This window comes from Ascidiella aspersa, chromosome 1 (genome assembly GCF_963924565.1).
Source record: "Ascidiella aspersa chromosome 1, kaAscAspe10.2, whole genome shotgun sequence".
NCBI classification, from domain to species: Eukaryota; Metazoa; Chordata; class Ascidiacea; order Phlebobranchia; family Ascidiidae; genus Ascidiella; species Ascidiella aspersa.
The window spans coordinates 29,352,492-29,411,287 of NC_139447.1; the positions used below are offsets into that span (position 1 = coordinate 29,352,492).

The 58,796-nt window shown below is 39.6% G+C and overlaps 3 protein-coding genes across 4 annotated transcripts; all 3 read left to right on the top strand.

Moving 5' to 3' along the window:
• The first annotated feature begins 1,801 nt into the window (after window positions 1-1,801).
• LOC146169632 (uncharacterized) lies at window positions 1,802-10,141 on the top strand. Its single transcript, XM_083386636.1, has 11 exons — window positions 1,802-2,020; window positions 2,437-2,541; window positions 2,692-2,781; window positions 3,988-4,170; window positions 4,762-4,838; window positions 6,695-6,701; window positions 7,356-7,514; window positions 8,036-8,146; window positions 8,263-8,352; window positions 9,079-9,261; window positions 9,993-10,141. Exons 1-11 carry the CDS (start codon window positions 1,877-1,879, stop codon window positions 10,071-10,073), a joined length of 1,230 nt encoding a protein of 409 aa, XP_083242762.1. The 5' UTR covers window positions 1,802-1,876; the 3' UTR covers window positions 10,074-10,141.
• Window positions 10,142-21,304: 11,163 nt separating this feature from the next.
• Window positions 21,305-31,387, top strand: LOC146169633 (dnaJ homolog subfamily C member 11-like). Its single transcript, XM_083388897.1, has 16 exons — window positions 21,305-21,439; window positions 21,521-21,647; window positions 22,452-22,522; window positions 22,877-22,978; window positions 23,107-23,235; window positions 23,522-23,644; window positions 23,779-23,852; window positions 24,557-24,761; window positions 25,136-25,218; window positions 26,156-26,272; window positions 27,200-27,355; window positions 27,904-27,973; window positions 28,385-28,491; window positions 29,316-29,460; window positions 29,935-30,010; window positions 30,373-31,387. The coding sequence occupies exons 1-16, from the start codon at window positions 21,362-21,364 to the stop codon at window positions 30,405-30,407; spliced, it is 1,698 nt and encodes a 565-aa protein (XP_083245023.1). The 5' UTR covers window positions 21,305-21,361; the 3' UTR covers window positions 30,408-31,387.
• A 7,009-nt stretch (window positions 31,388-38,396) lies between these two features.
• On the top strand, window positions 38,397-52,355 carry LOC146169634 (uncharacterized). 2 transcript variants are annotated; one of them, XM_083381530.1, is made up of 12 exons: window positions 38,397-38,808; window positions 39,499-39,590; window positions 44,483-44,567; window positions 44,870-45,170; window positions 46,109-46,256; window positions 46,933-47,136; window positions 47,485-47,606; window positions 49,167-49,377; window positions 50,000-50,230; window positions 50,719-50,857; window positions 51,357-51,682; window positions 52,005-52,355. In XM_083381530.1, exons 1-12 carry the CDS (start codon window positions 38,712-38,714, stop codon window positions 52,083-52,085), a joined length of 2,037 nt encoding a protein of 678 aa, XP_083237656.1. In that variant the 5' UTR covers window positions 38,397-38,711; the 3' UTR covers window positions 52,086-52,355. The 2 variants fall into 2 exon arrangements, with proteins under 2 accessions (XP_083237656.1, XP_083237663.1); XM_083381537.1 differs by having other exon boundaries at window positions 46,936-47,136.
• Window positions 52,356-58,796: the final 6,441 nt, after the last annotated feature.

A 58,796-nucleotide genomic window follows, 5' to 3' on the forward strand; every position in this document is an offset into this window, starting at 1 on the left:
ATAAGCCATAACATCAACGCTTTATGATCCCGGCGTGGTAAACAAGTGATTAAGTCCCAGTTACATCATTTGTAATGAAACTTGAGTTAGTGTCGTAAAGAAATCATTTTTGAAAAAAAAAACTTAAGTCTAAGTCAAGACTGTTTGAATAAATAACAAGTCAACTCCAAGTCAAGTCCTTGTGAAATAAATTAAACTCTTAACTACGAAAAATAGTAACTCGTCGGATTATGAGCAGTAATGCAACTAAAAAAACAACATAAAACGAAACATATAGCAAGCAATTGAAACATGTATCAAGAATTTGTCATGTGCCAAACTTAAAAAAATATGCTTAATGAAAACATTCTATTTCAATCCAAGTCATTTGGTAAAAATATTGACAAGTCAAGTTATTTGTCCAAAAGACTTTAGTCGAGTTGCGTCATTGGAAAACAGTGACTTAAGTGCACGCATTGACTTAAGTCATTGCAACACTGTATGCTGCAACCAAAAATCGTAGCCTATATTCGAAATGCTTGGCGACCCAATTGTTGACCTATAGTAATAAACGAACTTCAAAGTTTCTACAATTCAAATTAAGAAACTTAGTTATTTTGCTCACATGCAAAACAAAGCAAACATTAGAAATCTTAAACAAAATGAACTGCAAACGAAAACCTCACTAGTATCAAATATTGTCATTTTAATGTGCGTTTGGAACTGTTTGGTAAAACAATATACTAAAACTCCTATTGCTGGGTGAGTCGTAAATCAGGCATATTTTCCAAAAGTAAGGTTCTATTCAGAACCATTGTATGACGCATTTCGGAGAATTAAACCACTACAAGGAATTTGCGGATTACAGTTTAATAACCTCTGGCAATCAGTAGAATTGTATGCTGGAAACCTACAAGGTCTCATGCAACACAAAATGTTTTTTTTTCGTTAGCTTAACCCTCTGAATAAAAATGGTTATTTGCGTCGACCTAATCAGTTTCGATATTGCAGTATTTTTGCCCAATTAAAAAAATCTTTTCAACTTAAAGCGCAGTTCAGTTTTTTTTATATATTTTCTAGGTTTCGATAGCCTAGCTCTGTGTGGATCCAGAGCAGGAGTTCTTAAACTGGGGTCCATGGACCCCTTGGGGGTCCGTGAACTAGTTTTAGGGGTTTCATGAAGGCTTAATGGAAACATTTGTGTATATTTAATAATTATTCAATTTTTTAAAGAAAAGGGTTTAATTAAAAAAAAAAAACGATTTGCACTGGATGAAAAGTCTTTTTGTTTTTTGACGTCAAAAGTCTATTTGCATTTGTGACGTCAAAAAATGTCTTGCCTAACGTGGTCCACGCGACGCAAAACATTTTTAGGGGTCCACGGTAAAAAAAGTTTAAGGACCACTGATTTAGACTTTCTACAATATTTATGTAACAATTTTTGACAAAACTCGGAAAAACAAAATAAACGCATGGTATGCGTTGTTCCGCACACTTTTTGTGATTTTGGTGCAGCCTGTGAAGATAATACAAGTGATAATAATATTTTATGCACCCCAGCGATCGTTTTGGGACGACACGCTTTGTAAAATTATTGTTAACGCTATGACGTAATTTATGACGTCATATGTTAATTGTGTTATACTCCTCTCAAACAAAAATAGTTGATCCGCTCATGGCAATGAGATATACACTTTTGGCATGATTTTTTGATATATCTGGTAAAATAGTTATAATAAACGTAATTTATAATAAACATCTCTGCTATGAGAGTTATATTGAACGTAAATTAAACCAATGTGTTTTAAAGTATTCTCACCGTAGTTTATTTTCGTATGCAACAGGAGACTAGTTTTTTGTTTAATTTTATAACAACTGTTAAACTGCACTACGCACGATGGCAAACAGGCCGAAGGGATATGGTTACACGCGCGAGGTAGCATCCAAAATCGATGGCAAGTACTCCGATGAAGATGAAATGGAAGTTGTTTCGTGGATCCAGAGCATCACGGGGGAGTCTCCATCCGCAGAAGGCAAAGAAGTATGTTTTCAGTTTTTTAAGTTGTTAGAAGGTTAGCCATGGTGTATCCAAATATGTGTTAGGTAAAACATATTTTTAACCGGCCTCTCACGACCAGCAACACTATTGGCAGTCTTGTTTTTATTTGATGTTGTGATGGAATAATTTATTTCTGATATTTAGACTACATATTTTCTACAACTGTAGACATTTCTGTTGTACTTTTAATTAAACATCACTTTTATTAGGCCTATAATTCAAGTTCTGACGGGTAAGCAGCCCTTCAAACTTTCTCCAACCTTTGAAATGAAATAATAAATTGAAATTTTTTTCACTTTATAACCATATATAGTGTTTTCCAAAGTTACTGGAATTTTTTGCAGATGAGATATGGTATACTTTCAAGTTGCTTATTTATTCCATTACTCTAAATTCAGGCGTTTCACGAGTGGCTTAAGGATGGTCAAGTGCTCTGCAAGTTGATAAACCAGATAAGACCCGGGAGCATCAGAATAAACCCACCAAGCACCAGCAGTAATGCTGTAAGAAATTTGTGCCACACTACTGTACAACAAAATGATGTGTTCGGAAAAGTGTATATCTTATATTTGTTGTTAGTTTGAAACAAGACTTGGTCTAAAGTTTAAACGTTTTCTTACCTTTTGAAGCTGAATTGTGTTTCTATAATCTAGGCAATGAGAAAGCTAAAGGAAATGGAAAACATTGGATTCTTTCTCAAGGCCCTGGGTGACTACAATATACAAGGACAGGATTTGTTTCAAGTAGGTTCTACTTCAGTTAACTTGACATCTAAAACAACCCTTTAACAAACTGCATTTCTACAAACTCACCTGGTTTTGAATAGGACAACATTCATATTGACTAACTGCGTTTTAACCCGTTGCCTAGAAGAACGACACCCTATTAAAACTTGGAAAGTTGTTGCTATTTAGACACAAGCTAGCTGACACTCGGCTATTTAGACACAAGTCGTTTAGCGTTTTTCTCTCTCAGTACTCTGTTTGTTTGTCTAAATAGATAAAAGCATCATTGCAGTGATATATCATTTTTTTGACAAAACTTCGTTAAATAAAAGAGGTACTGGGACAGACTAAAAGCATTAAAACATAAAATAGCATTGTAGAAATACCCATGTTCTGCGTTATATCACGGGTTGTTGATAGCCTGAGTAATGTCATTGAAACTGTTAATTAAGTTGATAAATAAAACGCTACAAAAAGATATACTTGTAATTATTTGGAACAACTTACTGTGACGTGCACCGAATAATAGGGCCTTGAGAATTGTCACATATGACTTTCGAGTATCTAACGGGTATTTGTCACGCTAAAGCCCGTTTACTGTGGGACACCTCTTGCCAGTGGAGGGCAGATCCAACAATACGTCTAGTTTTTTAGGCATTTAATGTGAAAAACTGTTTATCTTGATCCGACCTAGGATTTTCTGCCATTGGAAATGCGTCAAAATATAGAAGAAGAAGGTAAAGCGTGGATTGTTTGGTTTAAAAATTGAGTCCTTACAAACAAAATTTGTCAGTTAAAATTCAGTTTATGGTATAATTAAAATAGGGCGTTAAACGTTCGAAGTAAAATTCCAAACACGCAATGAATTGATCTGATTATTGAATGCGATTTCTAGATTTACTGGCCAACAGATATGAGAGAGGCATCGTGTCCAGTTTATGAAATAGGTGGCGGGCAAATGATTTGAATTGGCGGCCTGAATTCGGTCAGCAGTTTCCTGCTTAAGAACCTCATTAGTTAGATATTTGAATGTTTAATGTCTCACGCGTTTAGCTTTTGTTTATGTTTGTACAAATCAAAAAAAAACTGCACGTCTTCCACTTTCAAATTTATTATTATTGGTAAGTGATAATCATACCGCTATCAGTGTACAGCGTGGCACAATGGTGAATATATGCCAGCCATTGTAATTTCATCAAACGTGAGTCCTGTGCAACTTTTCAGACGGTCGACCTCTACGAGGGTGGAAACCTGGGCGCGGTGCAGACCTGCCTTTACAAGCTCAGCTCGGGCGCGAAGAAGAACGGCTACGATGGGCCTTGCATCGGCGTCAAGCTGGCCGAAGAGAACCCGCGAAACTTGAGCGAACAACAGTTACGAGAAGGCCGTAACGTGATCGGTCTGCAGGTAACACCACACATCCTTTCGTCTGAAATCCCCATCGGGGTCCAGTTTTTGGCTGAAAAAGAGGACCTTTTTTGTGTGTGTGTGAGGGGGGAGGAGAAGCGTGTATAGGCAAACTATAGCTGCGCTGAACAGTTGAAGTTACGCTGAGTAGTGAACGTCAGACACTGTAATGTCGACATGTTCTTGATTTTAGTTGCTTCTACGGTAACAGAACGTGTGACAAAACAATTTTTTTTGTAAATTGTCCTAAAGCTGTTGTGTGTCCAAACCGACAACACTTTTTATCAAAGATGAACGTCGAACGGGAATAAAAGTACGGTGGTCCTTAACTTGCCACCCTCGACAACCAAAATTCGCGGCCCTCGACACCCCTAGCTTCGTCAAACATAATAAAATATTATATATGTTTATATTTGTGACGTTAGTTTTGTAATGTTAATTGGTGTGCACATTAAAGCCAGAACAAGTCGAATTTTACCGTTCGAACTATTGGCAACAACTTGTCCGTTGTGTCTTCGAGTTTGAGAAAAGAATACCGTGATTTAAACTGTCATTTCTGTAAAATTGACCGTTATAATTATTTCTGTGCAGATGGGAACGAACCAAGTTGCTTCACAGAGTGGCATGACTGCGTACGGTCTTGGACGTCAGCTCACTCCAAACACCAAGTAGAATCGGCGCTGAAAGTTTAACTGTACTTTAAATGATTTTACTCTACGGAACACACAGTACTTAACATTGGCCATTAAGGCGTCGCGTTTGCATATATTTAAAAAGTGAAGGCGATTATAACAAATCTGATAAAAACATTCAAACACTCCTTTGTGTTAGGCCTAACTGCGCTCTGTTTTTTTACAATAAGTTTGATAGTATATGCAATTATGCATGCTTTTCATTCAAATGCCCTAATTGCATTGTATATTTCCTATAAAATGTCATGAACGAATCATTGCATTAATGCATGTTTGAGCAATAGCCGACTGAATAATACGCTTTTATTGCTGTAAACCATTTTCCAATACATTTATTGCTGTTTTATTTTATGCAAATTCATTGGTCAAAATAATATTTTACGCGGTTTTCTGTTTAATAAGAAAGTGATTACTTTATTTCAAATATCACCCTTCAAAGAAAGTCATGGAAATTCCTGAATTACCGTGTACATTTCCAATAAAATATAGCCTGTGATTGTCACATTGCATGTTGCAGACTTTGTTTGGCTGATCGTTTTAATGTAGGTGCTTTCTGCTCAAGTTTAATTGGCATCTCTTCTCTTTTACACTTAGTCTAGTTCCTATTGAAAAGCTTTAGGCAACTTACAGAAAGCTCTCGAGCAGAATTCTTTATTCTTTGCACTTTTAACTAAATAAAGTTTCACTTTCCAAGACAAGTTACTATATAAGCTGCTTACAATTTTGGACACTGAAACAAATCACGCTTTCATATTTCGGTTAAATATTTCCTGGTCAGATGCGATTTTAATAATACAAAATATTGCATCTTATAGAACAGATCTATAAACAAATCTGATTAACTCAGAACACAGCATGACACAAAATAAAATGCGTGTTTTCCTTGCCGCGTCTTTTCTTGATTTATCCATAGTGAACAGTTTTTAGCAAACGAAGCTATTTATTTTTTCAAATGCTAAATCAACTATGTGTGTCTACTATTACTATACAAACAAACCACTGACCCTAGGGTTGAGAACCGCTCTACACTAACTGTTCGCAATGAGCTTCGTGGCTGCTGGATATGCTAATTGGATTGGAAAAAAGTTGTTTTCCTGCTCTGGCCGAACTCTTTCCCCTCATCACTGGCAACAGTAATAAACCAACGCGGCACTGGAGCTTCTTTGATCGTGGCAATACTTGTGTGTGGCTTCCCGTGCATTTTAGAACTGAACTCGCTATATAAAAAGTATTAAATTAACTATACAGTATTTGATTTAATTATTACTTATAAATAAATTTCATATTTTTCTTGAACAGATTATAATCCAGGGATATGGATATTTGTATGTTTGCGCAACAAATTCCTCGAGCACCTTAGAACAGCGTGGCTCGACCACCAAAATTGATTAGTGTTTTAAAAAGTTGCCGTGTGACCAGTGTTGTAAAATTATTCTTATCAAGCGGTTATGCACCAATGGTGTATACTTGAATTTGGTTTCTCGCCACTATAACGATTGTTCGAAATGCCAAGTCTTATAGTAGTTCTTCAACAAACATAACTGGCGCCTCGTTTGAAGCGTTAAAGATCATACCTCGATATGACTGTATTTCATTGACCAAGTTTTAGAATACAGCTTCAACGACGTTACTATGAAATAAGTAGAATTTTCGTGTTATTCACATAAAACCGTATTGCTCGAAATAGTCGTCGACGCATTTTAACTTCGAACACCTTTGGTCATGGAAAAAGCATTACTTGCGCTTTATAAAAGTTTCTATCAGCACTCCACACTTTTTAGCAATATGAATGACTATTGTATGACAGCTTTGTCCCTGTTTAAAACATATAGCGCGATGGTAAGGTTATGTATAAGAGGTCGTTACGGCACGACACAATACTGTAAATCTAAAAATTGGATACCAAATCGTTGGGTCGATATGGTATAAACCAGTGGTTCTCAACCGGGTACCGCGGCACCCTTGGGTGCCATTTCCAATGCTTAAGGGTGCCGAGAGATATTTGAGAATCTTTACGAATCTGATTTGTGCTCAACTCTTACAACTTTTTATGTCAGATTAAAGTGACATAAACCCAATAATAGCTTGCTACGTCGTTTGGAGTTGATGTGTGTTGTTCTAGATCCGTTTATTCTGACATTCTGGTGAATTACGTACGGAACCATCTTGTAGTGGTGCAGCAACCTTTATATTATTTCTGAGGGATTCCGCTAGCCATAAAAGGCTGAGAAACACTGGTATAAACAGTTAACGACGTTCACCTTATCAGTCCGTTTTGCTGTGTTATAACTATTTTTGCTGTGTTATCTTTAAATAAGTTAAGGTTATATTAAGGACCCATTCAATACTTGAAAGCAACGGTTTAAGTCGAACTTAAGTTTGAGGCTAACTTACCATATGTATGTTTAGAAACGTGGCAGTCCATTTTTGACATTTACTCTTCTGTCAACAGAAAAAATAGTTTGTTTTTAATTTTGTGACGATAACTGTTAGACTACACGACGCGCAATGGCAAACAGACCAAAAGGATATGGTTACACACGAGAGATGGCGAACAAGATAGATTCAAAATACTCCGACGAAGACGAACAGGAGTTGGTTTCCTGGATCCAGAACATTACGGGGGAGTCTCCATGCGGAGAAGGCAAAGAAGTATGTTTTTAAGTTTCAAGTTGTTAGTATCCAAATATGTGTTAGGTAAAGTACATTTTTTACTGGTCTCACACGAACAGCAACACTACTGCTGGCATTGAGCCCTTGCTCTAGAGGCAAAGAAGCATGTCTTGAGTTTATATCAGGAACAATCAATTTAAAGGTTTATCAAGGAACGTTTTGTATCTGCAAAACGCTTTCTTTAAATTGGCGTGATGTCAATCAAATGACTGTCCTATGTCATGGAACCGCACTGCTTTTAAAGTTACCTGATTTTTGCCCGCTATAAGCATTTTAGATTTATATTACCTAATATATACAAGTATTTTAGATTTAGCGATAATGTAACAGTTTCGTTCAATGAACTACGTACTTCGTTCAGTGGACTTCGTTTAAGTAAACATTTGTTATAAATTGTAAATGTTTTACGCGAATTTGTTCTCAATTGAATGTGTTTCTTTTCCAAATGAAATAGCAGGACAAATACATAGAGAAATAAACGTCAATCCGTGTTTCATCAGGCTTTCCATAAGTGGCTTAAGGACGGCCATGTGCTGTGCAAGTTGATGATGGAACTACAGCCAGATACAGATAAAAAAATCAAAGTAAACGACACCAGTAGCAGCGGAGAGGTAAAAAGCTATAGTACTATATGCCCACCATCGCGTGTAAAGTCATGCAGCATGCTCGCTGTAGGCTATGTACGCTGTTTTACGTGCAATGTTCAATATGTATCTTTTCGATGAAGGCAATGAAAAAAGCAAAGGAAAACGAAAACATTGGAAATTTCCTTAAGGCTGCCGCCAGCTATGGCGTCAAGGACATCGATTCGTTTCAGGTTAGTCGAGTGTCGACCTAAACGCTATCCCTCATTTTGATGTGATGTTGTCGACGTATAGCCTAATCGTAATAAACGTGATCAAAACCAAAACGTATACTTCTATTCCTAATCATCCTGCCATAGTTACCCCAAGAAATATTTAATATAAATTATGGCTTAGTTGCACTAACAGCCCCAGCTTAGTAGCGGCATGTCGTGTTTCCACCCGTTAAACGTAATATTCAAGTGAGGGTTTAGTAATGTTCGTGACCTCAACACTTTTTGACGGATTTGACCTACACCTTTTTCTCAAACACAAAACAAGGAGCGAAATAATCCTACTTGGTCAACGAGATTTTTCATCTTTATTAGTTGAGATTAGGATCGACATCGGAGCATATCAAAACTCAAAAATTAGAAAAAACACAGGAATGCCAAGTTTGACGATTTTCGTGTTGTACAATTTGCCTCCTTTCAGAGACTTAAAAACGACTCCTGTTGATAATGTAGTGTTTTAGAAAAAATATAGGATTTTCTTTTTCAAACATAATGCCTGAAAGTTGTAATGTAGCCTATATCAAAGCCTGGGTAAGTTTATGATTAAGAAATTCACAAAATGCTACTTACTTCTATGTGGGATTTGATAATAGTCATTAAAAAAATCTCGACAATTCTCTCTATAGTTGAAATTAGACCACAAGAACTATTTAGTTGCATCAGCAAAAATATATTAATCTAATTCAGACGGTCGACCTGTACGAGGGCGGAAACTTGGCCCAAGTGCAGACCTTCCTGTTCAAGCTGGCCGCTGAGGCAAGAAGGCACGACTACAAAGGGGCTTTAATCGGCATCAAGCTGGCCGAAAAGAACGAGCGTGACTTAAGCGAACAGCAGCTTCGCGAAGGCCGCAACGTGATTGGCCTACAGGTATTAAAGGGCACTTAGCGTTTCGTTTTTGGAAGATTATATTATCAGGCGTTGCAACTTTAAGACGGTGGTACAATGGGCCATGGCAGGGATTCGCATAAAACCTAAAAATAAATTGACGATAAACTTTGTATTTTTAAACACTGCGAAAAACAGGAGTGGGCAAATCTTTTTGACATGGGGCCAGCATCAAAGACGGAAAATTTCTTGGCGGGCCAGATCAAAAAGTGGATTTGAAATACACATAATATAAATTCTGATTTCTTTGTGAAGATAGCTATTGATATTTAATTTTGATTAAAATTGCTACGCGGGCCGGATTTGGCCTGCTGGCCGTAGTTTGCCCAGGTCTGGTGTATATTCAAGGGTCTCGATATTTTTCGCTCTTGCTTTGACGTAGAATAAAACAAGCCTATGCTAGTTTTACGACGAAGTGTTTGCTGTTAATGTTTTGTGTCACCTACCCTATACGATATACCATATATAGGACACGAAAGGTTTTGAGCACACAATGAAGGAAGTGAAAAGACATGCCAACGCTGGGTTTTGTTTATAACAACTTAAAAAAAGGGGAGTTTATAATACCTGAGGAGTTTGTATGCGGGCATTTTGCAGATTGACGCCCTTTCTATCTAAACAGCAGATGAATAATTTTACCCGTTTTAAAATCGAGTAATAAACCCCGGAAACATGGTACCCGCCAAAAGGCATAAAAAGTATTTTTTATACAGATGGGAACGAACCAAGTTGCTTCACAGAGTGGCATGACCGCATACGGTCTTGGACGTCAGCTCACTCCAAACACCAAGTAGAAATCACCATGCTGGACTTTTGCTTTAATACTTTCGACATAAGTGAATTTACACGCAAATTTATTTGACATTAACTGGCAGGTTAAACATATGCCCAGGATCCTGTTAAACGTAAAGCGCCCCGACATCCCCTTTTTCTCTGTATGACACGTTATGGTTTTACCGTCGCAGTATTATATTTTGTTTAGTGTAAGTACGCTTTCCTAACAAGAAATTATTTGATTCCCCTGTACATTTTCAATAAAGCAAATTACATATTGGTGATTGTTGCTAACTGCATTTGAAAGTATGTTAGTTGCATTCAACGTTTACATATCGTTAGCCTAGAAATTCAATCAGTGGAAACAATCACTCGTCAGTAAAGAAAGGCTGTTGGTAGTTTTGGTAGAACTGATATTTTTGCGCAATTTATTAGCAAATTTATCATTATAAACGCGGCAAACTCGATTCAAATCTCTCCAAAATAACAACTCACTGTTTTTTTATGACTTTATGATCTGACTAATTTAAAACCGTTCAATATCCGGATCCCGGTATGACATATCTCGCTGTGGCGGTATGCAAACAATAAAGCCTGGACTAGGCCTATATACTTGACCTGTTTTGACAAGTCTAATATGGGAGGAAATAGATGAGGTAAAACTAAAGACAGAAAGCGAGTATAAAGCGTAGTTGTTTTTTATGGCGAAAAGTTATTTAAATAATGAGTTTATCCTCATCTGAATCTAGAGACAACACGTCGGGGAAGTTTGTACTATACGTGAGACGTTGCTTTAATTCGGGACTTCGCGATAAATCGACGTTCTATTAAGTAGCGCCGAAAATAAAATTATTTAAAGAACCACATGGTAGCCATAATGTCAGCACAACAACATTTATGTAGGCGGTGAATTTTTACTTAATATTAATCTAAAGAAATTGGGGTGTTTTTTCAATTTTTTTTATGTTTCATGCTTATAATGCAAGTTATTTTGCTAAGTTTGTTTTAACTAAAAACCACCATATTTTCTTGTGTACCATATTGGCTGCTTAATATGGGGCAGGGCGTCCCAACCTAAGGAGATTTTTGTTATCTTTATTTTGTATAATTTTTGTGATGAGGGCCACTTGTCTAATAATTTAAATTTACTCTCTATAGCGGTTGTTCGTATCACGGTGTTCGGGAATCTAGGATTTAGTGGGAAGATTCCTCGGGGGTCATTTTTTGCCAGTCGGATTTTTATATATTTTTATTTATTTATAGTAACACACGACCTATTAGCAAACTGAGGTATGGTTCTTGCGATTTCCCAGTAATACACCCGCGGTTAAAAGGGATCACCGTATCAACATGCTTGTATGAAATAATACTAGTGCAGTAAAACACACCGAAAAAAACATATTCTAATCCAAACAAAACTAGTTTTTAAAGTCAGTACAAAAATTTGTCTAATGTCGAATGTGATGAGAGCTAATGAACAACAAAGGTAGAATACTGATTACTAAGTCAGTGATCGGCAAACTGTGGGCCGCGGCCCAAATGTGGGCCGCAGAGTCATTTTTAGTGGGCCGCGAGTTACTTTTGAATAGTTTAGTGTTATCATGTAGTTGTGGGCCGGCTGAGAGACGTACGTTCATTTCTGCATTTTAAGAGTTCATGTGGCTAAGAATTATATTTCCTAGCGTTGTTCAGGCCCGCTTGCCAAATGGGGCCCCGAGAGTGCCTGTTTAACTATATTTTTTGCCAACGTTAACTATATGTAAACGTAAAATTTTTCGCGCTTCACGCGTATATTCTTCGTTTTGAACTACCGCTATGTTTTACATTATCGTATGGCAGTGATTTCGGCATCAAAGCGCCGTGTAATATTTCACCTCTACTTGGTGTCAACAGTCTAACGCTGTGTAAACTTAGACTCTCTGCAAATTGCAAATTTCTACCAAAATAGTTAAATATAACTTTCTACTTAACTTTGCAATATGGCTATTGTATCGTGAGTAACATTTATCCAAATTTTAAAACAAGATTAACGTACTGGATTTCTTTCTACGTGTTTCGTGCGAACGTTTTACGTAATTGCGGGTGCCGCCATTCAGCTGTGGAGATGATATAGTGGTAAACTTTTTCGCGCGATAAACTTGCTTGAGTTGCACAATACCACACCGGTTGTTGGAGAACAAGTTTCCCAAATTACTTGAACTACGATGTTACTTTTGAAGTCAAATGCAAGGATTTTTATGTACGTTTATGTTAAGTTTCATACTTAAATCTATTCAGCCAAAAAGCGACATTCTATCATTTCTTGCGTCGTGTATCTCATAACTGTACAGTTCAATTTCTGTTAAATTATACTATAAATGCCGTTATATCGAGCAATATTGGAATTTTTAAGTGCCATATGCCTCACGTATCCTTTTAATTGAAGTTTTGCCAATGTAAATCTAATGAACCCACTTTTTTTGCTCAAATTAAACTGGATTTTAGCCTCATATTTTCCAACGAGTTCGTTCGAGAAAAACAAGTGTTTCTAACTTTGTGACGCCATTCTAATGCCTTCAACTTCTGACACCGTTTTTGTAGTGGTTTGACGTAGTGGGCCTTCAATAGCTCCGAAAAGAGTATTTTGGGCCGCGACGAAAAAAGTTTGCCGACCACTGCTATAAGTAGTCAATGTAAATATTAAACACAACACGGCTAATTTGCTAAGAGAGTCATTCTTTTTAAGTGATTAATCATCGTAACCTCGCACTTATCGTGTCAATTCTAAATTTTCATTTTTCGTTTATTTTCCGTTTCACAGCTTTATCCACTTTATTCCAATGGGCTTTGTATAAAAAAAAATATTTTTTTAGTCGGGAGGTGCAAAATACAACTTGACACCAGCCGAACAATAGCATACCGCGCGTTTCTATAACAAGAAGTTCAACAAAACAAAACTAAATACATGAACATAATAAACATCGCTATCGCTATACTTAAAAATTACTATTTTTTAATTGTTTATCCACGATTTAGGTTATAAGGAACATAAGAGAAATGGAAAAAGATAAGCAAATTTATCAATGCTATCTATGCGTTCGGCGTTGCTAGGCACGAACTATTCGAGGTGAGTAGTAAACTTGATAGGCCTATATGTATTGACATAAATGGCGGAAATATAGATTTTTATTTCGCACAAGACTTTTAGGACCAACAAACTTTTTGTAAAATAATCATAACAAAAAATAATCACTTTGCGTGATTAGTCGAACGATTGTTTATATTTGTTCTTATTTAATTGAAGGCGAAAGCAGGTTTTTCTTTTGGTGGTTGTAAAACTTTACAGGCAACGTACGTCACAAACATCATAGCACTAGAAATCGCCAAGTTTCATAGGCAGCGCTTTCCACCTTAAAAGGATAATTGCTGAAAATTAAACTAACAAGCGAGGGGAGAAACCTTCTCATATTTAAATCAAATTTGCTTAGCAATTTGAAAAACATTACATGTGAACGTTCTAATTCTAGTAATTATGCTGTTTCAACCATAATGACATCTTTTGGTATCGGTTTAGACGACCGCCCTAAAAATAACTCAAAAATATCAGATATCAGATTAAAATACAAATTATTATCTGACATCCCAATAGTTGAAGTGTTACCTCAAGTATACACAGCAATAGACGTGGGTCATTTCTAGGCTGCCGACCTACGCGAAGAGCTCTAGACCTTGCCAAGGTGCAGGAATGCTTGTAACGGCTTAATCGCGAAGCGAGCAAAAGGGGTTTTACAGGGCTGCTTCTTGTGGAAAAGAGCATCCTCGGGAAACAGTCACATAGTGGCGAAATCGGCCTGCTGGTAAAACGTCGCTAGGGTTAACTTCAACTTTGGTAATCCCCTTATTTCCTTAAAAGAAACATAAGAATCGTAACGTATGTTTTTGAAACAAAATCTTAACTTATCTTTCTGTCGTTTTTTTATATCAAGGTAATTGGCTAATTGACGTTTGTTTGAAAGCATTTCGTGAAAATACTGCGAATAGAAAGTAAAAGTTAATTGTGGCGCTATAAACTCTAAATTTAGTAACATATGTGGCTTAAAGGTTTCCGCATTTCTCAACCAAATTAAAAAAATTGTAAAAAAATAAATTACCTTATAATTTACTTAGATAGCATGTTTAAACCCTCCTGGTACCAAAGGCACCGATTTATAAAAAGAATAGATCGGTAAAATATATACATGAGACATAAAAATATATAGAAATATTAGAATCATTTTACAGCAAGTTACAAAAATAAACATTGTGTCAGACTATGCTGACCAGTATGTAGGTTCACATGTTTGAAACGTTTTTTTGAGTATATGACTCTTTTTAGGTAAATGACTTAAAAAAACGTTTAAACTATACATTTGAAGTAACAAAAATCCAAATACACTTTGCAATTTAATGTCGTTCTGCAAACGACAGGTAAAATTGTTTCTGATACTAAAATAATTCTTTGTGTGTGCAGATGGGAGAGGATAAACAACCTTCAAGAGTTGATATGACTCCAGGAGGCCTCGGTCGCCAACTGATGAAAACATCATTGAATAAATGATCTTCTTTGTGAAATACCAAATCCTTTCCGCACAAAATAATTTTATTTGCAACTTACCGAAAATGTATCAAAAATCGTATCAAGAGAACACATTTTTTGGTTGATTTTTGAAGCCTGTAGCGTTTTTACCAGTAAAATAATATACTGCAAGTATAATTTTCTCTTAAATGTAATTTTAAACTAGGGCATTACTAAGCAGTAACTTCAAATAACGCATTATTGTTATTCGGTGGTGCCTGTAACTTATGTAGGCCATAGTGATTTTAAAGGACAACTGTCCTAGCCGTTGTTGAACTTCTTACGTAACAACTACAAGCAGTGGATTGGATTCAAAATTTTTGTCAGCCAGTTCAATCGCAAAAGTCATATTTTTCAGCCTTTTTGGCTAATCAACTCAATATTTTTATTTATATACGAGTACGACAGATCTTTTCAACAGATAAATAGAAGGCTTATTTCAAAGATAAACAGAAGGCAGTGCAATATCAAGATAAACAGTTAAACTATGACAAACAAACACAGTAAGTAAAGAACCTGCTGAATCCTTTCTCTTCTAGCCACACTAAAAAGCAGCCGTCGTCGCATATGACGTACTTATGACGCAACAATTCAATTTTTAAACAAACAATCACTAAAGAAAAATTATTACAATTACAAAAATTAAAACAATGTGTAACTGTTACTTAAGAATTGGGCTTTTGTACATTAAAAAATACGAGAGCTATACTTGGATCAAAAAAATCGGTTCATCAAATAAGATGCCAAAATCTATTGACAGTAACCAGGGGCGCCCGCAGAAAATTTTCCAGGGGGGGAAATCAGGGACGTAACCAGAAAATCAAAAAAGGGGGTCCTGAATTTTCAACTTAGGGAATTTTCCTATTTTTCACCTGATGTTAATGAATAATGACGTCATTAAAACAGTGACAGTATGACGCCATAAAATTGTGATTGCAAGAGGTAGAAAAAAAGAAACAGCCAAATACGTCCAGCAAAAGCCAGCACGTGCGTCGTCGACAATCCTGTCAGGCGCCAGCTGCGAAACCACAGTGTGCAATCGTTAACTTCAGGCAAAAAGAACAAACCAAGACCGTGAAATGTGTAGGTGTAATCGTGGTAGAATCACACATAATTCAACTATCAGTAGCGCAGTTTTCAAGTTCCATGAACGGAACTAGCGCTAAATTACAAGCAAGCCTTTCACCACGTGCAATACTAAACGAAGATCGGTTTTCCCGGGTGTTATTATGCCACGATTGGCGCTACATCTGCGCCGAGCTGTGTGCCAAGTCAGCTAAATTACAAGCTGCGGTTGAGGGGAAATAAGTCGTGTCCATTGCACACTTAGCACTTGGTCTTAGAGTATGCTTAAATGCAATAATTTTGCGTTAACTATCATTACTTAAAAATTTATACTTTGAAACGCACACGACAGTCACCATTATACCTCATTTTAAGAATCTGCTTCATTTAAACAAATGTCGATGTTACACCAACATCGGATATTGGCGCAGAAACCGAAAAGCGAGGAACATACTGCGTATAACTAGAAAAAAAAGAAATAAGGTTTGACTTAGCGTTGTCGATTTGTCTAATACACACTTTCTAATCAGTCAACCTAAACTAAACCATCGCTTCTCAATCAGTGGGGGCTATAAGAACATTTGAGGTGCGGGACACAGACCAATTTAAAAAGCTAGATTTAGTTTCATTTGTGTCATTATATTTAACTTTAAAGGAATAATGTTTGGGAGGAATTAAAAAGGAATGTAAATTTATTGTTCAGCCGCAAGTATCTCACTAATGTACGGTTGATTAAATAATCTGTTTTGAAATATGTTCTGCTGTGTTTTGTTCTAAACCTATTTTAAAGTTTTTTCTTTCATAAACATTCTATTGGGCCACAGAATTTTTTTGCAACGTAAGTGGGCCACGAAAGAAAAAAGGTTGAGAACCACTGACCTAAACAAATAACGAAAGAGAAAAACTATCCAGCGTTTACGGTCGACGAAACACGGCGTTTTGCACTCGATTTTGGCTTCGCGTTAGATTAAGACGCGTGACCTAATTACTTAAAAAGCACCCCGCTTCGAAAAGTTTGCTAAACCATGACAAAAACGGATACGCCATTGGGGGCAATGGATAGTGTTATTTTTAACCTTCATAAGTAATACATATTACACTTACAAATAATACTAATTATCACATTTTTTAATTCCAGGGGGGGGGGGCAAGTGCCCCCCTTTGCCCCCCCTGCGGGCGCCCTTGACAGTAACCAGTAATGCTAACCGGTTTGCGGTTTGCTGATCTCATAAAAATACTTAACAAAATAAGATCCGAACGTGACATCACGAAGTTATGGTATAACCAATACCTATACAAGATATAAGCCTTATAACTTGGCGTCTTAGAGTTACATATAAAGAAGTAACTTTCAGAACACTATCCAACACGTTTATTTAAGTTTTAGTTTAAGAAAGAAGTGTATTTGTCCTAGTTTAAAAGGTGTTAGGCTACTTTCAATACATGAGCTCCATTGGAAAGCTTATCAATTCGCGCAAAACTCATTTTAATAGTACAAAAGAAGACTTGCTCGGCTTTACAGTTAGAATTTCATTTTCCTTCAAGCAAATGTGTTGTTTGGCATGCTTGATCTCCTTTTGAAACATTTGTTTGTATCTAAAATCAACGTACGTAGAATATAGATCTTTGTGAAACGACGGTTTGTTAACCTAGTTTATATTATTGGCCGGGTGTCTTGGGAAAGACTATTGGGGAATGCTTTAACCTGTAATGTAAACATAACTAAGGCAAGAGTAGAATATCTGGCCTGTGGTTAGGCTTGAACTCACGACCTCCGGCCATAATTGGTTCGTTGTTCTACACGCCTGTGATTTACGCAGACTCAATGGGAATGTAACGAGAAATTTGGTCCGGGGCCAAACCTGATCCGGTCGGATCAATTTTGGCGTTGGAACATTCGCTAAAACAGGTCCGGCTATTCCAAAACAGGCCTAACCCTAACCCTAACCATAACCCTAACCCTAGCCAGACCTGTTTTGGCGGCTGCTCCAACGCCAAAATTGATCCGACTGGACCAGTTTTGGCGCTTGATTACGACCAAAATCGATACGGCCGGACCGATTTTGGCCGGACCAATTTTGGACTGACAGAAACTGGTCGAAAAACTTTTTAAACCAAATAAACGAATTTACGCTTGGTATATATATGCTTTGTCATCATATTGAATGTATTTTTAGGTTTACATACAATTGAGTTGCCCATTGAATAAAAATTAAAACTAAAGAAAAATCATACTGATTTATTTAAATAGGTTCAAAAATTCTACTTATTCAATCTAAATCTGGCTTGGCGGATGTAATATTTAAAAACAGTGCCTTATGTTAATCGACTTAACGTAGATATACGCATTGTGTATTCAGTGATCAAGTCCAACGTGAGTTGTACTGTCCAACTATAACGGCACACATGTATATTACACAATATAGCCTACCTTAGGAAAGAAAAATCAGTCCGCCTGATCGGGACATAGTGCATGCAAGTCCAGTCTAGCAAAACAACTAGGGTTAGATTCGACCTCACGACCTTCGGTCATACCGGGGTCGTCGTTCTACCAACTGACCTACACAAGCTCAGAAGGGACCGCGTCGTCGTGAAACAAACCATAGCTCTATCGGAAGGGGATCTTAACTGGACATTCATGGACGATTTAGGGTATATGATTTCCTATCGAACGGGTTCGTAATTTTTTCTTATTAATTAATACTTTCTTTGCTGAGCACCGATAAAGTTCACAATGATGGAATTCCATATATTCAGAGGCAGATCTACTGTAGCATACACTATGCAGAACCAGCCTAAATTCGACTCGGGACTCGACGAAGTCGGTTTGTTTGCTGAAGGCGGCCAACAGCGATTCGAGACTAAGGTAAGACAACGCGAACCATCCGAGTTCAGAGTCCGACGTGTGCATTCGCAGTACCAAATTTTGAAACTGATATGACCGCCAACTGTAAATTGTGTAGGCGGAGTAACATATAGGGGATATTTTCCAACGCTGCATTGTGAGTTGATAAACAATAATTATGACACCCTGTTACGTACATACGTGAAATACAAATTGAAGAGTTTAAATCATAATCGGGACTTGATGAAATCGCAAATTTGACCGACGTCCCACTCGGGACTCGGGAGACGGACTCTTTTGCCGGAGTCGGAATCAAGGTTGTTTTTAACCGACTACGCAGCCCTGTAGATAATGGTACATGTTATACATTGCGTAAAAAAAATTGTGTATATTTTTTAGTTGGCCCAGGTGGTCTAAATAAATTTGGTAGTTCACTAACAAGCACAAGTGTATAGTGAAATAACATGTGGACACAAAATGGCTTCTATTTATAATAGTAAAACTGTTTAATACACTAACAATAAAAGCTGATTGGCTTGAATGAATGAATTCCCATATTATCAAGATTAATTTACATTTATTCTTTTAAAATTAAATGTTTGTTGCAAAAATACTTTCAATATTTATAAAAAAAACAGTGGCGTTTTGCTTGCATCAAAATATAATTTCATCAACCTCACCTGTCGTTCTACGAGCAAATACTACTCACGTTAAGATCGTATTATTTTTGCTGGATTTTTATGATTTGTAAAAAAAAACTTGAAAATTGTCTGCAGAGTAGAGGAGTAGTGCATGGTTTTCAACCAGATAAGATAAAATCTCAGAGGATCTCTGACAATTTTGTTGGGTATTATTGACAATTATATAAAAGCGCTTAAATTTTACCACTGAATAGAAAAAGTGAAGTGTACTCACTGTTGCGGTGTTGTGTGTTGCAGCTTCATTGGGGTAACACTAATTTACGGAATGATGAATGGTCGGAATAGTCGGAACGCTCACTAATTTACGGAATGGTCGGAATTGTCGGAATGGAATGAATAGGGCCGAAACTAATTTGATGAATGGTCGGAACGCTGTAGAAGCAGAATGAACTCTCGGAATTAAATGAACGAAGCTGTAGGAACAGAATGAACTGTCGGAATAGAATGAACTGTCGGAATGGAATGAATGACGCTGTAGGAGCAGAATGAACTGTCGCAATGAAATGAAAGAAGCTGGAGGAACAGAATGAACTGTCGGAATGAAATGAATGAAAGCTGTAGGAACAGAATGAACTGTCGGAATGAGATGAACGAAGCTGTTAGGGTTAGGGTTAACTTCGTTCATCTTATTCCGACAGTTCATTCTCTTCATACAGCTTCGTTCATTACATTCCGAAAGTTCATTCCTAACCCCAAACCTAACCCTAACCCTAACAGCTTCGTTCATTTCATTCCGAAAGTTTATTCAGTTCCTACAGCTTCGTTCATTTCATTCCAACAGTTCATTCTGTTCCTACAGCTTCGTTCATTTAATTCCGACAGTTCATTCTGTTCCTACAGCTTTCATTCATTCCATTCCGACAGTTCGTTCTATTCCGACCATTCATCAAATTAGTTTCGGCCCTATTCATTCCATTCCGACAATTCCGACCATTCCGTAAATTAGTGAGCGTTCCGACCATTCCGAACATTCATCATTCCGTAAATTAGTATTACCCGCTTCATTGTTTTTTAATTAGCATTTCTTGAAACTGGCCTTGCCATACAGGTTGCAAGGCGGCCAGACCCCAAAAAAACACACCCCGCGTGATAAAATCTAATTACTGTTTTTTGTAGCATACATAGATTGTAGAGATGTGATAGTAACAGCCAGTTAACCGTGGCCCACGAAAGGTAATTTAATTTCTGTTTATTGCTGATATTTAATTCTTAGACCCCCATTGTTAACCGTCAACTAAGGGCAATAAAGTAAATCTAGGGCTATAGGCTAGGCTCTTTGGGAACCGGAAGCTTATATACCAGGTTGCAAAGTAAGGGCTTTCCCACTCAGCCGCGGTCATAGCCCCGCATTTCATGCAAAATCAACGTAAAATGCGGTCAGCCGCGAAAAATTGCTCAAACACACGGAACTTTTGTCCCGAGTATAGTACTCCATTTTCAGCCATGCAAATCTTACAAATAAAGTTATTACAGCCGCGCAAATTTAGGCCAAAATGTTTATACAGCCACATAATTTTAAACTGCAAAATCGTCTCCCCCGCCCAAAATCTAAAGTTTCCAATCTGGGCTATATACACTGTCAAGTCTTTCAAGCGCATATATTACATTGTGTAAAACATTTTTTGTGTATTTTTCTTATTTATTGGTTGGTTTATTTGGTTAATTGGCAGTACAAGAAATTACTTCTTTGTTGCAATTGCAAACTAATTCCTAGCAATTTACTATTTACTTAAATTTTGAACTTTGGTAACCGGCTCATTCTTCCATATATCAAAAATGGATTGGTTACTAGAATTTCAAAGTTCAGTTACATGTTGGCGGGTAAATAGTATCTTCCTTATTTAATTATAAATATTTTTTGTGTATTGTATCCATTGATTTTTGGAACATGTAAAATCCATCCATTAAGTACTTTTTAGGGGTTAGGTCACAGATGCAACAACAACATAATATTTGAAAAGACCACTAATATAAGTTTTATATTTACTAATTGTTTCTTATCATAAATATTTTGGGACTTTAATGTCTTTAATTTTTGCCTTGTATAGCATGACCTACAACAAAACTAACGTTAAGGTTTTGTGTAATATTTTATGCTAAACAATGGCATTGCCATCTTCTGGTCTGGAGGATCTGGTTGACAATGAGGATTACTATAGCCTTCTAAATGCTCCTAGAAATGTAAGGTGTTTTGTTTATTGATTTAAAGTTTTTGTGGGGTTTTATGAAAGGCTGATTACATTATGTATTTGTTTTACATAGGCCACCCAGGATGATCTAAAAGGCTCATATAGAAAACTCTGTATGGTTTACCATCCGGATAAGCATGATAGGGCAGATAACAAAGAAGCATCTGAGATATTTGGAAAGATACAAACTGCATACACAGGTATCTTTTCCTGTGCATTTTCTGCTATTTTTACATTTTAGACCAGTGTGGTCCAATTGTAGGCCCCGGGCCAAAGTTGGCCCGAGAACCGATAGTCAGCTTTTCTGCAATTTAACAATATCGCTTAAATGTTTTTTTTGTTATTGTAATTGACGTAATGATCCTTTGGGATTTCATAACTACCGTAGCTGAACAAAGGTGTACATTTCATAAAGTTAGTGTATATGCCATGGGCCAGTGGTTTTTAACCTGGTGATCTTTTGAAACAAGATAACGTACTGTTTAAATCAATGTGTCGAGCACAAGAAATTTGTTGTGTGGCCAATGCGAAAAGCCTCCTGAATTTACAGTTTAACGCCAATTCAACCAACTAAACTAAAAAGTTTTCAACACACTTAACTATTTTCAAGTTGTCTTAGTGATATTTAATTGAAAATGCTGAATTGCTTTTTGTAGGGGGGCGAAAGGCATAAGAACCACTGCCAGAGGCTATGTATAATTTGCCAGCAATAAGCCTAAAGATCGCTATTTAAAAACATTGGCCCGCAAAATAACAAAATGATTGTTTTTGGCCCGTGATGAAAAGAAGTTGGACCACGCTGTTTTAGACCAATTAAAATCTTGATTCAGTTGTGAATTTAAAGCTGTACACAAGAACTGTGGAATGACCTAATTTTAAAATAATCTTTAGGGTTAATTGAGAAATTATGTACTTTTTCATTTGCACAAAAATTCACCATACATAATAGTTAATACTTGCATTTTATTAAAACTTTAACCTCGCTTTATAATTTATTTCTACAGTTTTAAGTGACCCTGCAAAAAGACACATCTACGACAACTATGGAAAACAAGGGTTGGATTCTGATTGGCAGGTAATGCAGTTATTCTGTGACAATAATTAATCTTGTCTACCTTTTTATTTCTTAACGACATACAGTATCACATTAGTTTTCATCGCAAAAATAAATTTTATAATTCTTTATCTCTACGTAGTAATTATACCTAGACAATTTATTATCAACCATAAAATTATTATAGAATGAAGCCATTTTTATATTTTCTGTTTCCCTGATGTGCTGATTTTGCAAGTATGTAAAAAGGCGAACAATCTACTAATCTGTTGCATTTCTTTGGGCAATGTAATTATGATGTGCCCTTGCATATTTGTTTTTGAACTAATGTGACAAATTTCTGTTTAATTTTTGTTGCTGTGTACCTTTACTCAGTTGATTGAACGAAGAAAAACTCCTCAAGAAAGGCAAGAAGAATATGAAAGAATCCAGAGGCTAAGAGCTCAACATAAACTGGAGGAAAGAACAAACCCATCCGTATGCTACTAGCTTGAATATTCATTGTAGCACAAAAAAAATTTACAGTAAAATAAATTGTAATGTTAACTGCTAACAGTCTGTAATGGTTTCAACTTTCAAGGCTGTAAACAAAGTTGTGCATTTAGGGGAATTTGAGCATCACTGTGAATGCCACTTCTTTGTTTGATGACCAGCTACTGAATAATGATGACATCGCTTACCAGCAGATAACCTTGCCTGACATCACCAAAATGTCTATGTCACAATCAATAGAGGTATGCATGCTGAAAATGTTTACGATTAAAAAAAATATATTAAAGCCATTGAATCATGTCTTCAATTCAAATTTAAAATCTAAGCCTAGAAAAGAATATATATATATATATATAGACCATTTAACAGCTAAAAAAATCATTGTTTAATTTTCGTTCGTAATTATATTTTAACCCCAAGTTATACTTTGAATGTTCTGTAGTTTATTTAATATACATACATTCTATAAGTCCATGTGAGAAACTTATTATAGTTTTTATCATGTTTTTAAAATTATTGTTTAAATAGGCCCCACTATCAATGTCTCACACTGCTACTTTAAGTGGAAATCTGCAGTCAACCAATGGTAATGGAAGTGGAAGTTTTAATGTTGCAATGAGAAAGACACTCACTGGAAAGTCATGGGCCGAGGTAAGTTAAAGTTTATGAAAGCTATGTTTGTTTTCCCAATGCAGTTAAAAAAATTATTACTTTATTACAAATGCAATTGTATGGTAATTTGAAGTATTCCGCTGTTGAAATGTAATATATATTTTAAATTTCAGTTTATGTTTGGTGCAACCGACTCTCGTGCATTCAGTTTAGGAATGAAGGGATACTACTCATTTGGGGGTGGAGTGTGAGTAAAGCAATTTAAACTTAGTCTGATTATTACTGTAATTCAAAAGACAGTTACTCGACATATGACAAAGGCACCATTATAAACATATTTTGTTATATATATTGCCAAATTTTGTTGTGCAATAATCTCATAACTTTTTTGGTCATCTGTGTGATTTGGCAACACAGGAAAAGGCTTGCCTTTGGCTAAGCTAAAAAATTATGGTGTAAGATAATGAAAATTCTTTGAATAACTAACTACAAATGGCACACTGTCACACAATTTTTTATTGTTTAACCAACCTATATGTACAATTTTTCTGATCTCCTCTGTTTGCTTTACCCTATTTGTTTTCTTGTGTCTACAAAAATTTTTGATTATTTTTTTCATCACATTATTACTATTTATTCCGTTGCATTTTTATTTATTACTGAAAAACAGTATGTTATGGCGTTTTTCCTGTTTTTATAAACTGTTTACATAACATGAACTGTCGTTCTTCCGTGGCTTTTTAATATTTTCTTTCTGCCATTCCGTTTGAACTGCCCCTTTGCAAGCTCAAGGCCCCTATTACGAACCCCGACCCAATGTCCATCATAATCAAGCTTTCTTAAACGCGTTAAAGCCTAAAAGCAACAGATCAGCCATTTAAACCCGCGTTCGTATTGTACGTGTTACTACTCAAAAAACCCGTACGTACCTCTAACCTACCCTTGTCCCAGGTTCGCGATCGCCCAGTTTCCAGTGGGGGTGATGATAGACGATGACATGCTAGCGGTCACCCTGCCAGGGCCCCATCTCCAGTTGGGGCGGGTTATGGCTGAATCGATGTATGGCTCGTTAGACCTCTCAGTTGGCGACGCACCCCACCTCGCTGCCAACCTGGTTAAGGACTCGACTGCCTTCCGCGCCCTGGCTAAGTTGCAGGTAAAACTTGTAGTGTTTTTGGACGCGCTGTTTAGTTAGGACGAGTTATGTCCGTCGCGGTTGGTAAACGTGTTTGTATAAAAAAATCAGTAAAAAAACAGTTAGTGATTCTGATAAATTTGTGTTTTGCTGTTGATAAACTTCGTACAACCGTGTTTCATCAAATTCCACTCTTATCGCCGACTTCATTTTTGTTGTTGGCCTTTTGGCACCCTCAACTTTTCACTTTATAAACTGCTGACCTTGCAAAGTAGACCTCTAGCGAGCATGATGTCTTCCAAACGTTGGCGAATCTAGATCAGATTTTTATCTTATTTAAAATGCCAATAAAAAACCTTTTTTACTTTACATGAAAACTATTTCTTTGTCTGCAGCTTGGTTTTCCACACTCGTTCGGCGTATTAAGTCTCACCTACAAGAGGCCCGATCAAAAAGCGAACTTGAAATGCGCGCTAAAGTAAGTGAATAACAGGTCGCATTTTGTCGCTAATTTATGGTACATATTGTAGTAGATGTCTAAAATAAGTAGATAACATTGTGGTAACGTTGTGAATTTCCAAATGTAATCATTTTCAACAACCTAGGGAAGTTATCTTGGTGATATTCGTTCACTTTGAATCACTTCTTAGTCCAGCACAATGCTAACGGCATCGACATGTTTTAAACTATGACACTAAAAATTGTCAAAATTTACGTTAAATGTAACCAGCGTATACAACTATACATGTATGTCTAATTTGCTTTTAAACTTTTAAATCACTCTGAAAACAATAAATAAAACCCTTTGGCCTTCTACCGGTTCACGTATGTTCCCTTTTGCCGGATGAAGAAAAAGTTAAACCCACGCTTTCCAGGATTTATTATAAAGCGTCTGGTAGTTTCGAAAAAGTAAGACCACCCGATCCGATAAACTCCCGAAACGGAAAAAACGTGAAGTATAAACGTTCCTCGGATTTTTTTCCTAATGATGAAAACCCTTTGCCTTTTATCCGAAACATACATTTTTCTACATTTTTCTACATGCTGCGTCGGTTTAATTACCTTGACTAAAATTTATACATAAACTGGTTTTTGGATCGGCACCCTTTCCAACATTATGAAAAGGTTGTATACTGTGATCTACGATCACTCGATCAGGCATCTGCTTCGATACGATCGTATTCGTCAGGCCAAATCCTACACCCATGGAGCCATAACACAAAACATTTTTACGACGAAAATTTCGACGTAAAACTAAATTTCGACATAACAAGTTTTTGAATCGGCACCCTTGCTACAATTGTGAAGGTTGAGTAATTCTAGTACGATGTGTCATAAGTTACCAACCCTGGTATTGTCGGCAACTCAAATCCTACACACATGATATAACCATCGGCGATTCTTTTTTCCTGCAGGGCTGGAACGTTCGGTTGCATGGTGGAGTATGGGGCAGAACACCAGGTCTCCCAGCACTCAACCGTTTCGGCGCACCTCAATATCGGCGTACCGCTCGGAGTCTCCGTAAAGTTGAAGTATGCCATTTTCTTAATTGTTTCCGCCATTTTTGTCGAAAAAAAAAATAATGTAGCTACACGTAAATCTATTCAAACACGATAGAATCTCTTTTAATTGTTATGAAAGGCGTGTTTGGCTTGTCAGCAAGCACTTGTCTTTTAAATTGCAAAACGGCCAATATTTTAAGGAAAATGCTCACTATTTATCGCGAAACCTTATTCAGAAACTGGCTATTTAATATTTATAGGTGTCTCTACGTAAATGGAATCCGTAATGCGTTTACAACAAAATAACAAGTAGTACTAAACATTTTCTATATATTTACCTCTGAGTCTCTGACAATATTTGTTGTTCAAATCCACCTGAAAAACAACAAAAGCTTTAGTAAACCGAACAGTGTTCCTTAAAGATGCACAACTGCGAAAAAAACAAAAAAAAAACAGGATATTTTGCCATTTCGGCGAAACTGATACTAGTTCCATTGTTTAACAAATATAGTTATTTGTTCAGGACTTTCGCTCGTTCAATATTTATGCTATTGCTAACTGAAATAATTTTTTCTTTGTGTGAAATTTTTTTAGAGGGACATTAAAACCTGATCTACATAGACCAAATTACTATAGAATAAAATAATTGTCCATTAGAAAAAGAGTGGCCCAAATAACTGATAAAAGATTCATACTTTTATTTTGCAAACGTTTCGGCATGTGCTTATGCCATCATCAGTGCGTAAAGCACTTGCCGAAACGTTTGCAAAATAAAAGTATGAATCTTTTATCAGTTATTTGGGCCACTCTTTTTCTATTGAAGATTATGAACAGATCCGTGTTTAGTATTCCAAAATAATTGTGATATGAGCCTTTTAAAAGAACATAAAATACCGGCTAAATGCACGATGTGGTACAAGCGAAATTAGCACTAAATCGAATTTTCGTTTGGCTTAGGTTGACAAGGGCAAGCCAAACGTACACGATGCCCATCATTCTGTCCGACGACGTCAACGTAGTGGCGGCCTTCTACGGAACGGTGTTTCCTCTTGCTGTGTACGCAGCAGTTCATGTGCTTGTTGTGCGACCCTACCTCAGAAGGAAACGCGAAAGGTTAGCTAGATTGTTTATTGACCCCGGGCATACTTTTTTTCGATTACAAAGTTTCTTTTTTCGATCTGTCTTTAATTTTTGTCTAAGTTGAGAATATTAATCACTAAAACCAGTGATTCCCAAACTGTGTGTCGCGAAACTTTTTTTAATTTCGGAAAAAAAGGTATTTGCATTACCAATAGGCATACACGCAAGGCGCAACATTTAAGACGAAATACGCACTATTCATTATAAATTGATAATTTTGAGACATTTACATATAGTTTGTCGTGTGTTAAGGGCGATTGGAAAATTACTGTATTGTCGTTCTGTTAAAAGTGTGCCGCAAAATGAGAAGATTTTTTTAGTATGCCGCCAGCTAAGTAAAAGTAGGACTATTAAGTATTAACCTATTTTGCTTTTTTTTTATTCCGCTAGATGTCATCGTTAAGCTACTCTAAGCATTGCAGTTTAATAAAACAAATGTGTTTAGTATCGTTTGTTAAAGGTCATTGATATAACGTTAGGAAATCTGTAATACATTACCTCAATACTTATTTTCATTTCAGGGAAGAATATGAAAATGAACAATCTCTTCAAGAAGAAACGCTTCAAAATCGCAGAGAAGCTGAATACATTGTAAGTGCGACTAGTCGCTTCCTCTTCCATGTTACATGGCAGCGTGTTGATTTGCGTATTGACAATACGACAAGATTTGTTAATATAACTTTTTCCTGAAGAACCTTAAGACATCCTAGCTGACACTTAAAATGCTTATATGGAAGTTACCAACCATATTTTATCCAATTAAATTAGCGTTTATTTATTTTATGTAATGTACTTATGGACTCAGCATGGATTTTCTCGCTCATTGGGTGTTCAGAGCCCAGTACTCCATAATCTCATCATCGTCCGTAAAATTAAAACAATCAAAAAGTTACTCTTTACTTGTGGGATATTTTTTTCGTTTGTGGTTCCCATTGAAATGACTATACCAGGTTGAATGGTTTGATTGGGGAACTCAAGTATATCATAGTGCGTTGATTGCAGGTTCGAATGATGCGAGGGGCGACTGAGCGAAAACTTCAGGTCGAGGAAAGAAAGATGGGCCTGGTAATTGTGGAAGCGCTGTACGGGCGTCTTGTGATGAACGAAAGGTAAGTACGTAGTTCAGCGACATTTAGCTTTTAGATCTTCAGTAGATATGGTCCGACTTTTTGACCGCTGACACAAAATCCTGGTTATATTGCCAGACGGTCATAATTTTGCCCCGAGTAACTCCTATTGACAAACTTTCATGCTAAAATTACAACTAATGTGTATTACGTTTTTGTTCGTAACTTCACACTTGCATAACGCAATTTTATATGTCAAAGATTTACGCTGAAATCCTACGCAAATATTCTGTGAAATATGCGCCAGAACAGCAGCATTTCACCGCAAAAGCACTTTAACATTTTACGCCTTATGTTGTGTTTTTTAATCGAAAATGACTGAAATGCAATCGGGACTTACCGCAGTGTCGTAATAAAGTCATTTGAAAAATAAGTTAAGTCCAAGTCAAGTCCCACCAATTTATTGTCAAAGCAAATCAAACCCAGATCACAGCATTGACATCGTAAACAAATATTTAACATATAAACTTCGTTGTATTCTGAGCAATATTTCGCATATCGAACAACAAAAACGGAAGATATAGCAAGTTAGCCTTTATCAAACTTGAAAAAAAAGGTTAGAAAAATGTGCTTAACTAAAGCACCTAAATTTAAATCATATCATTTGCGGAAATTAATTAAGTCAAATTCAAGTCGTTTTTCCCCAAAACTCAAGTCAAGTAAATTTATTTAAAAACAGAGAGTATAGTCAAGTTCACTTTCCTCAAGTCAATTGAAGTTATTACAACTAAGCAGGACATTTTCCGTCAAGTTTTCGCCAAGAACACGCAAAGCGATTGCAGGACCTCACTGTTTTTTGTCTCCAGCTTTCAGCCGGCTAGGGTGGTTGACGTGCGCATCGCTCTACAGAACCTCGTCGACAACTCGCAAGTCCGACTGCCGCCCAACATCACAAAAAGCGGTCTGCCGGGATTCTACGACCCTTGCCCGGGCGGACAGAAGCAGCTCAAGGTAAAACACACCCCTTCGCGCACAGGATTTTTACCGTTGCACGGTTGCCGTTTTTTTACTTAGCTTTTTTTTTACTTAGCTTTTTTTTTTACTTGGAAGCAGCCAACGAATGTTAATTTTTAAGTGACGTTTTTTTGCCTGGATCACTTAAAGTTAAATATCATGGTGCTTAAACTAATGAGAATTACTATAGGTATTACTGCTAATTTGTTCCTATAGAAGTATATTGCAAGTCCTTTGACCTGATAGATCGCTACTCTGATCTTAAGTACATCGAAGAACTGTGATGTCTCTTTAAAAGAGTTTTCGATATTTTTAAAACAATACATGTTTGCTACGTCTTTTGATTAATTTTGTTTAATTCTTTTACTAAATCTAAAGTTTTATTTGCAGCTGCGTTAAGCATTTGTGGTTCACGGGGGACACTTATCTCTTACACATTTTCGTTGCTAAATCCTTATTTATGTTTTTCAGGTCACGTACAAGTTCCGCGGCGGCCTTCATCAGGTTTCGATCGCCGACCACGACGCGTTAAGAATACCACTAAAAAGTAAGTCGGTTAGAGTATTATGTTAAAGGGATTATTATACCGCAACAAAAATTCGCACTACATCAAGTATCGTTTATTCGTATAGTTCGTTTTCTAATTATATTTTCACCAAAAAAATCTTCTATTTTTATTTTTTTACAGTGTACGAATTTCAACAATTTGAATAATAAAAACCTTTACACTGTGCAGCATCAGAAAACGCATTTTTGCGCCTCCCACACGGCTTGAAACGGCTCTTGTACTTCAAATTTTTCCCATGCCGATCAGATCGAAACCAAACCCTACCTGTGACGCGATTTAATTAACCCGATCTGTCGCACTACAACGGCTCTAACCGCAATGCGTTTTGTCTTTCGTCGCAGGCCACTCCATCGAGAAAAGGGACTCTGTCGGCTGACCGCCCGCGGCCGCCACCCCTGCCGTTGCCCCCTAAACGGCGATTGTCGCCCCCCGGAATTTCGCAACCCGACCCTCGCTATTCTGGAACTTTCGGCGGGAGCGAAGTTTCTGCGGTTTTTAAACGACAAGGAAAAGCACTCAAGCGGTTTTCTGCCAGTAATATCGCCTGGCGCTTTTTGTGCGTTTCTGCCTCGCGGTTTGTTGCTGTGTTGTTTACAGGGCGCCCCAGGTACCTTTTAGCGTGTTTGAACGCTCGCATTTTTGTTTTTTTTTCTTGTCGTATTTTTCAGACGTCTTATCGCGTGGCGACAAAAAAGTCGTTTTAAGTACCATTTGTCGTCAAGACCTGCCCGACAATGAATCTATATAAAACTTAGCGATTCGTTTAGGATAGTGGATCTTTAACCTTGTAGGCTCGTTACCTCGGCGAAGAACTCAATGGATTTCAATTACAAATTGAGAAAGTCTAGATCTACGATCAATTAGTATATAAACAAACAAATTTAAGTTAAAACAACTCAAATTATTGTATTCATCTAAACATTAAGCATCTAAAACCATTGTCACGTTTATCTCTCTAAACTTAAAAATGAATTCTCCGGGTGTAATTACACACAGGTTACGCACAGGTTAAGAACCACTGGTTTAGGAAATGTATGTGCTGGTGGTATTTCTCGCTTTTCAAATGTTTTACGTTTTTACCGCTCCAACCGTATCGAACGGTTGCGTTTTATTTATAAGCCTAATGCTGTTCTCAGTATGACCGCTGCCTGAATCGTCTGTGCGGTACCCAACGCTAAGGCTTTGTCGTAACTGAAATTTTGTTTCCTCATTGTGGTGCTTGAAAACGCAGTATCGAGCCTGACACCATATATTGTGACGTCCATTGTTGTTCTCGAGTTGACTCCCGTAAAATTTTTATGACCAATATTTAACAGCAATTTTTCGAGCAGTGTGCATGATTTCCATGTCCAACGTTTTGTCTCCAGCGAATTATCAAAAGAAATAAAAAAAAACACTTAGTGATAAGCATTACATTTTTTGTAAGGCAGCGAACAATGGTTAAAGGAATTCTATAGACTTTGGAGCATAATGTTGAAGGTTTTAGTAACAAAGCCCATACAGAATGACTATGTTAAAATTGAATAGAGTTATTCGAAACGTTTAAAAAATATAGTTCTGTATGTAGTTTATGATTTTGATACGAAAACTGCAGAGACACGCAAACCAAATAGTTCATAAAAAAATCAGTTTTGGCCGACTTTTTGAAAATGTGTTGATTAGTGAGCTGCAGTGTCCTTATCATCTGTACTTGTTGTTTGATATAAGTTTGTCAGAAATATACAGTTCTTAGCGTTTTGTAGTTTTAAACAAACCAAAGTGGTTTATTGTTAGTGACAGTGCGGTCCTGCCTGGCGTACTTAAACGAATGGCCGATGATTGAACTAATCTGGTAATGGTTTAAACAACTACTAAATAGTTTACCGCAGCGCAATTCCGGCTACCTTGAACGTTTATACTGTACAAATTAAAAGTCTAATTTAACGTTTGATGGGTCTTGTTACCATGCTTGTGTGAGAAAAAGTTTAAGTAAGCCCAAGATAAATGGCTTGCTGTATTTCTTGGTCAATTTGAGTGCTGCCTGTTGTTTTTAAGATCTGAAGATAGTTTGCAAACAAAGTTGTAAAAGCGTGACTCACTCCAACAAAATCGCGCAATAAAAACAAATTTAGAATCGGAGAACCGAAGGGTTATGAAGAAAATGGAATGTAAGGAATGTCATCGCAAAATAAAATTCCAATCAAGTATTGCTCACCACCTTCGCGAGGTGTTTGTAAGCGATTTCAATTTGAAAGAGAATATCCCAACAAAGCACAGAGTTTCCGAACACTTTTATCGACTCGCTGCAAATTGCCTAATAGTGTGCCGTTTGTTGGAAATTCAAACGAAAATCTTTCATCCGCTTTTGTACAAAAATCGAAACATATTTGCAGTGTAGTTTTATCAGCAAGCACATTGTGTTTTGTTCGGTAAAGTTCGAAATCCACTTTAACAGGCTTGGTGCAAGTTTAACGACCTCAAAAGCGTTACTTAAAAGGCGTTACTAAAGCCGTTCAACCGGCGACAGTTTCAGTCAAGCGTTTGTGTATTTCTCCTTCTGTCAACAATAAGCTGGGGAGAAAATCTCCTCGCGCCACACCTAAAGTCAGTTTGTCACTTCGACGTGTTTATTCTGGTTGCCTTTGAGGCACGACAAGCCGTAACGAACCCTTCCAGCCTCACTATGGGCGTTGATTCAAATGTAGCAATCGATATCGTTGAGTTCGTATAGCGTTCAACGCAGTAAGGTTTATCAACATCTTGTGTTTCGTTTTACACCGGATAATAAAGACCACGAGTTTGTAAAATTTAGTTATCCAGTAGGCCTAATTTTAAACTCCTTTGTTGGACTATATGTGTTTTTCGCAATATTTATTTAGACGACATGGGTGTGATTTCAATCCAAATCGTCAGTTAAAGAAATAGGTTGTAGCACGACGAAATGTTACTCTTTCAGGATATTGCAAACGATTTATGAGCTGTGGCTGACATTTTGAGGATGTAATATCCTGTTTTAAAGCAACAAAACGGAAACGGTGACGTTAAATAAAGCACAGGGTATGGACCAAAATTTGATTCCAGGTAAAGCTGTTTATATTTTACGGCCGTACCGTTTTGTTGAGACGCCTGGATTGAGGACCTACCTTATTTAGGGGAACAAATATGGCGAGTAATGGAAAAGTGGCGTCATTTTTGGTGAAAATTGTATAGTGTTACGCACTTTCCTGCCGTAGATACACAAATACCAAGAAGGATAGCTTCGCTGAGCACAGAATAGAATAGAAATAGTCAAACTGTTACGCACCGGTTTTTCTGTAAAATTAGGAAAGATTTTAAAAGGCAGAATTTTGGGTTAAATTAGAGAAAAACTTCTACTGTAACGGTTGATTGGATAAATGCGTGGTTGTTTATAACTGGCTACTTCATCCATTAATTTTCGTGAATATATTTTTTTTTTTGCCAAAAAAAAACATGTTGCTTTACTGTTTACTGAATTTTCAAATCTACAATTTTATTTCAAAATAAAACAATGAAAAAAAAAAGTGTTTTAAAACGTTGACAAAACAATATACCAATCGTAATATAGGTATTATGAATTCAGTGACCAAAACCTATTGTGACCGACGGCGCATATGATGAAATGTCAGAACAAAATTCATTTCCGGCGCCTGTTTAACCTGAAATGCTCGGGCTCACGTGATGTTTTCACCAGCGCAGCGAGGCAACCACATCACGCTGCCAGTAGCTGATCCGTGTAATGAGGTACAGATAGCATAATACGAGCGTACGAGAGTACTTTGTAATGTTATCTCTATTATGCGCCAATCACGCGCCAACAACTTGAATGACGCATCGCCTTGGCGCGCAATTGCTGGTCAAAGATTGCCGGTCATATACCTGCTGTACAATACCAACGGGATGTTCTCATTTCGCCTCGCTACAACACACTTGTTTTGTGTACACGGGCTTACGCACTGAATCAACTGAATGAGCGTATTGCGAGTTAGCGTGTGAAAAGGGCCCGTATCGAGGATTTGCGTGTCTTGTTGAGCTGTCCGTTGTGGAAGGTGTGACTCCGCTGTCCGGAGTGTTTGTTTTTGCTGGCCTCGTTTCGATGATCGATCAGTTCATTCGGGTTTGCCTTCGCAAAACAATGCCACTCGATTATAGCGACACATTCCGATACCGCGGAAAATTACTGGCGAGATCCTGTAGAAACAAACAGCTTTGCGTTTTAGGAACTCGCCCATGCCTTTCCATTTTTCACCAATGCTCCTTTGGGATTTTTAAATGCTATCTCGTGAACCCTGACTTGGTTTATTTAACATAAAACAAACTATGATAAAACTCATTACTTTGTAAGTTAGCAAAACATTGTACACAATCGTAAAAATTGATAACAACAATTTGCTTGAAAATTAAACGTAAAAATCTATCAGGTTTGAGGTAAGATAAGGGTGAAGGGAGAATCTTGGAACATTATAATCCCAAGCCTTCGAAACAACTCTAAAGCATAGTGGACAAGCGGCATTAAAACTATAATGGGTTTCCCTGTCAGAGTGTGGCAAAATAACACTTAGCAATAAAAAGTATCACATATTTTACTTTCCAACGCAAAAGAAAACAAGGTTTTTCAAGTACATCTCTCAGGCGACGGCGCTTGCATCGAAGTTGGCAGTCCGCTTGCAACTTAAAATCGCATCTTCGCGACAGATCGCCTTTGTTTTCATCGGCTCAGGAATGTTTGCCGCTCTGCTTTATTCGAATTAAGTCGCGGCGGCCGTTCGAGTGCAGCTTCATGCGACGAGTGTTTAATTGCCGCTTGTGGCCCTTTGATCTGATTCTAGGCTACGATTGCTTGAAGCGACTGCGATTTGGTTCGCACAGTTATTACGGCCGACTTATTTTGATAGTTTCAAGGTTGACAAACAGCCGAAAATAGGACTATCGTCGGAAAAGCCTGCGGTGGACACTTTGTACCGTGAGTGTGGCACTAAAACTGGAGTGATGTGAATGAAATTAACTTCAGTTGTCGTTGTGTTTTTCGATTCCTGTACGGAATTAAAATTGCTGTAGTCCGACATGACAAGTACGTTGTGTGATCAAAATGGTCATACTTATCCAAACTATTCGTACAAAGTCGGTATTCGCATGATATGTACCAAAACTATTCCGTATTGTAGTTAAGCCGTTGGGGTCAGACATGCTTCATAAAATCTACACAAAGATGAACGGAATTTGCCCAAATCGAGGTTTTAGATAACTACTTATCCATAACTAACCCCACACACACCCTTTATTTACCAGTGAGTCACGCAGCTTTGATAACACGTCCTTACCTGTCGTCACCCGTTGCGTGGTTTTACGCTGTGATTCATGATACATCAGGCCCAGAGTCGAGATTCACGAGTAGCGTAAGTTTTATGGCCTTGGCCGTCATTATTGAGATTTAAGCTCCCAATGCGGTTCAGATTGGTATGAGAGCAACAGCAGATCTATTTTACTTAGAAGAATACGGTTGAATAATTTTCGGTCCAACTGCTTTGGTAGGATTAGACTGGAGGAATAAGCAAAAGTACAGCAGTGCCTAAGCTCGTCGGTATCTTGGGAATTTAGAATCCCTGTTTGCCTTTCGGGCCTTGAGAAGTAGCCGCCGCTTTGACTTCCCTTGTGCAAATACGCGTATCGCAAACGAAAGTGCAATAACATTTGTTAGTGTGTGCAGAGTGTAGCGAGACGAGCAAACAGTTATTGTAGCGAATTGGAAGTCGAACAATAGCAGACGGGTTGCAGTCGGACAATATCGTGTCTGGTGGACAAGCGACTTGACAATGGCCCTTATCTGACGCTTGCGAGGGCCGGCGTGCGAAGTGGCATTGCACAAACAGTGCCACAAAGGCCCAGACTTGTTGTTATTACAGCGAATGAATTGTTTCCTGTGGCCAGCGCGCTACAATGCGGATTAAGAAGGCAGCGGAAAGAATATAAGCCGTCGCAAAAGGAACAGAGCTTACCAGTCTCAGTTCGGTTGTATTCAACTTGCAAAGTCAATTCCTTGTTTTTACAAACCCAAGGCGTTGTAACAAACAGTAAAACGGTAAATATTTAGTAACCTAGGTTATTTGGTCGCAAAACCCAGCTTTCGTGCTTGCAGCGTAGTGCATTGCCAGATCGGAATTCGCGAAATGTTAGATCAGCACAAAGATAGAACGGAACTAAAGAAGCGAAATCCAAACTTTGGACTTTTTATGCCACTCGTGCGCTTTCTTGTCGATCAATTCGGCAAATAAATCGTTAATTTAACTGCCACCGATCTCCAAGGGGGTCGCCTAGCTGGGTCGTTACCGCGAGCTTGCCCGAGATTTTAAATGACCTTAACTAGGGCAGCTCTCGAGATTTGAAGCTATTTGAACGTATAGTGGGGCAGGTTTTGCGGTCATACTGAACTGTTAAAAAGGCAGAATTCCGGGCAGAAATCTTGATTTTAAATCGTCGTTTTGTGGCAGAGACCTGGCAGCAGCTAATAAAAGAGTACAGTTGACAGGAATATTTTGCCAAGTATCTTAGATTGGTGTTTGACGGTAGTTCGATTGCGATAACAAACATAATTTCGTCGACGCCCGGTCGCACAAGTGCCCAGTTACAACGGTAAATCGAAGTTGCCCCCTTCAACGAGGGTGTGTTCTATGGCAGAGGGCTGGCGTTGCCAAGTATCTCAAGTGCAATGCCATCGGGGCTCGTTGAACCTAATAGCACCAGGCTCTGTTACCAGCGGATGCGATGCTCGGCTCAATTGAGGAAAGCTACACTCACACACTGAGGCACGTTACCTCGAATGGTTTAGCGCCGTAGTGGTCGTAATGAGTTTCGCGGCCGAATCCTAGTCGCCAAATCGCCGCGTTATTGCGCCAATTACCGGCGATTTAAGTTTGTGGAATAGCTTCGTGCACCGCCAAAGGTCGTTTGATATTTTTCGTGTTGCTAGATGAAGGCTCGTTAGCGACTGAAACGTCGTTGATATCCTGTATTTTTCTGATTAACCGCTACATCATCGTTACACCAGGTTATGACATGATTTTTGCAACAAAGTGTAAGATCAACAAAGTGTAAGATCCAAAGGATTTGTAATATTAACGCATAAATTGTCAATCTTAAGGTAAACAACTGTTTATGATTATAATATTATCGCCACCGTTTGTCTACATTTCAAGTGTGTATAAGACAAAAGAAAAGGCCAAAGCTATCTCGCCTATTGTCACTGGCCAAATTCGTTTTTGTGTCGATTCCCTGTAGGCCGAGGCTCAAATCTCATTGTCCTTTCGCCGTTCGCTGTTCGACTGTGTCTTGTTTTCGAAAAAGGAGAAAATGCAAGTGGGCCTCGCGGGGCTAGAGACGAAACTGTTGCAATGCATTCATGGCTGGTGCAGGCCTCCATTGTCACACCGCTCCACAAAGGGGGCGAATAATTGTCGAACCCCCTCGGGGCTTGAGCTTCCCGGGGTCGATCAAAATGCGCGCGTCTTTTGTCTTTTATGCGTCACAATGCAACAGTAGCAGGTTATTCGCGTTGCGGTCACCAGGTAATGCAAGGTGTGTATACGCGTTAGTTCCAGGTGAAAATAAGTATGCAGAAAATCGACTGTAGAATTAGTTAACGAGAGGCGTGAAATGTGGGTGGAGCGTGAAAAAAAGTATTCATCCAAATATCCAAATTCTGAAAAGGTTGCATCCAATAATATTTTTTTTAAAAGATTTGCTGTTTGAAAATGCCTTTTTTTTCGAAATCGTAGCTAAGAGATGGCACGTTTTTAGGCCGTGCACAAATTTCGAGTCACGAAATCGCCGATATGCAAAACGCGATCAAGCGTTTTCCATGAAAAATTGCAACGCAACGTGAACAGACCGAAGGCAACATCGTTTGGCTCCTTTTTTCTAGGCGAACCAAACGGCGGCCGCTGTCTGCTCATTCGGTTCGGCGGCGCGAAGAAGTATCAGGGTAGCTCAGTTGCTTAGCCGGGCGCTTCTTGTCAGTCGTGCCCTGTTTTTCGTCAGCAGCGTTGTGTGTCGACAGGTCTATATCGGAGGCTTATGACCGTTGCAGTTTTTACTGTTTATTTATGCCTCATCTGGTAGACGTTCAAGTTAGTAAGGAACCAGTCGACGTTGATAGGCGGCGTGTACGCTGCGATGAGCCTAGAAACGCGAAGACATTTAAACCGATTTCGCTAATAGTTTTTAACAGCAGTTCATTACAGAAAGGCCAGATCCGATAATTTTTGCATTAAGACAATCTTAGGCTGGGGTGGATAGTACTATTAGGTATGTTAGCTATGATACAAATGAACAGTTGCCGGTTATGATTTATTGCTGTGAGAATCACCGCCTTCGGTCAGGAAGCCTTTGCATGAGACGTAAGTGGGCCAAGCGAATCATATCCGCCACAAAAATACAGTCGCTTTGGCGGATTTAATACCTAGGGGACCGTTATACGTCTACAACTATACAGTTATCGTTGCCAAATTGTAAGGAGCTCGGTGGATAAAGAAAAAATAGGAGCTAACTCTTATTTTGTTGTGTTGCAGCAGCGAACTTGAGATTTTTGTGGAATATCAAGAACGCACAAAAAAAACGATTTAGACTGTTTATAAGTGCTACGAGCAATTATACCATCTTGCTTCGTATTTGTGCGAGCGTGAAAAGCATGATGCAAGGAATATCGCGAATCGCAGCCCACGAAATGTCGCACGACTACTTCATCGAGACTTACGGCAGCTGCTCTCCGTCACCAACCCACAAAGGTAAGTCAGAAATACCATTTTCAATGAATAGATATTGTAAATAGTCAGGTTTTTGGCGAACATAAATGTTATTTCCTTGTAGTATACAGGCAACATGTATTGAATGGATTCGTAATCTAAACCCAACACTTTAAAACAGCAATAATGAAAATAATACATTTAACAATAGAAGCGTTTTAAAAAAGTACTGTTTTGATGTGAATATTTAATTGTAATATTCTAAAACCGTAGCATAGCTCACCCATATGTTTCAGTCAATTTATCCTGATTGAAAAAATAAATCAGTTTTAAAATTACCCTGCGCTAATAATAAAACTGTGTCCCAAAGGGTTTCGGGGATTTATCATTTTATTGACACTCGTCCGCGTCTGGCGAATCGCAATAACCAAGCACGCCGTTTCGAGTTATTGCCTTTCGTCTGCGATTCGCATAATTGCGCCACAAAAGTTACCCCATAAAAGGTGTTATTTCCCCATTTCGCTTGCGCCAGAGGCCTGTGATCGATTGCATTTCCAGGCATAGCCTGTGCCACATCACGTATTCCCACCACGCGCATAGCCCTTGCCCCCTTACGCAGCAAACGGGCGGACGTCCAACTTTGTGCGAGCGGCTTGCCAATTAATTGCGTGCGCTTTTTGCTACTGGTTTGTAAATATTGGCCGCCCGCTTCATTAAGACTTTATTGTTTAGCGCCGGCGACGCTGATGCCGCTCGCCCCGGCCGCGGACTTATCGAACGAAGAGAGATTTTTGGACGACGAAAGAGCAAGCTCCGACGTGGAGGTATGTTTATGCTACGTTAATTTGTATTTTATTAAGAGGTGCTGGGCTGACCTTTAGCCGATGTTTATAGTAAGCGGTAAAATATGTGATATAGGAGGTTAAAAAAGGGATAACTATAAACAACGGCTAAAAGTTTAAAGTGACATCGGCTAAAAGTTCAAAGTGAAATTTACAAAAACATTTCTTCTCCTTGTTTTAGAAACGTATTGAAAAGTTGGTTAAGGCTGCAATGTAAACTGCTGCTTAGTTATGTAAAGGCTTAACGCTATTTTAAAATCGTGTTGCTATTTCAGTGCAACCGCGACGATTTTATCGCTGCCAGCGACGGATGTTTACAAGTTTACGCGTCTGAGGTTTAGGGAAAGCGATGGGTCCCGATTAAAACTCAGGCTGTGTGTTGGCGGATTTGGTCCGCATTCTTCGACCGCCGCTGGCCTTTGCTGCTGATAATAAAGGCCTTTCTTCGGCGTAACGCGGCAGTTCTCTTTTCCTGGAAAGCCGCTTAAAATCGGCCTTCTGGCGAGAGTTCAACGACACCGGATTTTCTCTGGCAACTTACCCGGTATTGCAAATCGCCGAGAGATTAGCAGGCCTCGCGGGAGTGTCGCGCATTAGCCTTGTAACATTCCTTAACCGCGGGTAACGTTAGCCAGATCACGCTAGCTTGTCGATGTGCTCGGCAGCTGTCAGCTGAACCTGTCGTTGTTGCAGCCCTGGCGCATGTGTTTTGCTGTTAGGGCGCTCGCCAAATAAGGGTCACCTCGTGTGACGTAGAAGCCCAGCGAAGGTGGCCTCTACTACGTCATCAGAGAGATGTAGACAGGCAGACTACACGACTGACAGTTGTACGAAGTAGGCTTCGGCAAATATTGGATTAGGCCCCGGAGATATGTTACAGCTCGTCTCCATATCCTGTCCGTTAGCGTAAACAAGCGAATTAACTCGCGGCGGTAATTGCGCTTTTAAATTGCCCTTCACCTCAAGCCGCGTCAGTCTTAGAGTTGTGGGTAAGCCGCCCAGTGTATTGGCAACGCGAGCAAAGAGCCGTAGAAACGGGTTTGACCGGGGATCGTTTACTTAGCGACCCATTACCGATTCTGCACGGCCCACTACCTGGAAAGAAAGGAACGTGAAATTGTGGCCAATTAGGAGGCCGCGTAAACAAAGCACAGGCAGTGGCAAACTTTGCGTTGGCTGATCAGCCTGTAACTACGATCGTGGGCTCAGTACAAACGTATTGGTTCGAAGAAAGCAAACAAGGAATACTAGCAGCAGCCTAAAAGCTTGGGCAGGTATAAAAGACAGGGCTTTATTGTTTGCAAACAGTTGTCCAGTACAAGTCAGTTCATGTCTTCGCTTATCAGCATAAGAAAACTGTTGATCGCTATGGTTTAATAACAACGGTATCGGTTGGAAAACTGTTGCTTTCTAAATGTTCACGATTCATAGCAGCAGCGCATATGCATCAGCGTTACGCAGCGGTATCGACAAGTGTTTGTTAACAAGGCGTCCAATGACATCCGCGCGGATTAGAACGGCGTCGCCTTAACCAAAACAAACCGCGCACTGGAAAAGCGATCGGTCACCGCGCGCTCCTATACGATAGCAAACGGTGAGATGCGATTTCGAAGGTGTATATTCTCGGAAGGCCGTCGTCGAGCTTACACGTAGTAGCAGGGGCAATCGAGGCGACGTGAAGTACGACTTGTGTGAACGGCCAATGTCCGCATTTTCGCTCTCGTTGACGTGTTTACGGTCTTGAATGTCACGTCGTATTGGTTGAAACCTCTCGAATCGCGCCCCACGCACCTGACTCTGTCCATTCACAGTTGTACGTAAACAGCCGGCGATCTTGGCCACGTATATGGGATCAGATTAACCGAGTGCAACACGGAAAAGTAAATCTCTTTAAAACCGTGACCCCCAGATCGCTGATTCCGCAGCCCAGCGCTCGAATGTCTCCACGAATGAGCCATTTATTCGAAATCTCTCGAGCCTTTAAAATATGACAGAACGCTTCCGTTTTAAGGCGAAATGGGCTGGGATGGCATGGGCTGGGAGGGCGACCTACCGACACAGACAACGTTAGAGTTACAGCTATGAAGGGGGATTGTAGGTTTTCCTACGTAACTTACTCATATTTTGCCAGGTTTTCTTTTTAGGTTTCCTTTTTTCTGAGCTTTATCTTATCCGTTAGCTAGTGTAAGGGGTCGCTCTAAATAGCTAAGCGTTTTAAGAGTCGTATTTTTTTCTAGTCGCGAAAATGTGATGAAAACAGAAGGGATGGGTCGTTTTTCAATGGCGGGGTTTCAAATTAGGACTGTTTTGAATAACAGCCTACCCTGTGTTGTGCCGTATGGTAAATATTTTCAATAGGTTGAATAGTTTACACGTAAATGCTCACGTAAACCCCGAAAGGTTCCTCGCGCTTAATCGTTTCAATTTCCCTTGGGTTTAATTTTAACCCGGGTCGTGATAAAGGACGTTAGTGTTTTTGAGCCACATCCTACAGCGGCGATGTCCTGTTTTGACCGACTCTAATTTTTCAAGCTTCAATGCTGGGTAATCCTGGAGTGCGAATTTCCCCGCGATGGGTTTTCACCCCTTGGTCAGTTTTTAGGTGACGCTGGTAAATAGCCTGGAGGCTCAAAATGGCGCAACGACAATTGCGAGTAGGGGTTAGGCACATGACAAATCTCGCGTGCGCTGGGGCGTGAAGTATGACTTCCCCTTTTGGCTTTTCCGATTTAAACAGTGGTTTAACAAGTCTATTGCGCTTTTGTGGATCGTTGCCAATCGAAGTCACAAATCACGAGTTTGGCGTCTGTGATACGAGTCTTCTCCCACCGACATGTCACGTCATGATTTCGCCTTAGCCGAGCAGTGACAGCTGTGCGATATTTCTAACGTCACGTTGTAGGTGGAATTGGAAAGTATGACGTCATTTTCCAAGAAACAATAAAAGTATTTAAATTTATTTGTTTGACACAGTTTTGAGAGCTATAAATAATACTGTGCAGCCAGTTTGCGATAATGTGGGTTTTTTCGTATTCATCAACGCATAAAGAACAAACAGGGTGTTTTATGCTTCACCAAAATGTTTCGTGTATTTCAAAGCCAAAGACACTCGCCCTTGACTGGTTACGCCTAACCAAAGCGTGTTCCAAGCTGACTGGATTGTTGGAGGCCGCGGTCGTTCTTGGGCCTACGCACCAGCAGCACCTGTCGCGCTGTACTTGTTCGACGGGTATTTTGTACAGCACACGTCGTTCGGTTAGTTAAATTGCGGCCGACGCGGTTACAGCGTTCTGTTCACGGCCAGCGCATTTATTGCCCCCCGAAAGCGTCGTAAAGGCGCCTTGATTCCGCCGCGCCTGACCGGCTTGTGATGCTTGGAGCTGCTGCCAGTTCACGCCTCCGACGCGGCGCATTTTAAGTTCATGCGAAGCTGTATACACGTCAATCGCCCGACTCTAGAAGGTTCAAGGCTGTTTGTAGCAGTAGAATGAAAAGTAGACGTGGAATGAAAGTAGAAGGCCTTTTTGACACCGTTTTGAGTTATTCTAATTCATCCTGGCGAGGTGTCCGTTTGTAAGTGGCGTGTCAATTGTAGTTATTAGATTAACACAAAGTCGCTTTTTAATATAACATTCAACAGAATTGAACAAACCGTGGTAACATACCACACCTAATGTTTCTTAAGATAGCATCGCCGCTTTTGGTCATACGCTTTCCTTTATAAACTGTCGTGTATTTGTGTGTATTCCGACACTATTACGTAACGAACTCGAACGCAATCACCTTCTTACGGTATAAAACCACCCACGTATATCATGAAGTAATCATTTAATTATGTTACTTTAAATGGAGCAAGGCGGTTGGCTTTCACTATTCGCTCTTGGGAGAAGCGCAAAGATAAACAACAGCTCGGCCTTTCGCGACGCGTTACTAAATCGAGCGACTCTGAGCTTACTGTTTGGTCGTCAAACTAATTTCGAGCCGGTCGTTTTTACAGCGGCGCCCCTTTAAAATCTGGGTCGGGTCGCCCTTGAGAGAAACAAGTACGATGCGAAAGAAACAAACAGCTGTATATTCACCGTAGAGTAAGGTTGCAATTTAGGCTGTGTACAGTTCAACGTCTTTGTAGTTCTAGTCTTGGTTGTTGGCCTATAGGCTTATAACGCCGTAGTCGCTGTTTCAGTTGTTTTGAAACGAGTTTAACATTTGGTAGAAAACAGTAGACAGTAGGGTCACCAACCATCCCCGAGTTCGTGGTAATTTGCCAAAACGACTGCAGGCTGTGGCGATCATTACGCCGATTGCATGTCACGATTAGTGTCTAACATTTCGCCCTTGCCAATTGGCAAACCCTGGTTGCATCCAAGTTGCCTAAGACAGTCAAAGTCCAAGCTATAGCGCGCAAAATTTTCTTTGCTTGGCGCCTACAATGAGCTTTCGGAATTAGCTGGGATTACAACTTGAAATTCTCCGTTTGTCTTGGCCACTTACGGTCCCCTACTTAGTAGCGCGGGTCAAAGTGTGAATGGGCGACGTGCTGGACGCGACCCTGGCCGAACCGCGCTTGTTTTCGTTACGCAAAGCGACAGGGGAAGCGAAATTGATGGCCCTGCGACCTGCAAGGCAATGGCCGCTTAGGAGACGTTTGCAAAAGGCCCAATCAGTGCGTCGTGATTCATCGTTGCCGCAAAGGGCAGATTAATAGCCCGTATCGCCAGTTATTGCCTTTGCTCGCTTGTTTACGGCCTCTGACGAGTTCGCTAGTGCATATAGCTATCAGGTGCAGCGGCAATTAATTGGCAGCAATGCAGATTTGATTTGTGGAGTATTGGACCTGCTCGATGGACGCTAATGCCTTTTGTCTTTTTGTGCAGAAAGTAACCAGTAGGAGAAATAGATACAGCAAGAAGATGAAGCATCACGCCACCAGGGAACCACTAAGAGCCACCAGACCACACGGTAAGTGGCAGAGCGTCGTTTTGCGACTATAAAATTGATATTAACCCGGGGTAAATCGGCGATCTCCGCTCGTTACAACACATGATTAAACTTGATAGCCTAATATTGGACACGTGCGTGAACTATATATGATAAAACGCTTGCGGCTTGGAGATTTGCCGAAAGTGAAATAAGTTCTTACTCATTGATGACGATGCGCGGTAATTCGCAATAACCTAACAGCCTCAATCAATACGCCATTTACAAGATATCGTAAACGTATTTCCTCCACCCTAACCACTTTTACCTTCCTCCACTTGCAGGCTCCCAGTACCTAAGCATGAGCCAGGAGGACATTCTCTCCAGCGTCGAGGCGAGTCCCGGACCTACCTCATCCGCATCCTCATCATCTTCTACGTCATCAAGGAGGACCACCAAGTTCCAGAATATCGCCAACCGACTGGCGCGTCGCAGCTTCCGAGTCGTCCCGAAAAAGAAGACAGTTGAAGGACCGTCCCACTCCGAACCCCTCAGCACGCGACCCCCCACTCCCAACCGCCTGGGGGCGTTTCTATTCAAACGCAGCAAGAGCGTGTCCCGTCAGCCACCTGCCGAATGCACTAGGTAAGCTTACCGGGTTAAAGGTCGTTTTTCTTATAAATAAATGTAACTGTTGGGTACTAGTTACTATAAGGAGATACAAGTTTCATGGTCGTGCGGTTTTTGCGAGCCAACTTTTTAATGTTTGAAATGTCTTTCAACAGAGCCAGTTAATTTAGAATTAACGTTTGACAAATAAAACCCTCATTTAGGATTTAAAAGATATACAGCTATCATCATAGCCTTGTATCGGTCAACATTTTAGGAGGGGAATAACGCATGGTCTGCCTTATGGCTCTAATAATGAGCGTGTTTCAAATCCTACGCATCGCCCGTATATATGCTACGACTGCTACGTGCTGTACGCTGCATGCAAATGGCGGCATGACGAAGACATTTGTGCAGCTATTGGAGAGTTTCTGGAAACTCGGAATTAGCTTTAATTATGCAATTGACTCAAGCACGCGCGGTAAAATCCCAAATCGTGGTGACCGCGCTCGCTAATGGCTTTGAGTATCCGCTTTTTCTACCAATAAATCGCCAAAACAACAGTCGATTAGGAGCACAGCTGCTGTGCCGTCGGCAAACCAAGATTTTCGCGTATGGTCATAATTGCAACTTCGCAGCCTAATGGCTAAGGCTAAACTTGAGCGCCTTAATTGCCAACGTCGATCGTGAGAGCAGGCGAAATTACGTGACGTATGTTGGGAAACCACAAGGTAGCCTGGGCCTATGTTATACATGATTGCACCTGCGTTAAGGGCCATTAAACTGACGCTGTAGGTGCCTTCCTCCGTTGGGTTTGTTCGGGTTTGTAAGCAACACACGCTAGATCCATTCCAGGGGTGAATGATACGTAGCATACAAGCTACCATATTTACTTTCATTGAAATTGCAACGCTGGTTATCCGCAAGCTTCAGTGTATTGTCAACCGTTCTAACAGGGAAGCTTTATTTTTCAGCTTCCGAATACTTTCCGACGACGAACAGCTTTCTTCCGTCCGCCCCGTCGCCTCAACCCCGTCCAGACCCCAGTCACGTGCCGACCGCAGGTCAAGGGTCACGCGCAGCATGAGCATGTCGCCGTCGACGTCACTCCTCGTCAAGCCGGTAAGGGTGGGGTGACTTTCTCGTGTCTGCCTGTAGTTTGTGACAGATCGAAATACTTCGATTATAGTTACGTTAGCAGTTTGCCTCGGACGCTTAATTTAAAGTACAATAAAACTGCCTCGAAGTTCAAACACGAGACAAAAACGGGGTAATTTCGCCGCAGCAGTGACAACGCAGTAGTGATTTCGCTAATGTCCATCGTGACGTGATATAACAAAAATTCAAATTTTTAAGGCGAAAAGCTAATATCGCAATTAAATTAATTCAGTTGACCTTAAGGAAATCGTTTTGATATGGCCTTTATACTCCAGTAAAACAGTTTACTATACGATTTTAAAAGCGCCAGGAATCATTGATTTCAAAGAAACTTCTATGTATTTTGCACCCTGGGTGCGTTTACCATGTCCGTAGTGTACGTGCCGTTTTCGCGTTGAGACTTTTAGGCTTAAGTGAACAAAATCGAATTTTGATCCTAACCTACGGGTCAGAGAGTAAAGCTAAAAGTGTTAACTCGCCAGGATCGATCGTATTTGGCCACAAGCGACGCTTTATTTTACGCGCTAACCGTGTGCGAAGTGCGCGTTTCGGTGGACGAGATAGACCATAGTTTTCGACGGGCACAATGGCCCAGTCTACATTCAAAGTCGCCCAACTGAAACGGCGTTCCTCTTCGCAGAAGAATTTACAGCCGTCCAAGCGTCACAGCGCCTACGCGCCCAACGACTGGGAGACACTGTCTGACGGCAAACAGCAGCAGAAGGACACAATTTGCGACGGGGCCGAGATGGTCCAGGGCCAGGGTGGCAAGGAGGACATCTTGCAACAGATCCTGGAACAAAAACAGCAGATCTTGGACGAGCAGCGGCGCTTTCGCGACGAGGTGACTGTTTGACTTTGCCCGTCCTTGTACAAACACGCTAAAGTTCGCGCCGCAGAGGCATTTTCTAGCTGGTGTTTATCCACAACTTGTAGATCGCAGTGACGCGGCATAACCGGGATGCCGGAGGGTTACGGCCGTTTCCGGGCCTCTAAAAGGCCTTAGCCCTTCACGGTGTCTTTTCCTATGTTTACTTTCGCCAAGGCATGTTTGGAAAATCGCGAATTTTATAACGGCGTGGCATTTGTCCGAGCAAACAAGTTGCCTTTACGAATCCATTTGTTGGCCTTGTTTTCTCCCGAGCATTTTGTGGTTTGCCATGTTTTTGTATTAACCCTGGAGCTTTCGCAGGTCAACCCGTCTCGGGTCCGACAAGGCGACTCGGGCAGCGAACTCGATGTGACAAGAAAATACGAGTCGATACGCCAGAACGAGGAAACGCGAGTCGTGGCAATCGTCGCCCTTCTCAACAGGTAAAAACATAACGGATATATATTTACCAACGTTTTGTCAATCGCCGGCTCCTTTATTTTTTTTCGGTGGTACAAACGTATTTTTACCAAGTACAGCAACATGGCAATGTGACCATCCTGCTCATTTGAAATCTAGATACTTGACATTTTATTCCGATAAGTATATACCAAATGATGTAATATGTAGATGAAAATGAAAATGTTAAAATATAATTTTTTCATGTTAAAATTTGCTTTAGCCCTAAGAAGTTTAGCTACCATCGGTTGTCAACCTACTATTTGTTTTTGATAAATTCACCTTTCAAATACATTCACTTTTTTGTGAAAAAGAGTAGTATATATTTGACCATCTCCCAACTAGAACACTTATTTTGTGTAATTTGTACATTTCCGACATTCCTAATGGATAACAGGCGCCTACTTTGTACATCATCCATGTCAATGGTTGCTTTTTGCAGATAAAATTGCCCTGAAAGCCTACTATAAGCCTTTTCGTGGTTTCGCCTTTTATGCACCGCATGCGGATCGTATCGATAAACATCGAAATCGGTCTGAAAGAGTTTTCGTGAAGCCGACGCGATTCGGCACGCAATCTCAAATCTTTGCCAAACATCGGCGCGCTGGTAAAATGGAAGTGATCACTGGTAATCTGTTCGCGCGATGTTTGCCGATAGCAAACGCAAAGCGAACTCGTTATGTGTGGTGCGGGCAAGTGCTAACTGGACCGTCCAGCGTAATCTCCGGGATGCTGGTTTCGAGCTTTAGTGCTCGCCTTACCAGCATTATACGGCATACTTTGTTCCGTCGTAAAATTGCCGCTGCGTTTTTTACCGGATTCTGTTGAACTAGTTTTTCTGTTTTGGCCAGTGAATGACGACGATTGTAAATGCCGGCAATCAGGGTTTCATCAAAACCTGGTGGTTCATTTTTTAATCTTCTGATTATGCCGTTTTTGCTTGGTAATGTAAATAATCCCGCCGTTAAAAAAGGATTTGATGCGTACGCGAAGTATTTCTGTAAACTGGCCATATATTTGCTCGAGTAATTTTTTTGTCCAAGAGTACTGGCACCACCTTTCGCAAACACCATTTCGACCCATTGTTGACAGAATCTGTAGTCGTATAGTTCTCGACCCATCGAAACGTTTTTTATATCGTAAACAACCGGAAAACCGAAAAACGTGCCCATCAACCCGCAATTAGTTTATCCGCGGCTAGGCTGGCCAGCTTCCGGACATGAAATGCTCGTTTTGCCCTTAAAAGGCGCCCGTCTAATTGCACTCAACGACAATATCTGCATACAGTTGGTTTACAACGCATAAAAAGCCTTATATTTTCAGGCTTTGTCACTCAAGTTTCATGAAGTTTTTTTAGACTCCAAAACGTCATTCAAACTGTGTTACGTTTAATGTATTCTGAAGTATATAAATCGTAGTGTGGAGGCTTCAAATTAAATTCAGGATTTATTCCGAATATTCACCTTTCAAATTGAGATTTTCTGCTTTAGTTTAACGTACATTTTTTCATCCCGTATCCAAACTCCAACATCCCTTATTCACAGACGTAAAAACTCTCTTCGAATCAAATGCGACCGTTTCGAGAAGGAACTACAGGCCAGCAGCCCCACGGGAACTACAGACAACAACAGCAGCAAAGAAGTGTCCAACACCGCCGCCGACAGGCTCCGGTTCGTTAAGGAGCGGGCCCGTGCCTTTCGGCGAAAATTAACGGTCGTCGAACAATGCATCGACGAACAAAAGGACAAAATGCAGGTGAGAACCAAAGTCGTAATTGCGACCTCGTCCGCTACGGCGTCAAAGCATCCGCCTTGCTGCCCATCACCACCGTTTGGTCTTCGCGTTAAGCCGCAAATTCGAGGTTGCGGGCTGCCGCTTTATACTCGTGGCCGAGAGTGAGCGCTTAACCTTTTGTGCGAAAGTTCACCGCTCGATTGAGCCTTAAAGCTACCGGCGAATCATCTCGAATAAAACGAGCTCAGGTCGCTGAGATAGGCTTATTTTTTCAGCCACTTGGCGAAACAAAATACCAGCTAATCGCTCGGATATGCGATTGAGTGTGAATAGAAAAGCAAGCTATTTTCGTATTTTAAGAAATTGTTAATTTAAAACTTTATTACCCCAAGCACACAAATTGTTGTTGAAGTGATTTATAGGTCAAATAACTCACTTAAAATCGTTCACCCGAATGTTAATCGTGTTAAACTTAAAGTTGGCCTTGACCACACATTTCAAGGTAAATTACCATTTTTGCCTTGACGACACATTTCAAGGTAAATTACGATATTTTGTAGGTTATATTTTTTTAAAGTTTAATCCAAGAGACTCGCCCTTTTACAACTGGCAACTAACGCCAATATTCTATTCGACTTTTCAGCTCTCCGCCGCCAAGCTTGAACTCAAGTGCTGCGTCGAGCTTTTCCAGATGGGCCTAGCCAACGACGAGGCCGTCCTGGCCAAACGGGGTGCCCTAGCCCGGCGCCACACTGGGCCGGCCAAGACCAGCTCGCGGCCCACCCTGAAGGCTGCCTCCTCCTGTGACACACTGGGCTCCGTGGACGACACTTCGGTGTTTGAGGATTCGACTCCCGTCTCTGACTTCTCCCTGGTGAGTGACTATATGATGACTGTGGTTTGTTCAGTTGTGAATCACGCCATGTTGTAACGCCGTTTAAGGCATTTTTTCTGAATTGGGAGAGACACTCGTTTACCGCAGACCACTATAGTAGGTGAGGTCATAAACGATTAGCGCGTATAGCTTTTAAAATGCCCATGTTGGGATATACGTTTAGTACTGTATAAGTAGTTGCTATCGGGCATCGTAATATTTTGTTGGTGTTTTCGTCGACATATTGATCTAATTGACGCACTGTCTTCGCCAAGGCTATATTTGTTGGAAATTTTAAAAAGGTGCGTTGAGCTATATTGAGAAATGGAATTTTGTTTGTCAAATCACTTTAAGGGCGTCAAGATAAAAAAAAAACATGACGTCCATGCTTTAACATCTTCCAATACATCAAGCCGCTAATTGAGTTTCCCGACGCAATGGTAGCATATTGCGACGCGAAATCTAACATGACTTTCTCACTATTGCAGAGCTTCGAACGGTCGTCTCCAGCCCAGCACCTTACCTCGCGCACCTCGAGCGCCACCCAGGGACAGGTCAGCCCGCTCAGCCTCAAATCGAACCTGACGCTGAACGACTCGTGCGACAAGGGAGCCATGCGCCGCTCAGGTTGGTCGGCGTTCTCAAGTGTTTAAACTTTGTTACAAGTGACTTATTAAAGAGAAGCTGGATTTAAAAAATATAGAGTGTAAAGCGAAATAGTTTACTGTTTCGGCCGGTCGTTGTCTGATTAGTGTCGTTCCTCTTTTTATATTGGAAAGTTATGACCTGCCATCAGTTCAATAAATTTTGATGGGAATAGGGTTTTGCATTAATATTGGTTTATTAATAAATGTAATGTTACCGAATATTTTCGTAAATTAGGTAAACAAACCGGTAAAATCTTCATTTTTTATCATGACAACCGAAAAATAACTCCTCACTTGGCAGCAGTGCTAAACTCCGTATCTAATTTTTTACCTTGAGTTTAAAGTTTCAAGATTCAATTTATTTTTGTGCATCTTTGTAAATATTGAACAAAAAAAGCATAAAGACTTACACATGGACAACAAAAGGACCTTATAGTCGAGCAGCCTTATACTCAAACTATCCACTTTTACACCGACAGGGAGATGCCGCTCCATTGATTACGCGATCACGTCGGACTGCGACAGTGGCTTCGACAACGGCGATACCCTGAGTCGTAGCGACATCAGCCTGGACGGGACCCTGTCCAAGTCCACCGGCTCCATCGTGTCCTCCTGCTCCCAGTCCGGTTGCCAGGCAACCACCACCTGCAGCATCACTAGCAGCAGCAACAGCGCTTCACCACTGGCCAAGCACAACGACGTCTTCTACTCGCCCAGGCAGGCCGCCAAAACCCTGGACACGATCCCGGACAGCTGCTTCGAAAGCCACGATGACGTCGACCGACGTGTCCTCGCTCAAATCGAGGTGAATATAACATATAGTTGAACTTGCTATTTTATTAATTTGTATATTCTTTCGTACAAGAGTCAATTTATATGTATTATGAAATTTTGGCTGGTAAAAACGCGTACCAACTGTGGTAAAATTGTTAGTTTATTGTTCAATCATGAATAAAATCGGCTTAAAACTGATTGAACTATGGTATAATACCAGCTGGCAAATAAAAGAAAATGAAATGTGAAAACGTTTAAAACAATCAAATAAATTGATGAAAGCCTTTAGTCAAATGACAGCAGAATGTATTCGTTTTTTACACCATTCTTAATTTATGCATTCTTATGTGCAGGACTTTGAACACTTCGCCGAAAAGAGAATTCGCTGCCTCTCCAACAAAGGAAGGATCGTTCCGCTCAAGGGCGGCTCTTAGTCTTTATGCATTTGTTAGTTTTGTTTTTGTTCTTTCTTCGTTCGTCTTCCCTGCTGATTTTTCCACGTCTGCCAGTCTCTTCCAGTTCAAACGCAGTGTAAACAATCGAAATTACACATCCGCCGGCCATGCTTGCCAGACCCTATTTCTTTAGACGTCCTCATTTTTCTCTTTCGTTTTTTTTGTGCCAAAAGCCATCACAAGTGCCTCGCGACCGCCCCCTGTCGACCGAATGCAGTATTCCGAACAAATAAATTATTCTTACCGTGACTCGTGTGTCTGAGTGAAAGCAGATATGTACCAGTTGAAAAATTGTTTTGATGATAAGGTTTATAATAGATGTTTTGGGAATAGGGTTCCACTAAAAAGGATATAGGTCTAGTCGGTTTATGTCGTCGACTTAATGACAATGTGAAAACAATTTAAATAACCAGAATAATAAAATAACGTTCTTATATCTTGTTTGACTAAACGCAAAAATACAAACTATTGTATGCTTGACAGAAATATATTTTCGTGGTTTTGTACTTCCAAAGTCGACACTTGATAACAAAGTGAGTACAACAACGTTCTGCTTTTGCAAAGTCACGCAGTTTTGTTCCGTTGGGAGTGTGGTAGCATAATAGTTCGCGCCAAGATGCAGCAATGGGATCCTCAGGTCCTATTATTTCTCTGCATCAATTTAGATTAATTTGGCCCCGAAATACCATTAATTAAAGCAAATGGCCCAATGACACTTTTTCGCCCTGTTGCTACAATGCCTTCATGCGATATGCCTTAATAATTGCTTATGTATCACAAAACATTTGTCAAAATAAATGCCGGCATACCTGATGGGCAAGTCAAATGTCAGCCGAACGACACACATCTACTTACATAACTTCGCGTTTACTTTGTATGATTCGAGGGGCTCCTCAAGTGATGTGTCGAGCTAAATTTGCCCACAAAGTGTGCGCAAAAGTGCTCGCGACTTTGTCTAGGTCGTGTCATGCATTCTGCGCTCGTCACGCGTTTTTTACCTTATGTCATGAGCTTTACGGGCCCGTGTTCACCCCAACTTTCAATCGGCTAATCTCAAGCGAGTTTACAGGTGCTGTTAAGTTCCAGCAAGCAGTTTCTGATTTGCCAGGGCTTCTTAAGCAAATGAGGTGTTATTAACTTAATTTTTGATCGATTAGTTTATAGCGATACCGATTTTTCCTACAAAACCACAGCTTCGCGAAACAGGGGCAGACATTTTGAGTTTCTAAAGCTATTTTGAACTAAATGTGTTGACAAGGATAGCCTGCTATATGGTTTCGGTCAATTTTTTGCAATTATTTGAATTCCCTTTTTTGCGGCAGACATTTGTTGTAGTGTAGAAAAATGGAAGAATTTAAGATTTAATTTGGGCCGATGTTGATTACAAAAACGTATTTAGGACCTCTTGGTGCAAAGAAATGAGGTTTGCAAGTTACTAAACGTATCATTATCTTCAAAAAGCTAGCGCAAAAGGTTTTTGGTTGTTTCTTTAGATGACAGGATAACTGATCGAAAAGGCTATAAAGCAAGGGAATGTCAAGCGTGCTTGGTGTCATTTCATTATCTTGCTCAGTCTAATTTCGCTTTAAAAAGTGGCCGCATACCATTCTCCATAATATTGTCTCAGAAAACCTTCGTTATGTTAAAAACGGAAGCAGGGTACAAAAACGGATTTTATCTGCTTTACTGCTAGCCACATTAACAAGCTTTTAAAGATGTATTTAAAAAGTGAGCAACAGCGGCGCGTCACACGCACGTAATCCGCATTTACATGAAATCGTCACAACCGCTTGAAATCTCGTTTCGCCCGCCATTCGGTGTAACGCTATTATATACCGGGCGTCGACCGGTCATTGTTTGCACAATCGATTTGCCGGCCTTCCCGTACACATTCGCTCGCGCCAAGTTATGTTTGGCGGTTATGTGCGTGTTGAACCCTCGAAAAGTTGTCGGTCGGTTTACGTGTGGACTCTATACCGGCCGGATGTTGCCTTAAACTATTTTTGTGTTTTTTACACGCTGTGGTCTTGCTGACTGATGAAGGTGCGAAGGTCTTACGGATCGTGTTACAAAATGATCATGGCATATACTGGGCTCTCTACTTTCGGTTGTAGGTTGGCGGAGCTTATTATTAAACTGTGGGTGGCCGTAGAAAACTGTTTGCAATTTTAATTTGCCAGGAGAATTGTTTAAGAAGTTCTTTGTTTTATGCACGTCATACAACGAATGATTTATTGTGATAATGATATTTATTTTATTCTTTCAGTAACTGTCCGAATCCAAGACTCCAAAATCTAGCAAAAATGTTGGCCAATACTTTTTGTAAGAGTTTGTGAAGCAACACTGGTAGAGTCCCTATCCCGCTCATCTGGCAAACCTGGTCTTATTGCTTGAACCTCTATGTATACTTCATCATGCCGCAAACAGTATATTGCAGGGACTTTACGTCGCGTCGAGCGGATTAGAGGCAAATTATACGGATCGAAATCCGCTTATTAGTGGCGAAAGCATGGATTCAAAACCCTATTATGCGATGTGTACGAACGGGCGGTCTTCTTTGATTAGTCGAACCCCGCCTCTCTCTCGTTACGATTGCGTTTTTTCTGTAGTTTGTTTAAGCCGGCGTAAGAGAAGGTCTTACATTGCTCGTACGTTTTAAGCGCGTTCAAGTTGTGTTTGCAGTCTTTAGGTTGAAGTCTGGTTTATAATGTAAGATACATGTTCAGCTTCGTAATTTCAAGAATTTTTATGAGTTTGGCCTATAGCTGAAAATGTACAGTTTTCGATGATTCACGACAGATAAGATGTAATGATATGAAAAGAGACTTTAAGTTAGAAGTTAATTTGGGCTTCCGTGACCTCGCGATTTTGAGCAGACGTCATCTAATTTGTCTAACGTACCTCTAAAATTTTGAAGCGCTTATGAAACCTGACAAAGAAAGAACGGTGTAGATTAAACTTTCGCAAGTTCGATAAAGATACGTTCTATTTCTAGAAGTAAATAAATGAATAACCATGATTTTGGAAGTCGTTTTTGGAAGTAAAAATAGTGCTATATTAAATGATGGCACAACATGCGCTTTTCACATCAAAATTCTTTAGGCTTTTATTTTGACACGTATCTATCGAGAATCAAACCACAAAGTCAAAATTGGATATTTGCCTATTAGAGTGTAAGAAACTTATGTGCTTGAACAGAATACTTTTATCCAGGATTTCGAAGAGATTTGTTGGGATTAGGAATAGGTTAGGTTGCTGTCATGACCTTTTTTAATGTGCACCTAAATTTGCGACAGGGCCTATAAAGTGCGATCGAGGTGTTAAAATCCGGAAAAATAAAAGCGAAAGTGATTTCTCTTGGAAAATTAAATAATAAATTCAGAGGCTTGTACAAAATTTAATGGTTATTTTTAGAACCTCGCATAAATACTGTGCTTATTGATTCAATATTTACCGTAAAATTGTTTTCGATGTTCCACTCGCTAAATTATTTAAATTAGAGCGTTTAGTGTCATTTTGGTGGTATTCAGAAATACCATTCGATTTGATGCGAAGGTGGTATAGCTTGGTATAGCTTTTGTGTATTGAATTTGTTCAAGTATTTCTTCACATGATCTATGTCAGAAATTTTATAATGGCTTAAACGTAAAATATAGTTGTCTGTGATATAATTTTAGAAGGCGGCAAAATTTTAAGAGAAAGTCCAGTAAATTTTACGACAAGAAAGCAATAAACATTAGTTTAAGTTGCATTTTGTGTAGGCTATCCATACCTTAATGTGAAAAAAAAATTTTTTCTGGGTATAAGTTGAACGTGTTTTACTGTCCGTTTTGTGAAGTGTCCCTCTGGACTATTTTTTTTTGTGGAAGCTTTTAGTAAAAGCTCACAAGACAATTGCACATAGCTACGTTATATAAAAATGTAGAAATTCAGGGACCTACCCCTTTGGTAAACCTGGTCAAGAAACTTAATTGGCTCACAAACTTGTCAAATGTTTTTTTTGGGGGAAAAGGGATTTGCAATTTTTGTTATATCCTGAAGTGCGTCTTGATAAAAAATTAAATCTAAAATGTCTTGGTGTAACATAAATATAAAGATTAAATCGTTTACGCAGTAACGCAGTTACTACTAAATACTGCATTATATTGTATGCAATCATGCAACCCCAACAAAAAAATGATCAAAGGATAACATGACCAATTGACCATATGTTGTACAGGCTCGCAAACTAAACATAACAGCCAATAAAAATTTGACAATATCATTGCACTGATGAAAATTTCCCGTATTGGTTATCGAAACAACGGTACATTTAATAAAAAATATTGCCGGAAGGACAATCTTACAATTGATACACTGCCTGGAAGCAACAGTATAAAATCCATTAAGTCGACGTATACTGCGCATATGTTGCTTTGGTGGCGGAAGTACACTTAAAGGTCCTGTGCGTGCGCCACCTGTTTTACTTCACAAGTTTAGACCGACCGGCGCTGATCATCAGTGAACGAAGCGACGGCAAATACAAATTGTCTGTCGGCCGACACTTTCGCCGCGACGTATATCGGCTCCAGACCGATGATTCTCGTCGGCGGCGTGGATATAACGCGGCGGGATGCCTTTAAATCAGAGGCGCGCGGCTGTGTTTGCCTTGGCGCTTGGCTGGAAGGAAAAGTCTCCCGCTAACAGGACCCGCCGCATACCCGCGTCAGTTTAAATAGGGAGGGAAGGATGCTAGTTTGCTTGTCAAACTTACAAGACTCAGCGCCAGTCTAACACCAGGCTTGGTTGCCTTACGAGGCACTGTCGATTTACAACTTAGATTTCTCACATTTGGCATGTAAGCACAGGGCAGAGAGATAAATCTTCTATGTTGCGGATTGACAAAACAATTTAAGGCAGATTAATAGAACAATTTAAGTAGTGGAGTTTATACAAAAACACAGTTCGAAGTGTGTTAATCAAATGAGCAGGTTTAACTAGAGTTAGGGCAAAGCGTTGTCGGTTAAAAATGTACAATGGTTAGAAGACCCTCTCTGTCAGTTGCAGTCCGTGGATTTAACGCCAAATCTGGGCGCCAAACTTTGTGATTTGCTTCTGTGAATCACTAAACACACTTTGCGTTTTGGGGGTTTAGATTGGGTGAGTCATTAAGCTTCCCGCTACACGTGGGGCGGGGATATAGCAGACGAAGTGTATATATAAAATAATTTGGTTTGTTGTCATTAGGTCAACAAATGTCAGGAAGCCTGTGCGGTTCATAGTCTCACGAATTTAACACAGCCAGTTAAGATTGTGATACTCTAGGCCAATTGAAGGAATATTGTAAAACAAACGTTAAGGACTTTGCTATATTTGGAAGACAATGCTTAATGTGTGTTCAGTCCTAGGTGAATAAATTATCGTGCAGTTAGCACTCACTCCTGCGTATTTGTCCTGTCTTATTTCAACTACATTTAAACTTGCAAGATAAGGCGACGCTGGCAGCTGAGACAAAGCCAGTTTACGATCATAACCAGCGTATTGTTTACTATATGAAAACACAGGGCTTGCCACAACCAGCCCTCCTGAACAAATCTCCATTGCGAAAGATGAATGGTCGTATATGTGTGCTTAATAAGCTCTTTGGGACGCACGGTATTATAGAGCTTTGCGCAACTGTGTTCAAATATCAAAGCCAAAATCTAGGCCTATTCGTAATCATTGGTTTGGCTTACTGCGTGAAGCAACTTGCTGTATGTTTTTTGGGGTAAGTCGCGCCTTGTTTCACGAATTGTAGATTCGCTCTTGAAATATACGCCGCACAGGTCATAGATTCGCCGAAGATATATATATGTTTTTAACGTGTATGGCTTACTAGCAAACGAGAAAGCTGTTTTCCTTCGTGTTTACTGAAGGATTCAGTCCAACAATTGTCTTCCCTATCCTGAATGGGCCGTTGTCTATTTTTGAGGAGTATTAGTCTTGAGATCACAATGCGGGTACACTGCGAGCCCTGTAAGGGAAAGATTGGTATCGCAGATGTTAAGGTACACAATTGGACCGGTAACTACTACCTATATGCGCAAAAGAGATTACCTTATCCACAGTAGGCCTTACCGTAAGGATTGAAATTGCGTGCCTTTAACTTTGGGTATGTGTCATAAGCTGGTTTGCAATTTGATGCCAAACCATGATGTAGAATTAGGGACTAATAAAGGTCATTGTACAAGTACTGTTTAGTCTAGATGAATATCTCAAAATAATACTCATGCTGTTCCCTAGTTATAGGAATATTTTTCCTGGCTATGAATCGCCTAAAATCTGTATTGCTGATTGACATGTAATATTAACAAGCCATACTTTAATCTTTTAGTGTGTTTTCTGCAGTAGAACCGAATTGACGCTTATAAAGCAATTCTTTCGAAGCCAAAAGCTATACCTCTGGCATGGTTCGAATAATTATACCGTACTGATGTTCAGAGTTAGATACGTTAAAACTCTGCAACCGACTTTGTTTGTATTGCACGATAACTATAGATTTTATATAAAAACTCTTGTGTTGGACAAGCATTAAACTTAAGTTAATCAGATAAATAATACGCATATTAAAATTGTCCCCTCCCTCTCGCCTGAATTAACCGAGTAACGCCCCTGCTCAGGTACCAGCTTTACCCAACCATATTACGAGGTTGACTTGGCATTTTTAATCTT

Bases quoted from the DNA above. Each gene is read 5' to 3' on its own strand.
- LOC146169632 (XM_083386636.1), top strand. From the start codon at position 1,877: ATGGCAAACAGGCCGAAGGGATATGGTTACACGCGCGAGGTAGCATCC. The intron at 2,782-3,987 runs GTAGGTTCTACT...GCAACTTTTCAG, and splicing joins AAGGACAGGATTTGTTTCAA to ACGGTCGACCTCTACGAGGG. The intron at 7,515-8,035 runs GTATGTTTTTAA...GTGTTTCATCAG, and splicing joins CATGCGGAGAAGGCAAAGAA to GCTTTCCATAAGTGGCTTAA.
- LOC146169633 (XM_083388897.1), top strand. From the start codon at position 21,362: ATGGCATTGCCATCTTCTGGTCTGGAGGATCTGGTTGACAATGAGGAT. The intron at 23,645-23,778 runs GTAAGTTAAAGT...TTTAAATTTCAG, and splicing joins CTGGAAAGTCATGGGCCGAG to TTTATGTTTGGTGCAACCGA. The intron at 27,974-28,384 runs GTAAGTGCGACT...CGTTGATTGCAG, and splicing joins GCAGAGAAGCTGAATACATT to GTTCGAATGATGCGAGGGGC.
- LOC146169634 (XM_083381530.1), top strand. From the start codon at position 38,712: ATGATGCAAGGAATATCGCGAATCGCAGCCCACGAAATGTCGCACGAC. The intron at 47,607-49,166 runs GTAAAAACATAA...CCTTATTCACAG, and splicing joins ATCGTCGCCCTTCTCAACAG to ACGTAAAAACTCTCTTCGAA. The intron at 51,683-52,004 runs GTGAATATAACA...TCTTATGTGCAG, and splicing joins GTGTCCTCGCTCAAATCGAG to GACTTTGAACACTTCGCCGA.